This window comes from Mustela lutreola, chromosome 18 (genome assembly GCF_030435805.1).
Source record: "Mustela lutreola isolate mMusLut2 chromosome 18, mMusLut2.pri, whole genome shotgun sequence".
Lineage (NCBI taxonomy): Eukaryota > Metazoa > Chordata > Mammalia > Carnivora > Mustelidae > Mustela > Mustela lutreola.
In genome coordinates this window covers 24485072-24557160 of record NC_081307.1, presented here as the reverse complement: position 1 = coordinate 24557160, position 72089 = coordinate 24485072, and the positions used below count along the sequence as shown (strand labels likewise).

The following is a 72089-nucleotide window of genomic DNA, read 5'->3' as shown; positions in this document are numbered from 1 at the left end:
TAAGCAAAGAGAGAGCCTAAAAGTAGTAGATCAGAAAGGAACAGAGACAATATACAGTAACAGTCACCTCACAGGCAATACAATGGCACTAAATTCATATCTCTCAGTAGTTACCCTGAATGTTAATGGGCTAAATGCCCCAATCAAAAGACACAGGGTATCAGAATGGATAAAAAAACAAAACCCATCTATATGTTGCCTACAAGAAACTCATTTTAGACCTGAAGACACCTCCAGATTTAAATTGAGGGGGTGGAAAACAATTTACCATGCTAATGGACATCAGAAGAAAGCAGGGGTGGCAATCCTTATATCAGATCAATTAGATTTTAAGCCACAGACTATAATAAGAGATGAGGAAGGATACTATATCATACTCAAAGGATCTGTACAGCAAGAAGGTCTAACAATTTTAAATATCTGTGCCCCTAACATGGGAGCAGCCAACTATATAAACGAATTAATAACAAAATCAAAGAAACACATCAACAATAATACAATAATAGTAGGGGACTTTAACACTCCCCTCACTGAAACAGATTATCCAAGCAAAAGATCAACAAGGAAATAAAGGTCTTAACTGATACATTGGACCAGATGGACATCACAGATATATTCAGAACATTTCATCCCAAAGCAACAGAATACACATTCTTCTCTAGTGCACATGGAACTTTCTCCAGAATAGATCACATCCTCGGTCCTAAATCAGGTCTCAACCAGTATCAAAAGATTGGGATCCTTCCCTGCATATTTTCAGACCACAATGCTCTGAAGCTAGAACTCAACCACAAGAGGAAATTTGGAAAGAACCCAAATACATGGAGACTAAACAGCATCCTTTTAAAGAATGAATGAGTCAACCAGGAAATTAAAGAAGAATTGAAAAAATTCATGGAAACAAATGATAATGAAAACACAATGGTTCAAAATCTGTGGGACACAGCAAAGGCAGTCCTTAGAGGAAAATATATAGCAGTACAAGCCTTTCTCAAGAAACAAGAAAGGTCTCAAGTACACAACCTAACCCTACACCTAAAGGAGCTGGAGAAATAACAAGGAAGAAACCCTAAACCCAGCAGGAGAAGAGAAATCATAAAGATCAGAGCAGATATCAATGAAATAGAAGCCAAGAAAACAATAGAGCAAATCAATGAAACTAGGAGCTGGTTCTTTGAAAGAATTAATAAGATTGATAAACCCCTAGCCAGACTTATCAAAAAGAAAAGAGAAAGGACCCAAATAAATAAAATCATGAATGAAAGAGGAGAGATAACAACTAACACCAAAGAAATGCAAACAATTATAAGAATATACTACGAGCAACTCTAGGCAAACAAATTTGACAATCTGGAAAGAACATACTACGAGCAACCCTATGCAAACAAATCTGACAATCTGGAAGAAACTGATGCATTCCTAGAGACATATAAACTACCAAAACTGAACCAGGAAGAAATAGAAAACCTGAACAGACCCATAACCAGTAAGGAGACTGAAACAGTCATCAAAAATCTCCAAACAAACAAAAGCCCAGGGCCAGATGGCTTCCCGGGGGAATTCTACCAAACATTTAAAGAAGAACTAATTCCTATTCTCCTGAAGCTGTTCCAAAAAAACAGAAATGGAAGGAAAACTTCCAAACTCATTTTATGAGGCCAGCATCACCTTGATCCCAAAACCAGACAAGGATCCCATCAAAAAAGAGAACTACAGACCAATATCCTTGATGAACACAGATACGAAAATTCTCATCAAAATACTAGCCAATAGAATTCAACAGTACATTAAAAGGATTATTCACCACGACCAAGGGGGATTTATTCCAGGGCTGCAAGTTTGCTTCAACATCCGCAAATCAATCAATGTGATACAACACATTAATAAAAGAAAGAACAAGAACCATATGATACTCTCAATAGATGCTGAAAAAGCATTTGACAAAGTGCAGCATCCCTTCTTGATCAAAACTCTTCAAAGTGTAGGGATAGAGGGCCCATACCTCAATATTATCAAAGCCATCTATGAAAAACCCACCGCAAATGTTATTCTCAATGGAGAAAAACTGAGAGCTTTTCTGCTAAGGTCAAGAACACAGCAGGGATGTCCATTACCACCACTGGTATTCAACATAGTACTAGAAGTCCTAGCCTCAGCAATCAGACAACAAAAGGAAATTAAAGGCATCCAAATCGGCAAATAAGTCAAACTATCACTCTTCATAGATGATATGATACTATATGTGGAAAACCCAAAAGACTCCATTCCAAAACTGCTAGAACTTGTACAGGAATTCAGTAAAGTGTCAGGATATAAAATCAATGCACAGAAATCAGTCGCATTTCTCTACACCAACAACAAGAGAGAAGAAAGAGAAATTAAGGAGTCAATCCCATGTACAATTGCACCTAAAACTATAAGATACCTAGGAATAAACCTAACCAAAGAGTCTAAGAATCCATGCTCAGAAAACTATAAAGTACTCATGAGAGAAATTGAGGAAGACACAAAGAAATGGAAAAATGTTCCATGCTCCTGGATTGGAAAAACAAATATTGTGAAAATGTCTATGCTACCTAAAGCAATATACACATTTAATGCAATTCCTATCAAAATACCATCCATTTTTTTCAAAGAAATGGAAAAAATAATTCTAAAATTTGTATGGAATCAGAAAAGACCTCGAATAACCAAAGGAATATTGAAAAAGAAAGCCAAAGTTGGTGGCATCACAATTCCGGACTTCAAGCTCTACTACAAAGCTGTCATCATCAAGACAGCATGGTACTGGCACAAAAACAGACACATAGATCAATGGAACAGAATAGAGAGCCCAGAAATAGACCCTCAACTCTATGGTCAACTCATCTTCGACAAAGCAGGAAAGAATGTCTAATGGAAAAAAGAGAGCCTCTTCAATAAATGGTGTTGGGAAAATTGGACAGCTACATGCAGAAGAATGAAACTGCCCCATTTCCTTACACCACACATGAAAATAGACTCAAAATGGATGAAGGACCTCAATGTGAGAAAGGAATCCATCAAAATCCTTGAGGAGAACACAGGCAGCAACCTCTTCGACCTCAGCTGCAGCAACGTCTTCCTAGGAACATTGCCTAAGGCAAGGGAAGCAAAGGCAAAAATGAATTATTCGGATTTCATCAAGATCAAAATCTTTTGCACAGCAAAGGAAGCAGTTAACAAAACCAAAAGACAACTGACAGAATGGGAGAAGATATTTGCAAACGACATATCAGATAAAGGGCTAGTGTCCAAAATCTATAAAGAACTTAGCAAACTCAACACCCAAAGAACAAATAATCCAATCAAGAAATGGGTAGAAGACATGAACAGACATTTCTGCAAAGAAGACATCCAGATGGCCAACAGACACATGAAAAAGTGCTCCACATCACTTGGCATCAGGGAAATACAAATCAAAACCACAATGAGATATCACCTCACACCAGTCAGAATGGCTAAAATTAACAAGTCAGGAAATGACAGATGCTGGGGAAGATGCGGAGAAAGGGAAACCCTCCTACACTGTTGGTGGGATTGCAAGCTGGTGCAACCACTCTGGAAAACAGCATGGGGGTTCCTCAAAATGTTGAAAATAGAACTACCCTATGACCCAGCAATTGCACTACTGGGTATTTACTCTAAAGATACAAACATAGTGATCCGAAGGGGCACATGCACCCAAATTTTTATAGCAGCAATGTCCACAATAGCCAAACTATGGAAAGGACCTAGATGTCCATCAACAGATGAATGGGTCAAGAAGATGTGGTGTATATACACAATGGAATACTATGCAGTCATCAAAAGAAATGAAATCTTGCCATTTGCAATGACGTGGATGGAACTAGAGCGTATCATGCTTAGCGAAATAAGTCAATTGGAGAAAGACAACTATCATATGATCTCCCTGATATAAGAAAGTGGAGATGCAACATGGAGGGTTTGGGGGGTCAGAAGAGAATAAATGAAACAAGATGGGATTGAGAGGGAGACAAACTATAAGTGACTCTTAATCTCACAAAACAAACTGAGGGTTGCGGGGTTGGGAGAGGGGAGTGGAGTTATGGACATTGGGGAGGGTATGTGCTATGGTGAGTGCTGTGAAGTGTGTAAACTTGGCAATTCACACACCTGTACCCCTTGGGATAAAAATATATTATATGTTTATAAAAAATAAAAATTTTTTTTAAAAACACCCAGATCTGACCCCAAACCTTCTGCTCTTAAACACCAGGCTGTCCTTTGAAACTTATTGCACAGTTAGCCACTTGGCTAGCTAGTTACTTATTTGACATAGTCAGTTATCTTTTCACATTTATGCCTTATTTTCTGAATTAGAATGAAATATTTAGTAAGTATTTGGTGGCTGAATATACACAATTTTGGATGATATATCACTGATCTGAACTTAAATAAAAAGTGGCTAACCTATCAATTATCAAGTACAGAATAATTTTTTAGAAGTATTTCTCTAAAAGTTTCCAATAAATGTGAGACTCTGCTTCCTTGCACCTCTTCTGCTGAACATGGCTGAGGAGATTTCTCCACTGCTGTCCACAAAACAACGGAACTCTAAGGAAGCCCTCCTTCCACGGAGCTCTTTGGTTTTCAGGTGTGGACCCTACATGGCAGGGTCTGCATGAGGTCTGTGGGAGTGCTGGATGAGGACAGTGTGACGGGGCCAGCCACAACTCTCAGAATATTCATCATAACTCACTCATGAGAGTCACACAAGCCAAGCCTGAAATGCGGCCGTTAGAGGGGAGCACTGCATACACAGTTCCCCCAAACATACCATCCACTCAGCGGACAGCCCACACAAGAACACAAGCATCATTTGCCTTAAAGGAGGGATCAAGAAGAAGACACAAGAGTTCTCGGGGCTATCAGAAAGCATTTGTGCTAATTATATCTGAGGAAGTAGAAAGTTTAATCAGAATTATGTACCACCTCCACGCTCAAGCAAGAGATGCACTGGACATGAAGCACACCTGAAACAAATACTACACTGCATGTTAACTAACTGGAATTTAAAAAAAAAAAAAAAAAGATTTTATTTTAGAGTGTGCATGCTGTGGAGGGCGGGGGTGGAGGGAAAGGGAAAGGAAGAGAGAGGATCTCAAGTAGACTCCCCGCTGAGCACGGAGCCCCAATTCCACAACCAGACCCTACCTCCTTGAGATTATGACCTGAGCCAAAATCAAGAGTCTAACAGTCCACCGACTGAGCCTCCCAGGTGCCTCTAAGGCACCCAGGTGCCTTTAAACAAAAACTTAAAAAAAGAGTAGAGACAAAGCCCATCTATTCCAGCAAATGAGATGAAACAGGTGGCAAGGAGTCCGTGGCCAAGCCTTTTCTCTCCAGGGGCTACGGCAAACTAGTCCAGAGCCTTGTAGAGATGACAGATGCATGAGGCAGATACACGACCCTGTATACTTGGGAGCAACAGAGGGCAGGGCTGCTTCAAGTAGGCTCTGGTGCCACCTCCTAAAAGCATAACATTTTCCTCCAGCTTCATTAGCAAACTTTTCATTCCAGATGCAAAGGGTAATCAGATCTAAGCTTCCTCCCAGAGCAGAAAGCCAAAGCACACTGCAGTGTGGACAAGGGGAACATCCCCACAAGCAGGAAGAACAGGGAACCGGCAGCTTTGCCACCGATTTGGAATGTGAGTGATGAGCAGGTGACAGGAGCACAGGCTGGAGGCTAGAGATGGGGGATAACCACATTTTATATCTTAACGTATTAGATTTAAGATGCTGCTGACACTCATGAAATACCCAGCAAGCTGGTAAAGAACTTCTGGAACTCAAAGGAGGGGTTAGGGCAATAGATTTTAGGAACTTTTTGCGGGGAGGTGATAAAATCTTGTGTGTCTCCAGGAGGCAGTAAAGCAAGGTGAGGACCAAGGACACAAGCTTAGGGAAATAGACACTGGCCGAGGCATTCTGCTTGTATGGTCCCCAAGTTTTTCCTCTTCTTTGCATAGAGATTCCTCTTAGCCTTGAGAAATTCCTAATGCTTCTCTTATTCTCTTCCCTTCTGCCTTGAGCAATAGTAGTAAATTTTCTCCCCAAACCTGACAGTCAAACAGAGCCTTGCAATAAATGACTTTACCCAGCAAGGCCCTAAAAAATGTTGTAGTAGAGGGCAGTGTTTGAATGCATTCATAACCTTTCTCAAGAAGAAAGAACTATGGTATCTGAGACAGTGTTTAAGATTCTTATTATGCTGCTTTTATAATTTGAGCAAAAAATCGCTTACATGAATGTTTTAAATTGCAAGTTGAAACTTTACTACACCTAATTTTCAAAAAGCTCCCCTCCCATCATGTCTCCCCAAACCCTGACAGAACACAAGGAAGTTGCCTGTACAAGGAATGCAGGATTTAGCACAAATGTTAGACTTAATGTTTAATTTATTACATTTTACCTGTCTTTCCTGAATTTCTTGAATCATCATTAAGTGGCTGTTTGTAGTTCCCACATTTTTCTCGCTCTATACACAGAATGAACAAGTCATGGTCATTGTTCCCTGAGGGGCCCCTTATACATTTTAAGCAAGCGAGCAGAAGCACAGTGTAATCGCTCAAACACTCAACAGAGAAAGTGATCGGGTTTCAACTGTCTGCACTGAAAACTGTTTCATAACATTCTACCTAGTGTGTGTGCAGTTTCAACACAGTTCAGGACTGAATAAGCACTAGACTGAGGTGGGAAGAGCGCTAACCCAGGTGTTCTTGACATTATCTGATAAAGGGAACTCAAAGGCTTGGTGTTGGCTGGTTGATGGATAAGCTTTATGACATTAATGAGGCAAGAAGCAGGCTAGTTTGTTTTACACCCCCTAACAAAAGATTAACCCAGTTTTCTCAGGGCTCACTAAGAAGTCCTAAATAAGAACTTTTATCAAATGTGGACTCAAAAGAACCCCACAGTATCACTGATGGAAATATTTTATAAACACATAGATATAAGGGTAGAACTTTTCAACACTCTGGACCAGAGGCCTTCATATGGGCTATGTTTAACCTGAAGAGGGGTACCCTAAAACTTCTCAAGGGGTCCTTGAGCAAGGGTAATTTAAAGGAATCTTCTTCCTCATTCTCTCCTCTCATACATATCCTTCCCTCAAACTGAGCAGTCTGAAAAACAGCAAAATACTATATTCACTATATTTCTTCCATTTAGAGGCACACCGCTCACCTTCCCCACCTACACCAAGCTGTACCGCCCGACACATTAACGTCTAAGGCATACACAGTGACGGTCCTTGGGGCTTCCTGACTTTTCCTATTCTATATTTCAGTTGGAGATTTAGAGACAGGGCATTTGGGTAATTAGAATGTGTTCAAAATTTGGATATGTGGTGAAAAGCTGGGTACAGTGAAAGTAAGGAGGATTTTTATTTAACAAACTGGCCACTTTCTATCTTCAGATTCTTGCCAAGGAAGAAACAGATTGTTCTAGGAAGCCCCACCAGCAAAGCAGGAAGTACCTGTAAGAAACACCGAATGCTACAGATTTTCACACAAGTAAACTTTCTTGCTATTTAAAATACTCTTCTTTAGAACAATCACTGACTGGAAAGTAAAGTACCTTTGAGAAGTCAAAACAAGAATAGTTCGGTGATGCTTATCGTTTTAATTGTAACTTGAAATATTTTTCAGGATGACTAGAATTTTCATGATGCACTGAATAAAAGACTGCAAAGAAAACTTCTCCTGATCATATCATGAAATATTTACTCCAAATATAGTCAAACCTCAATTTATTTAATCTCATGAGATGATTATTTCTTACTACTCGTAACACAAAATAGGTCCTAGCTGCCACACCAGTTAGTTTTTAGCAAACTATTAACATTTCACAGAAGTCGGATCCTATCTAATAAATTTAATGTTATATTTTGATTCCTAAAACCAAATACCTACCTTTGTTCAATATACACAGTTTATTGAAAGAACATCTTATCACCCTATTTACTTTTATAACTTTTAATTTTAGCTTACAGATAACTGATTGCTACAAGTTAAATAATGAGAAATAGTATATTTATCTTATTTCTTAGAAAATTATGTTAAATCTATATAATTTTAAGCCTTGACTACTTTTAGTAATCTCTTACAGTAAGTGTTCAGTGATGTTCTTGATAATTTTTATAACAGTCTTCAAAATTCATTAATACAACATTTGAGTTTTCAAGTCAGACTTTTCCAGACAGAAAGGAAGTCTGATTTGATTGTTTGATTTAATGATGAAATGGTAGATCTCTGGCTTGAATTTACATGTAGTGGACATTCACCATAAACTGATTAAATCTGCAGTCCCAAGGTCTTCATGAACTATATATTTAATGAACCATATATTATTTAATGAAACATAATAAAATATGAAATGAAAATATATTTAAAGCACTAATTCTATAAAAAGAATATATCTGAAAGCTGTTTTGAAAGTAACAGCCTGATTTCCCAACTAGGTTAAACACACTGAATTAAATATTTCTAAATTAAAGAATAAAAATTACAGCTAACAGTCATTTGATAGTCTTGGTAAAGCCTTCTGGGTTTATAGCCCCAAATTTGAGAATAACAAACTCTTTTAAATGTTAGGCAGCTAGCAATTTTCTGTTTTCAACAAAAAATGAACAATAAACTAATCATGTGGTTAGTTCTGAAGGATGATTAAAACCACAGTGTGGGGGGCACCTGGGTGGCTCAGTGGTTAAGCCGCTGCCTTCGGCTCGGGTCATGATCCCAGGGTCCTGGGATCGAGCCCCGCATCGGGCTCTCTGCTCAGCAGGGAGCCTGCTTCCTCCTCTCTCTCTCTGCCTGCCTCTCTGCCTACTTATTATCTCTGTCTGTCAAATAAATAAATAAAATCTTTAAATAAAAATAAAACCACAGTGTGGGGTGTCTGGGTGGCTCAGTGGGTTAAAGCCTCTGCCTTCGGCTCAGATCATGATCCCAGGGTCCTGGGATCAAGCCCCACATTGGGTGCTCTGCTCAGCGGGGAGCCTGCTTCCCCCTCTTTCTCTCTGCCTGCCTCTCTGCCAACTTGTGATCTCTGTCAAATAAATAAACAAAATCTTTAAAATAAATAAGTAAATAAAACCACAAGGTGATTTTCGGCATGGAATTTTAAAAACTGAGTGATATTTTTTTTAATAAAGCTACTTCCGGAAATTTATTTCCGGAACATCTATTTAGGGGCTGTTCTCAGCATTGACATAGAAATGAAAGACGGAAATAGAATTAATGGTGACCCCTCTTTCATTCTAGAAACGCCATTTATCCAAGGATAAACAACGTAATCAGGAAAATAATCTCATTAAAAGAAGACTTCCATAAACTTTACATTAAATAAGTATCAAATTTTAAATGTATTTATATTTTGATCAATTACATAAACTAAACTCAATACAGAAGAAACTTAGCACAGCTTCAAAATCATAAGAAAATAAAAATTTAAGCATATATACCTATTTTTGTTGCAAAGATGTGTGACAGTGTGATTGATATGACTTTCAAGCATAAGAATATATAGTAAAATTCTAAGGCAACCAACCAACTGCAGGAATATGAAAATCTGATCTAATGGAATTGACCCGTTCCTCAAACCAGCCTCCTATTTCCAAACATTCTAAGCTGCCTTGGGGAAGGCATGTTGTGCTGGTGCTGGTGGTTAGAAAGTGATCGCCTTGTGATCAGTTGGGACTTCGCTTAGTGTTGGGGCAGTTTGTACATGTTTCATTACTTTTACTTTTGTCCTGTGTGACAGTACAAATTAAAACATACACTTCCCCCCACACCCATTATTATTGCAATAATATGATCTCACACTTTCACAATTCCATTTTTTGGGGGTCCCATCTAGGTATTATGGTAGGGTTTTGTTGTGTTGCATTATAATAAAATCTTGTGAGGAAATTGCAGTGAAGACACATGTTCAAGAAAAAAGAAAGATTTAAAATTTTAAATATTTCTGTATTTTCCTTTGTGTATTTACTATTGTGGTTGATGGTACTGAATTTCTATGTCTCCACTCCTCTGGGCATTTCTGAAAGAGTAATGAGCATTTGTTTTAAAATGTCAATATTTATACTGTACTGGAAATTATATTCCTTTGCCAATATTTAAACTTAGGGACAGATTTAAATATACACTGTTAATAGTTTCCTTTTAAAATTAGCTTTTAAAAAGATATTAGGGAGTACTTGTGCATAAAAGTTTGAAAAATCACTGCTCCAGACAAAGGAAAAGTAAGCAATGACCTTTTCAAAGCCAAAGATAGTTGGAGCACGTTTTTTTAATCAACAGTGCATGGTCTGAACTAGGAAGGACAGCTTAACATTCGTTTGCTTTTCCTGGCACCTAGAGGGAAAGCCAAGTATAGACAGGGCTTAACCATTACTGCTACTGAGTCAGTCTCTGAACATGTATTTCTGGTGCCTAGTAACAGGGAAGGGAACAGCTCATGTCTCTAACTCTGCGTCTACACAGCAACTCCTTTCTCAGAGAACAGTCAACACTTAAGCTCTCCACCATTTGCAATTTCAGCAAAAGTTACTGATCTTACGGAATGCAGTTTACCACCATTCATTATTTTTAACTGAGCATCCCTATGTGTTAGGTTCTGGGGCTACAATATGTAAGAACCTGCACTTGAATAATTTATAACCTTGTTGGAGGAATGGAAAAAAACATGGAGATAAATATGAATCTGTGCAATGAGTGAACGAATAGAGGAACTTATTGCCAAAGGTCTGGGTAGTTGGAGGAAGGAGAAGGCTGGAATCAAGGTAGGTCTTAAAAAAAACCAGAAGCAAGAGCACAAGATTGATGGGCTCATTTGCTGGGGACTGAAGCAGGCTGGTGTACGTGTTGCAGGTATGATGGTGAGTAGAATAGTGATTAGCCCAGAGCAGATGACTGCTTAAAAAGTTGGAAGATAGCTGGAAACCACACTGTGGAGGGGCCTAAATGCCAGGGGGGATCTGCATTTTACCCTAGGAGACACGGGAAGGTTTCTGAGATCAATCTGCAACATTTTAGGAAGCTTTTTTCATGACAGTAGTACATAGAAAGAGAAAGCAAGAGAGAAGGGTTTGTTAAATGTTAGCAATAATCTGGGTAGCTAGGATGAAAGCAGACTGGGGTAAGGATACAGTGACAGGAAAATATTCAAAGGACATAATGCTAAGTAGGGAGGGGAAACAAGGAATTCCAAGGCTTCAAGCCTACATGACTGGGAGAATCATGGACCCACTGACAACAATAAATCCTAAAGAAAAGGTTTGTGTTCGAAGGAGCAGGGTCAGCAAGCAGGAATGGAGACACGGAGGAGAGGGTCCAATCCCCAATTCTTCTGCCGTCACTGGCTACAGAGAGAAGCATATCTTTTCCCCTATTTTGTTATCTTGTTCAATAGGAGAAAAAAGGACTCATTCTAAATTTGTTGTTGATCACACTATGTGACTCCACAATGATTTTTCCATAGTCACCTAAAGAAATCCAGACAAATTTCCCCTGATAACACTCACTTAGAAGTTCGGAAGCAGATTCAACTTAAATCTTGGAATCATCAGCCTTTTACTCAAGTACTAATACAGGAGCCATAAAAGCAATTACCTCTACCTCTCAGCCCCTCGCCAGCCTCATTACAGCCCTCACCTTGAGAACACATTGAAAAATTTTTAAAATAAAACCTTTAATTCCCCCCACTGACTCCCATCCCCAAAAAGCCTTGGAGGCTTGTTACCTTTGAAGTTAACAGTATTTCATACATGCCATTCAAAAGGAACATCATATTATTTCCTGACATGTAATATTTATCAGGAAATATTGAAAACGTCTAGTTTAAACTGCAGCAAGGGGACATTCATACTATCTAGGATAACGTTTCTGTTCTTAGAATCTCAAATGAGCTGAGGTCTCTAAGGGGAGGAGGCACAGAAGACAGAGGGGTAGTTGGAATGCCTAAGTGTGAAATTCCTGCTACTTGGTCTTGGCCAACAACGTAAGCTCTCTAAACCTCAACTTTTCCATCTGTAGAATGGAGATGATCGAGACTACCCTACAGGATTCTTATCAACAATGGATTAAGGTGCTTAATCTTAATCTTAATCTTACAGTGGTCACTGATAGGTGCAATTCTCACTGTGCCTGACCATCCAGCTCTGGGTTATCATGTTACCACAGCTGATTTCTTATGGACTGATGGAATGTACACATTTCTATAGAACAGGGGGGCAGAGTTGGCAAACTTTTTCTTCAAAGGTCCAGGCAGTAATATTTTCAGCCTTCCTGGCCAGATGGCCTTTATTCCAGCGATTTAACAATTCTGCTAGTGCCAACACGAAAATCGCCTGAGAGAATATGGACACAAATGAGCATGGTAGCTGTGTTCCAGTGAGGCTTTCCAGAAACTGAAATTTCATATTATTTTCACATTACAAAGTAATATTGATTTTTTCCCCAACTATTTAAAAATGTAAAAACCATACTCAGTTCATAGGCCATACAGAAACAGGCAGCAGGCTGAATTTGGCCCATGGATGGTAGCTTGCCAACCCCTGCTCTAGGCTCAGAAGTTTATGGGCTTTGGAAGCTTTGTGAGGGCGAGGAGTTTTGAGATACAGGTTTGTGATGCAGAAGAAAGAGGGGACTCCTAAGTATAATAGAAGAAAAAACCAAAACGAATGCTGCCATTCACTGACTAACACTGGACTCAACTATGTGCAGAAGAGTTGTGGGATCCCACTGTGTTGGAATCAAAAAAATGGAGACGTCCCAGTCCCTGCCCTCAAGGAGTTTGTACTTCTCCACAGTAGCTTACAAACCGGAAGTCTGCCTTCAAACTACAACACAGCCTATCAGCACTCCCAGCAAGCAGTTTCTTCAGTGACCCTCCTGCGGCCCACACCAAACAGCAGTTTGTCTCTACTGCTTCCTCTCAATAATTTCAACACCCACCCTTTCCTTCTCCCCCAAGTTACTGTTTTGCATGACCACTTTAAGGGTAACAGTCATGATTATGTGCTAAAAAAGGCAAGTCAACTGGTCCTATCTTTATAAAAAAATGACAGCTTAACCTAGTCTTCAATGATACATCTGCCTCTTAATAGGTAATGCATTAGTGGCTCCTATGGTTTTTCATTTCAGTCCAGGTACAACTTGTCCCCAGGAGGCAGATTAAACAGGACTATCGTTAGACAAAAATGACACTTCAGAAAAACACTTTTTCGAGCATAAGTTTGAAGTGTTTTATCCAAAAGAACATGAAACAAAACACAAAATACAGTTGTTCTGGCATATATCTCGGTTCTAAAGACTGTGAATCTGAAATAATATAGCAGAAACCAGTACGGCAATATGTCCTAACAAGTGGAGATCAGAAAGTGAAGAAATAAACATAGCTAACAATTAAGGAAAAAACACTGGGTTGTTTGTAAATAATAATTATTAATAAATATTAATATTATGACAGTATATATTAAAACAATGTTATTAATAATAAAATGACAAGAATAAAATACTACTAATATTGCTGATTTGGGGGAATACGAAATGGCACGCACCTCTTCAACATTTTCCTTGCAAGAATTAGCAAAACTGAATACCTCAAAGACAACAGAACACAACAAAACGCAAACAGTGGAGAGCAGTACTCCTGGTGTTTAAGATCATCTCATCAGAACAGGCAGGATTAGTCTCAGCAAAATCCAAACACAAAGTCCGTTTGATCGGAGGAGTATCACACCGGAGAGGAGGGCGGAGACTGCCCAGACAGCAATTACAACTGGTTAGGAAGCGGTGGTATCTGCAAGCCGGGAGGGCCAGAAGCAGCCCCAGGCTCATCAACTCCACAAAAAACAACAAAAATGATAAACAACTACAAAATGACAAAAATAGGGAAGCTCTATTTCCCTGAAACAGGGAAAACTCTGGACCGCCAAACAGCAGCAAAACCCCCGCAGAGCTGAAACACCAAGGGAAGCCGCCTGGAGAGGCACCGGACGCATTCAGCTGCAGCTCCTCTCCCTCTCCAGAATGGCGGGGTGCCGGGAGGGATTCCGGAGACTTCACCCCACATGAAGGAGACGGGAACCCCAGCGAGCCTCACTGCTGTGGACACTTGCAGCCTTGGCTACTGAGGACCCCACAGTCTTGACCAATGCGGATTCCAGCGGCTGCATCTCCTCCTCGGGGCTGGTGTGGTGGCTGCAGTGAGACCTGTCCCCAGATGCCCCAGCTGCAGCTACGCCCCATTCTCAGAGATCGGGATGCCACAGTGACCCGCCACATATAGGACCAGAGCAAACCCCATCTCGAGGGTCACAACTTTGTCCCACCATTACTGGGACACCTGTTGCTGCTCTGAGCCCTGCCCTCAAAGTCCCACGGCACTCTTCTCGCTGCCATCCCCGGGGGCAGGTTGCCACTACTGAGACCCGGCCCCGCAGGTCCCAACTCACGGCTCTAACATTATTGTCGCCACCGAGCTCCCACTCATCTGCAACCTTCCCCCGGGGTCCTGACACGTGGCTTTGGTGGGCCTCCACAGGACTGTGCTGCTGCTCTTCTAGACTGCTCCCCAGGACCAGAGGGAGGACTCAGAGCCCATCCCCAGACTGTGCTGCGGCTGCACGCTATCCCTTGGGCCCAAACCACCTCTGCACCCTGTCGTTCCCGGGCCTGTGCTGCTCTATCTCCCCACGACCACCCCACCTGAGTCACTGAGAGGAGCCACAGAGATTCAGTCTGGTTTCATGCAGCAGCCCGTATCTACACATCAGACACCTGTGGTGGTTCCACACACATGTGACCCCGGGACCCCACCTCACTACTGCTCTGAGGGCCAGTATGCCAGGCCAAGTGCCAGGAGGTAGCCCCTCAGCTAGAAACTTCTCCCACGGGCAAAAAAGGAGAACTGAAAGACCCCAGTAGACTTTGCCTATGAGGATCCCAACAACCCTCGCCACCCACGGGACCTTCTGCAGTCTTGGCCACAGAAGACCTCCTCAAGTCCATACAAACACTAACTTCAGCTAACAGGGCTGCATGGAGGGTAAGCCACTGTGTTTCCCCAGGAACCAAAGATACTGCATCCCAGCCAGCCAGGTGCTCATAGGACCTTCAGGTAAAAGTCTTTCCCACCAAAACTGGCCAAAAAAAAAACAAAGGCTAGAAGAGGTTAATGCTCCCTCAAAATGTATAGACCTCGATGCAAAGCTATCAGAAACATGAAAAAACATGAAAACATGACACCACCAAAGGAACACGAAAACTTTCCTGTTACTGAGCCCCCCAAAATACAGATCTGTGAGTTACCTAAAAAAGAATTCAAAATAATCATCTTAAGGAAGCTCAGCAAGATTCAAGAGAACACAAGTAGGTAACTCAATGTACTCATGAAAGCAACATATGAACAACAGTTTGACAAAGAGATGGGAATCATAAAGAAGAACCAAACAAATTCTGGAGCTGAAGAATACAGTAGTCCCCCATTATCCATGGTTTTGCTCCCACAGTTTCAATTATCTGCGGTTACCTAAAGTCCAAAAATATGAAATGGAATATTCCAGAAATAAAAAATTCCCAAGTTTTAAACTGTGCCCTGTTCTGAACAGTGTGATGAAATCGTGAGCTGTCCTGCTCTGTCCTGTCTGGGGTGTGAATCATCCCTCTGTCCAGCGTAGCCACATGGTACACCTTACCTGCCCATTAGTCACTGAGTAGTGCTTATTTTCCTTATTAAGGTCCCAAAGGGCAAAACTAGTGACAGTAGCAATTCAGAGAAGCCAAAGAAAAGCCGTAAAGTGCTTCCCTAAGTGAAAAGGGGAAAGTTTTCAACTTGAGAAAAAAGAATATGCTGAAGTTGCTAAGATCTACGGTACAAGTGAATCTTCCATCCGTACAGTAGCGAAGAAGGAACAAGAAATTTGTGTTAGTTTTGCTGTTGCACCTGAAACTGCAGATGTTGCAGCCACGGTGTGTGACAAGTCCTCAGTTAAGATGGAAAAGGCATCAAGTTCATGGGTGGAGGACACGAACAGAAAGCAGGTTTTGGCTGACGGAGGCATATTGCACCAGAAAGCACTAAGCCTGTAGAAGGCTTCAGGAGACCTGGAGGACCCCAGCAGCCTCTGCCTCTGAGGATCCCAGGAGCCCTCACCACCACTGCCCCACCAGGACCTCTGTAGAAAGAACAGCGGGAGCCTGGCCCCTCCAATGATCCGGGATCTCTTAAAACAAGTGACACCAAGCCTTTTACTGCAAGTAACAGATGGTTATTATGGATTCAAGAATAGGTTTGGACTAAAAAATATAAAAATTACTAGAAAGGCTGAGACTACCATTGAAGAGGCAGCTGCTACATTTTTGGCAGAGTTGAAGTAGTTGATTAAAGAGAAAGGATAGTTGGGGCTCATGGGTGGCTCAGTCAGTGAAGCATCCACCTCTTGATTTTGGCTCAGGTCATGATCTCAGGATCATGAGATTGGGCCCACATCAGGCTCCACACTGGACGTGGAACCTGCTTAAGATCCTCTCTCTCCTTTGCCCTCTACCCCCCACCAAAACAAGAAAAAGGAGCCACCCAAAGAAAGTCTTCAACTGCAGTGAAATCGGGCTCTTCTGGAAGAAGATGCCCAAAAGAACGTACCTTCTTAAAAGTGCAAGAGGGGTACCAGGGCATAAAACTTAGGAGGGCAGGTTAACTCTGTACCCACCAAGTACACTTATACAAGGCATATGATACACCCAGGCCGAGGGTACAGAGCAAAGAACACATGCACTCTCAAAAACAAAAGCAAAAATTATCTGCCCATGTTCTGGCAACATAATCAGAAAGCATGGGTAACAGCCATCTTTTTTCTGGAATGGTTCCACTAGTGCTTCATCCTGAAAGAGAAAAAATACTTGGAAAAGGAAAGGCTGGAATTTAAAGTGCTATTAATAACAGTGCCAGTACCTGGCCATCCTGAATCTGTTTGCTATGAAAATGAAAATGTTGAAGTTGAATTGTAACCTCCAAGTATCTCACAGCTTCAGGCCCCATGGCCAGGGCGTCATTTGCTTTGTGAAAGCTGCACACACCTGCCTCATATTTGATCGCATTCAATCATCAGTTGGTGCAGACCCTAATCTGAACACGATGCAGGGCTGGAAATCATGCACTACTACTGATGTAGTAACATTCATCAAAGCTGCAGTGGATGAATTAAAACCAGAACCTGTATATGCCTCCTAGAACATAGCAAGTGAAGTCGTGGACATTTTAAAGGCTTCCCAGGGGTTAATGAAGAAGTTAAGAGAATCATTCACACAGAGAGAGGAACTGCCAATACTCCTGATGAAGTGGAAGAATATGTTGAAGGCCATCAAGGGGGGTTAACAAATGAGGAATTAGAAGAACTTCTGGAATCATGTATAGAAGAGGAAGATGAAGAAGAAACTGAAGCAGAACCAGCAATGTAGACATTCCCAAAATTTGCTGACATATATCGAACTGCACAAACATTAAAGGATAGAATTATGGAATACAATCCTCAGATGGAATGCAGCATTCAAGTCACCCATAGGATCACCGAAGGATTACTACCTCTGAGCAATACTCTGATGAGTTACAAAGACAACCATTTCTGATTATAATGCTCTTCCAAAAGATCTCAGAAGAAAAAACCTTGAACTATGGAGGATCCCCAACCATGGACATCGTCTGCTCCTGACATCCAACCACTGACACTGTCATGGCTCAATGATTCAGGATCACCCAAATCAGATGATCCTTTCTGACCTACTGTCAGAAAGCCAACAGTGGCTATGACTACGTCACAGTGCTTACGTCATTCATCTCGCTTCATATCATTTAGGCATTGTATCACCTCACATCATCATAAGAAGCAGTATGAGTACAGTATTTTGAGAGAGACCACATTCATACAACTTATTAGAGTGCTCTGTTATACTCCTTCTACTTCATTATGAATGACTGTTGCTAATCTCTTACTGTGCCTAACTTAGAAATTAAACTTCATCATAGTAAGTGTGCATAAGAAAAAAACAGTATATATAGGGTTCAGTACTATCTGTGGTTTCAGGTATTCACTGGAGCTCTTAGAATACACCCTCTGGACAAAGGGGAGACTACTACACAATGAATAAAATTAAAAATGCAATAGAGAACTTCGACAGTAGGCTCAGTAAGATAGAAGGAAAAAAATGAAAACTGGAAAACAGGTCTCTTGATATTATCCAGAGAATAAAAACATTAGCAGAAAAAGAGTGGAGAGAGGACAGCACAGACTCAGCCCAGCAGAGAGTGAAAGAGCCTATGGGCTGGACGGCAGGCTCACCCACAGGGTGGAAGGTCAGCAAGGACCAGTGCTGCTGGGGAGAGAAAAGATGTTTGGAGTTCATGGCTTAGGCAACCTACACCTCCTCCTGCAGTGGAGCCGGCACTGCCCACCGGAGACCAGCCGTCTCAGCGACCCTGCACCCAGGTGGGTACCCCAGAGCAGAGTGCTCTGCCCTCCTCAGACCACCTTGGGCCAGATGTCCTCCCTTCCAGGTCCCTGAGCTCAGGACAAGGGCCTGCTGGTCTGGGCTACAGAGCAGAATGTGGTGGGAGTGCAGAACCCTTTGGTGTGCAGACTGGTGTGCATACCGTGCTAGGTAGGGACAAGGTGCAGAAGCTGCTGCACTGGGGATTCTCCTATTTGGGTCTCACTGTCCCGCCCCCACCTCCTTTGCTAGAGCTGGGCACCAAGGACTTTGGAGAAGCGGGAGTACCCTCAATCTCAAGAGTGTGCAGGTTGCCCTTCTCTTTGCAACCCACACCCAGCAACCCCTGGATGCCCCTGCTCTGGGCCCACAGGACTGAAGGACTGGAACTTTTTTGTTCTTATAGGCCCTAAAACTTGGAAAAGGGGACCTGGATTTGATTCCTACCAAATAGTAGAATGTCTTTGGTTCAGCCACTAATTTAGCTTCACAACTCAGCAAGTACCACTGTTAATGCCTTCCTCACCAGGTTTAAATGGTGCCCCCACTTTTAAAAAATAGCATTTATAGGGGCACCCGGGTGGCTCAGGCAGTTAAGCAGCCTACTATTCTTGGCTCAGGTCGTGATGCCAGGATCCTAGGATCAAGCCTTGCGTTGGGCTCCACGCTCAGTGGGGACTCTGCTTGAGATTCTCTTTCTCCCTCTGTTCCACCCCCAACTCTCACATAAATAAAACCTTAAAAAAACTATCATTCGTATAAACACATTTAAAAAAAAAGGAGTAAAAAATGCTTACTTGAACTATGGGATATCAACTGAAACAATACTTGCTTTATGGGAGTCCCAGAAGGAAAGAGAAAGAGATAGAATATTGATTTAAAGAAATGATGCTGAAAGTCTCCCAAATCTGAGGAGATATGGTCACCCATGCACCCAGGTACATGAAACTCAAAGATCCCCAAAGAGATACAACCCAAAGAAATTTTTACTGAGACACACTATAAAAAAAAAAAAAAAAAAAAAATCTCAAAAATCAAATAAAAAGAGAATTTTGAAAGCAGCAAAAGAAAAAAGTCTGATACCAGTATACTTTTTAGCAAAAACCTTACAGGCCAGGAGAATGTTGGATGATATATTCTAAGTACTCAAAGAAAAAACTGTCACCTGTCAACCAAGAATACTTTAGAAATGAAGGAGAGATACAGACTTTCCCAGACTAACAAAAACTGGGGGCATGTGTTACCACTAGATCTGCCTTAGAAGAAATGCTAAGAAATGTTTAACTTTTGAGTTCAGTTGCTGCTTGCTTATACAAGACTGTTGTTGTAACTGTGAGGTATATTATGAAAGCCTCATGGTAATCACAAAGCAAAAGCCTATAATAGACACACAAATGATAAAAAGAAAGCACACCACTATAAACAACCATCAACGCACAAAGACAGAAAGGAAAAAAGGAACTACAAAACAATCAGAAAGCAATTAACAAAATGGAGATACTGAGTCCATATCTATCAATAATTACACTAAAGGTAAATGGTTTAAATTTTTCAATTAAAAGAAAGAGTGGCTAACTGGATATAAAAACAAGACCTAACTATATGCTGCCATTAAGAGACTTACTTAAGCTTTCAGGGCACTCATAAGCTAAAAGTAAAGGGATAGAAAAAGATATTCTATGCAAATGGAAAACAAAACAGAACAGAATAGCTATATTTACACTGGACAAAATATACTTTAACTCAAAAGCTGTAAACAAGAGGTAAAAAGGATGATTATATAATAATGAAGGCCAATTCATCAAGAGGCTATAACAATCATTTATGTACCCAGTATTGAGCACCTAAATATATTAAACAATGATTAACAGATCTGAAGACAAAAATAGACAGCAATGCAATAATGGTAGAGGATTTCAGTACTCCACATTTAACAATGGACAGATCATCCAGATAGAAAATTAACAAGGAAATAACAGATTTGAGTGATACTTTAGACCAAACGAACCTAACAGACATATACAGTATATTTCAACCAACAGCATCACAATACATGTTCTTCTCAAGCACACATGGAACACTCTCCAGGAGAGATCATATATAAGCTCATGAAATAAGTCTCAAAAAATTAAAGAAGACTGAAATTATATCAATTATTTTTCTGACCACAATGGTATAAAACTACAAATCAGTGACAGGAGGAAAGCTGGAAAAGCTCACAAATATATGGAAATTAAACAAAACACTTCTGAGGAACCAATGGATCACAAAAGAAATCAAGAGAACTCAAAAAATGTCTTAAAACAAATAGTACATATACAATGGATTATTACTCAGCCATGAAGAAAAAGGAAATACTACCATTTGCAACAGTGTGAATGAACCTGGAGAGCTAAGTGAACTAAGGTTGATGGACAAAAACAGGTGGTTGCAAAGCGTACAAATTTTCAGTAATAAGAAGAATAAGTTCTGCAGATATAATGTACAGCCGTGTTGACTGTGGTTAATAACAGGGTATTATAAACTTGAAAGTTGCCTAGAGTAGACCTTAAGCATTCTCACCACCAAAAAAAAAAAAGTTGACTATATGAAGTGGTGTGATCTTGATAATCATTCCACAATATACTTCAAATCATCACATTTGCACTTTAAATAATTTAAATATGTACACTTACATTTGTCAATTATTCCTCGGTAGTTTTTTAAAAAATGAGAACAGTAAAACATCACCAAATGAAATACCTGACAGCCAAAAAGACGTTGACAGCTTGTAAGGCTGAAGATCTTAAAAAGAAATACAGGAGGACTTAGGTACTTGGGTGTTGGTACTTGGGTTATTTCATAAAAAGGACAAATTGGTGCAGAAATTAGAAGTCTGATTTAAGTCTGATTATGTGTTGTTACACGAGAAGCAATATTTCCTTGCCATTTTCAGATTTCTCAACTGCAATTTCAGCTGTTAAGTAGCAACTACAGAAGCTGGCAACAGATAATTAATGGTTTTGCTGGGGCATGAATTTGATTTCTAAGGTTAAGGTGGCTACGTGGAAAAAAATCGCCTAAAAAGAGTGCTAGTGGACTTCCTGGCATCCACATCTCAACAGTGATTTGCTGTTCTCTACAGCTCTGCCTGAGCCCAGCAACTCAGTAAGGATTTGAAGGAAATTCTTTGAAACTTAACAGCAATACTTTACAGTATATTTTATGGTACTATTTAGGATTCACAAAAATCTCAGCATACATCCATTTCACCCCCAAAGTTTACTGCATAAATATAAAACATCTAGATTTCCTTGTTTTACTATAATCCATATCAGTTTGTGTAAGGGCATCACATCCCTTGTGCCTTCTGTTATCCACTTGTTAGTCTTTATTCTTATTCTACAACTACCACTCAAAGGCAAAATTCATTCTTTTTACAGCACTGGGGAGAGAATTCCCAGACCAAGAAAAATGCCTCCTTTTTTCCTATGCACCAAGGTTGGAAGCCTCTATAAAAGTCATTTAGTTAATATGTAAATCATTAAAATAAAGTAGCATCACAACTACTAATAGAAAGGAAAAGAGAAGAGGCAAATTGTTCATGAAAGCTATAGGGGGAAATTCAATTCAGAAAATATTTTTAGCATCTAGGTAAGAGTTTTGCTTTTTCAACTCCATAAACCCACTTATGTTTTTAAAATTAGTTAAGAATTAACTATCAAGATTTAGTGGTCACTCACTATGTAAAATCAACCTTTAATAAAAACATTAGGTGTTTAAAAGCATTATTTGACTTTATTAACCTTACTCATAATGTTGAATACAAATGCAAAATTAAGTGGCAACCCTATTCTTAGTCTATATCAAAGCATGGTCTCTTAGATTTAAGAATTAGGGTAGATGTATGTCACAAGAGGGAGGGGAATCAAAAAATAAAGTCCAAAGAAGCCCAGTGATATGTTTATGTATGATAAAGTCTGAGCTACAGCCCTTATATTCCTTTAAATGGTATTTTCTTCTGACTTTCCATTAACCTCATCAGTAACTGACTTCTTAACAAGACCCTATAATCTACCACAAGTCTTCCAACTACAAATTGAAAAGAAATGTAGGCAGATATGTGTACCAAGTACTTTATGAAATTCACCATGCACAGCTGAACTTTACATACAGAATTCAAAAGTCAAAAGGACTGTGATAGTCTTAAAACCCAAAGCCTAGATAAGGCTTTCCAATCTTTCCTGCACTGTAAGAAATGACTTGATCTAATGATGTTAATGTAGAAATACATTATATATCCTAACATCAGTAAGATATTACATTCAAGGAGAGCGCCAGTAAGCCTTTGCATTTTAAAACCAAAAGGAACACGTCTTGGACACCTTAAATTAAAAAAGTCAATTCTAAGCAGGAACTGTTACTGTGTAACAAATACTGCTCATATCAAAAGTGCTGGTGACAAAAAATTCAATATGCCCTCCCCACAGAATCTGTTCACACATATTTATATATAACTGTAGTAAGATTGTAAATGTTTAAGGTGCTTAAATATTGCACCACAGGACTAATTCAATGAGTATTCACCTGCTACCTCTTTGTAGCAACTCCAGTTAGAGTGAATGATCTGTGGGCAAAGGGCAAAAATGCTGTTATTTTCTAGAATGCGGCATTTGTGGAGCTGGAGTGCCCTCTATTGGTAACGAAGAAGACACACTCATTAGCTGTCCTGCGTGCATTTTCTCATTAATTCGGAGTTCACATCCATCTTGAAGCATTCGAACTGCTATTCGGGCAATGTTCTTAGAGTCGTCAAGACCACTGTGAGGCCGCCCATCATAATCCATTCCTAGCTTTTCAAGCATTATTGTCAATTTGGTTTGGCTTCTAGGAACCTGGAAAATAAACAACTTAGTAAATAATTCTTTAGTTTTCTGTAAGCCATTGTGAAAAATAAGAAAATAAAAATTAATGGTAACAGCTAAAGTTAGGCAAAGGGCAAGTACTCTTGGACAAATGAAGCAAATAAATAACTTAAACCTTCAGAACTTTAAAAAAATTCTCAAGTTATAAATGAAAATACATATAAATCGGTAGAATCCTCAAGACATCTAAAAGGTTTGCAGTTCTGTAATTTGACAAATCACATTTATGAAAGGAAATGTACTGTTCTGGACATCTAAGTTGAAGCTCTACCATTTTTTTTTAAAGTAGGTTCCCCGCCCAGTGTGGAGCCTAACACGGTGCTTGAACTCACAACCCTGAGATCAAGACCTGAACCAAGATCAAGAGTCAGACACTCAGCCAAGTGAGCCACCCAAGCACCCCAAAGCTCTATCATTTTAATCCAAACATTCTTTTCCATGGTATTTTACTATAATGTATTACAGTGTATAATACATATACATATACATAATACATATACACATATGGTGTATAATGTATTGACAGATTCCTTAGACAGATACACCAAAAAACAAACTCCAGCCTTTCTATGACTAAAGATAATGAAGATCCAGCATGAAAGAAATTATCATGTGGTGTTCTTCAACCTATTTAAACACCGGCTCCAATTTGGTAAATGTAAAAACCTCACTCCCCAAATTCCAACATGCCCCTCCACTTTCGAGAACCACTATTCTACCAACTGTACATGTTAAGTTTTACATTCTGTAGTTTGTATAGCTATATGTCACCTATACACCTTAGGGTCTTGGTTTCTTCATCTGTAAAATAAGACTAACAGTTATACTCTCTATTCACTGGGTTATTGGGAGAATCACAAAGCAAATGATATAAAAGCACCATGATAAAAATTAATAATTATCCTAAACTGTAATACCATAATGCATTCTGGTCCTTTCATTAAGTATCACCTAGAAAAATGTACTTTTCCAACATGTTGGACAACTTAGGTCAATTGGACTATTCCTAGACACACACAACCTACCAAGACTGAATGCTGAAGAAAACAAAACCTGAACAGACCTACAGTAAGTAAAGAGGACTGAACTGGTAATCAAAAACCTCCCAACAAATAGAAGCCCAGAACTTGATGGCTTCGATGATGAATTCTACAAAAACATTTAAATAAGTCTTAACACTAATCCTTCTCAAACTCTTGCAAAAAACTGAAGACGAAGAAACATTTCCTAAATCATTTGATAAGCTTGGCATTATCCTGATATCGAGGTCAAAGACACTACAAGAAAACTTGAGACCATTATCCCTTAAAAATATTGGCATAAAAATCCTCAACAATACTAGCAAACCAAATTCAGCAGCATATTAGATGAATTATACACCACGACCAAGTGTGATCTATTCTTGGAAAGTAAGGATGGTTCGACATACAAAGAATAATCAATGTAACAAACCATATTAACAGAATGAAGGAAGAAACACATGATCACCTCAAATTATGCAGAAAGCCATTTGACAAGATTAAACATTTTTTCATGATAAGATACTCAACAAACAAGGAATAGAAAAAAACTACCTCAAAATAATAAAGTCCATATATAAAAAAATTTAGAGTGAACATCATATTCAATGGTAAGAAGGCTGAAAGCTTTTCCTCTAGGATCAGGAACAAAATAGGGATGCTCACTTTTACCACTTCCATTCAAAATAACGTCAGAAATTCTAACCAGAACAAGTAGGCATGAAAAAAAAATAAAAGATCTGAATCGGAAAGGAAGAAGTAAAGTGATCTTTGTTGGCAGCTATCATGATCTCATATGCAGAAAGTCCTGAAGATTCCACCAAAAAATTGTCAGAACTAATAAGCAAAGACAGCAAAGTCACAGGATACAAAATCAACAGAGAAAAATCAGGTGAATTTCTATAAACTAACAATGTAGAATCCAAAAAGGAAATTAAGAAAACAATTCCATTTCAGTAACCTCCCAAAAAAAAAAAAAAATTTAACCAAAGATGTGAAAGACTTGTACATCAAAAACTAAAAAATGTTGCTGAAAGAAATTAAAGACAGTATAAATAAATGGGAAGACATCTGTGTTCATAAATTGAAAGATTTAATATTGTTCAGCTATCAATCTAACATAATCTACAAATTCAAAACAATCACTAATAAAACATTAACTCAAAATGGATCAAAACCTAAACCTAAGTCCAAACTATAAAAGTCTTAGAAGAAAACCTACAGGAGAAGTTTCATGACACTGGATTTGGCAATGGTTTCTTGGATATAACACCAAAAGCAGAGGCAACAAAAGAAAAACCAGATAAACTGGACTTCATGAAAATTTAAAACTTTTGTATCTCAAAGGGCACACTATCAACAGAGAAAAGCAGCCAACAGAATGGAAGAAAATATTTGGAAGTCATAGATCTGAAAAAGGATTAATATCCAGAATATATAAAGAATTCCTGGGTGCCTGAATAGCTCAGTTGGTTAAGCATCTGCCTTCAGCTCAGGTCATGACGCCAAGGGTCCTGGGATTGAGTCCTGGCCTTAGGTTCAGTGCTTGGTGGGCAGTCTTTTTCTCCCTCTCCCTCTACACTGCCAGTGCTCATGCTTGCTCTCTCAAATAAAATCTTTAAAAAAAAGGATTCCTAAAACTCAACGATAATAGTTTAAAAAAAAAACAAAAAACTACTTGATTTCAAACTGGTCAAAGGACTTGAACAGACATATCTCCAGATATGTACAACTAGCCAATAAGTTCACAAAAAGCTGCTCAACATTACTCATCATTCTGGAAGTATAAATTTATACCACAATGAGATACCACTCCAAACCCATTAAATGGCTATTATTATTATTTTTTTTTTTTTAAAAAGGGCAAGAAAATGGAAACTAAGTGTTGGCAAGGATGCAGAGAAACTGGAACCCTTGTGCATTGCTGGTGAGAATGTAAAATGGTGCTGCAGCTGTGACATGGAAGTTCCTCAAAAAATTAAACACAGAACTACCATATGATCCAATTCCACTTCTGGGTATGTACCCAAAGAACTGAAAGCAGGGACTCAGTTATTTGCACACCCACATTCACTGGAGCATTATTTACAACAGCCGAAAGGTGGAAGAACCCACGTGTCTACAGAAGATGAAGGGATAAACAAAATGGGATATAAATCTAATGAAATATTATTCCACCTTCAAAAGGAAGGAGCTTCTCAAACAATGGAATTATTATTTAGCTTTACAAAGGAAGGAAATTCTGACACATGCTACATGTCTGAATCTTGAAGACACTATGCTAAGTGAAATATGCCAGGAACAAAAGGACAATATACTGTATGATTCCAGTTACATGAGATACCTAGAATGGTACAATTCAGAGACAGAAAGCAGAATGGTGGTTACGAGGGGCCAAAGGAAGGGGGAACAGAGAGTCACTTTTTAAAAGGTATAGTTTCAGGTTTGGAAGATGAAAAAGCCCTGGAAACAAATGGCGGTGATGGTTCCATGACAGTATGAACGTTCTTTTTGACACTGAACTGTGTACTTAATGGTTAAATGGTAAATTTGTTATGCATATTTTACCACAAAATGAATCAGAGTTAACATGAAAAGTCCTGGACAGTGCCAGCAAAGTGATTAACTCTGTTAAACAAAGACCAATTCACTCAATCATGTCTAAAATTTAATAGCTGTGTGAAAACCTGGATAAAGAACACATAAGCTTCACACTTCCTCTGGCCTGGCAAGGAAAAGTTCCCGGCAAGATGCCTGACTTGAAAAGTGAATGGTAGGAAAACAGTAGGCCAAAATTTGCTGAGTGGTTTGAAGAAGGGCTACAAAAACTAGCCTAGACATTTTCATTACATAAACCAATTGAAGAAATCTCTAGAAGACCCTGTAGAAAACATTTAACTTCCAGTGACAAGATTCTTGGATTTTGAAGAAAATTAAGTCTTTGGAAAAATCACATTGCAAAAAAAAAATAATAATAATAATAATAATAATAATCTGAAATGTTCACACTTTTGCTTGGGCTTGGCAGTGAGAAAGTTATTTGCAAGTCTCAAGACCTACTGAAAGCCATCTGGAAAAACTGTAGAAAATTAGTATTTTTCTTCCCATTGAACACAGAGTACAGCTAGGTTAAAAAAAAATAATAATAAATAAACTTTCTCAAAATCTGCTCGGCCACAGAACCTGACTCTGAAATGAGCTTTGTAATGTAGAGTCTGATCATACTGTAGAGATGAGATTTACTCATCTGCCTTTAGAATAGCTGCAATTTCTGCAAAAGAAGAGGGTCTAGTCACTCACAGAAAAGCAATGAACATTTTTCCATAGCTTTCAACCTTTTGTATGTGTAAATGAGCCTCTTATTTAACAAGATGAAGAGCACAGGCAGAAGTTGTCTGTTTTCAGTGGAAAACGAAATCCATTGAGACCTTACCTCAAATCCAACCCAGAACTGAGTATTTGTACAGGAAAATAAAAAGACAAAAACAAATAACAAAAACAAACATAGCTTTCACCTTCCCAAAGCATATTTCATTCTTTACTTATACTTCAAAAATGACATTTTAATGCATATACAGAACTACTAAAGAAATAAACATGTTTGTATAATTTTGTAAATGCTGAACCTACATTTGAGTATGATCATGCCATAGATAAGTAAGTTTATTTCCTAAAATCTGGTATAAAATTGCATCTGTAACCTGTATTTTTATTCATATTGTTTCAGCTTACTTACAGAAAAATCAAACCCACTGTAAGTTTAGGCCAGCTATTAAAGAGAAAAGTATTATGCTTGCCCTGTAAGTTTCTTAAACTTATGAAAAGGATAGAGATAATTTCAAATTTAATGATCTATCTCCACTCCCAAGAAAGAGTGGGTAAAAAGTCATTTCTATAGTTTTAAAAAGGAGAAAGAATACTTTGTACATACTGAAGACTATACACTGGTAGCATACTATACAGAAAAAAATTGTGTTAAGACTTTTAGGCCTACTTAAATCAGGAAAACAAAACAAAACAAAAGAAGGCAACATTTTAAAAAGAAAAAGGTTACATTTCCTCAACTTCCACTAACTGGCATTAAAGTTGATAACCATCATGAATACAGGAAAACCATATAGAAAGAGCATCCTATCCCTTCTGAGCAGAGAGACCCTGCTTCTCCCTCTGCCTGCCACTCCCTTTGCTTGTGCACTCTTGCTCACTCTCTCTCTCTCAGGCATAAATATAATCTTTAAAAAAGAAAAAAGAAAAGAGCAGCCTAATAAATTGGTCAACATAAATAGATCCACCAAAAAAAAAATACTATATTCAAAAGAGCACTTGACAATGTTATTGTCTTACTAAATATCTACAACTTTCTGAACACTCCATGTATTGTGATGTATTGTGAGCTGTGGATGTTTTTATGCAGACTTAAAAATTATTTTATGGCTTTATTAATTATTAGTAATTATCCTTAAAATAAATAGAGTTAAAGGTTTGAGAAAGACACCCTAATGTAAGAATGCATTGTTGTCTGGGAGGTATAGTAAAAAAAAAGCAAACCTAAAGATGACTGAGCCCCTACAATTTACATGAAACACAGAGGATTTGGGGCACCTGCATGGCTTAGTCTTAAAGCATCTGCCTTTGGCTCAGATCATGATCTCAGGGTCCTGGGACTGAGCCCCACATTGGGCTTCCTGCTTGTGTTCCCACTCTCGTTGTGTCTCTGTCAAATAAATAAATAAAATCTTAAAAAAAAGAAAGAAAGAAAGAAAGTAGAGGCATCTGAATTAATATCACAGGATACAATTAGCAAAATCCAGACTGGGAAAATGAAAAAATGGCTCCATTTCTTTCTTTCTTTTAAAGATTTTATTTATTTGTCAGACAGAGAGAGAGAGAGAGCACACATGCAGGGGGAGTGGCAGGCAGAGGAAGAAGCATGCTCCCTGCTGAGCAATGACCCCCCCCCCTCCCCACCTTTGTGGGACTTGATCACAGGATCTTGGGATCAGAACCTGAACCAAAAGCAGACACCTAACCGACCCAGCCACCCAGGCATCCCCAAATGGCTCCATTTCTTAAAAAAATAATAATATTAAATTGCTAGAGAAAAAAAGGAGGTGGAAAACAAATTTAGAGATTAAAAAACTTAAAAGAGACATGTCAACCAACTTTAAATGTGTGGACCTTATTTGGATCCGGATTCAAATCACAAAAGGTAAAAGGAAAAAAAAAGAGGTGAAGGGAATTAAGAGGTATAAACCCCAGTTATAAAAAAAGGCAGGGGAATAAAAAGTACAGCAATATAGTCAATAATAACTGTAACAATATATGCTAGCAAACGGTAACACATTGTGGTGAGCATGGCATAATGTAACAGAATTGTCCAATCACTATGTTGTACGCCTGAAACTAATAAATGTCAACTACACGTCAATTTTTAAAATTAACTAATTAAATTTAAAAAGAAAGCAGCTATAACCACTTGATGGTATTAAGGAATTATGGTTGATTATTTTCTAAGTGATGGTTATGTTTTTAAAAACGATTCCTTGTTTTTTGGAGCTACATAATGAAATGTTTACAGATCAAAGGAAATAACATTTGAGGGGCGCCTGGGTGGCTCAGTGGGTTGGCCTCTGCCTTCGGCTCAGGTCATGATCAAGCCCTGAGTCGGGCAGTCTCTCTGCGAGGTGGGGAGCCTGCTTTCCCCTCTCTTTCCGCCTGCCTCTCTGCCCACTTGTGATCTCTGTCACATAAATAAAATCTTAAAAAAAAAAAAAAAAAAAAAAAAGGAAGTAACATTTGAGATTGGCTTCAAAAGAGTAAGGAAAGGGAAAAGTGGGTAGAGAGCAGATGAAACAAGGCTGGCCATGAGCTTATACCTATTAAAACTGGCTTGTTAAAACTGGGTCATGAGGGCTTATTACACCTGTCAACTTTTGCATATATTTGTAATTATCCATAACAGATTTTTTTTAAAAAGATCACAAAATAAGTGAAAAGATAAATTCACAAAAAAGGAAAAAAAATTTACCAAATATAATCAAAAGACTATTATCCAAGATAAATATCTATAAACAATCACAAATTATAATCTACAATTACAAAAGGACAGGCCACCCAATTTTTTAAAATGGGAAGACTTAAACAGGGACTTCACAAAATAAATTCGAATGACTAAGAACCATAAGAAAACAAGCTCAGGCTCCAAGTCATGAGTAGTTAGGCAAATGCAAATTAGACCCTTAATGAGATGGGTCTAATTCACCAGATATATAAACATTTAAAATGTCTGGCAATACCAGATGCTGGCAAAGATGTGGAGCAATTTTAAGTTCATCCACTCTTCTGGGGAGAGTACAAATCAGAAAACTATTTTTGCATTACCTAACGGCAATGATGCACATATCCTATGAATAAGCAATTCTACTAGTAGGTTTATACCCTGGAGCAATGAGTGCACAAAGGAGCCAGAAGACATGTGCAGGAATGTTTATAGCAATACTGTACCTAAAAGTCCCCAAAATGGCCAAAGCAGGACAGATAAATAAACTACTATGTATTCACACAATGAAATTCTCCACAGCAATAAAATAAACTAAGCGTAGCTACATACACAACATCAACAAATCTCAAACATAATCTTGAGAAAAAAAAGTAAAATGAACAATATAGCCAATACAATGTTAATTATACCATGTTCAAAAAGAAGCAAAATTAAACTACATAGTATAAGATAGACACATAAATATGAAAGCTTTAAGGAAAAACAAGAAAATGATTTCCATGGAAGTGTGAACTATATGGGGGGGGGGGGGGGGCGGAGGTGGAGGGCTCTGGGAGAAAGGAAAGGAATTAAGAGAGTGGAACTTACAAGGGATTTCACTTTAAAACAATCAAACTCCACTTTTCTGAATGTATATTTCTCAGCTTTAAAAAAATGGGAAAATTACAAAAAATGTTTTTAAGGGACAGTACCTTTTCTCATGAAATTACTTTAGGATTTGCTTCACCAAGATGAGGGTGTAAAAGAAGATGACACAAAGTCTAAAACATGACAGAGAAGTAAGGAAAGAATCTCTTAGGATGACTTTAGAAGAAGCCTGAAGAACAAGTAGTTCAGATTAGAACAGAATTAAAAGCTATAGGAAGGTAGCCTCCAAGGAAAAAGGAAAAGGAAAAAAGGAAGGAAGGAAGGAAGGAAAAAAGAAAAGAAAAAGAAAGAAAGGACAAAGAAAGGAAACAGACCACTGAGTGTTTTGAATACGGAGAATGATTTCCAGATTGAATGGAAAGTAACAGGACAAGAAAACAACTGAAGGTGCTTATAAAAATCTTGGGAGAAGTGGTGAACACTCTCCATTGCTACAAGAATGTAAGCACTGATAATGATTTGCTTATAAAGATAATGTAACTAATTAAGAAGACACGCAGAGGGGAGGACATGCAGGTATGATGGCTTTCATACAGAGCTAAATATCATCTTCCATTGTAGGACTCCATATATAACTTAAACTGAAAATTCAAGAAATAGGATAAACATAAGTATGAAGGTAAATACTGGAAGAAATAGCTACAAAAAGTTCAAAGTGTTTGCCTCAGGAGGGTAAGGAGAATAAGGACCAGTACTGGTGAAGGCCATAGTGGATGAAGGCCATTTTTCATAAGCTTTGTAGTACTACTTTAAAAATTTACACTACACTTATATATTAACTTTGATAAAATTAAAGTTCAGTGGGGAGCATTTGTTCCACAAACAATTCACATACTGAATACCTCCACAATTTCAAGCCTCTCTTAAAGATCATGTACTTACAGTTAACCTATTCAAATAATGGTAACGGATTAAAAGAAAAATAGCTCAACTTCCTAAATTCATATAATCATCCTGGTGTTTGGATTATAAAAACTTAGAACTAAAGTATATGGCCTTTTCCTGTGAAGAGCACCTAGTAAATCACAACTTAAAAGCAAAATGTAATAAATTTATCATTAAGAGCAGTACAATCAATAATATAGAGAAATTTTACCTTGTAAAAGTTTCCATATGACTTTCGAATATTGATCCACTTTTTAGCAAAAGGAGGATATTTGAGCCTGCTTAACCGGCACTGAATGTTCAGGAACTTACTCATATCCCATGAACTTGTAAAATCAAAAACAGGGATAGAAAAATGATAAAATAAATGCTCTACTGTTCTACTGTTTTAAGTCATTCTAATTGTTTTTTATTTACATGTCACCTCTCTGATATTCACACACATCAACAAGCTTACAAAATTAACCTACTTCCAAATTACTAATTCAAAAATAAACAACAAAGGAAAGTAGAAGTCAGGTATATCAAACTTTTTTTCATAAACAAATCTTACTAGGCTAATCATGATCACTTGCATGGTTCTGATTACTTGGGCAGACCTCTATCTTGTTAATTAGTTTTTCACAATCCTAAAATAACACTGCTAAGCTTACTTTTAATGCTAGATATATTGTATTGGGAAGTTTTTTGAGGGTATGCTTTGAAACAAAATAAAACAAAAAACAAATGAACAAAATATTTGAAAGACGAAAGCAGCTGGTATTAAATGGTGAGAATACAATTTGCTCTGTTACAACGTTATGTTTCTATAACACTAATCAACTTACATAGTTAAGTAGGAAAATACTGATTGTATAATATGGAAATCATGTTGGTTCATACATGGTTTTTTCCTAGGGAAGGGAGGTAACACAACAGCCGTACAAATTATAACCTTAGCAGGAAAGAAAAAAGTTCTCAATTCAGCTGCTACAGTGCTGAGAGTACTTTCAGGTATATTTTTTAAAAAATTTAAAAACGAGTGCTTGTTCCCAGGATCCTACTGCTTCTGTGCATTTATAATATCCTCTGAGGTAACTTCTCTGAACTCTGAGCTATCCGAATTATTTCTGGAGGTATGAGCTATGTCCCAGAATGTGAAGAATCACACATACATAATTTATAGAATCACACATACTGTGTTATGACAGAAACACCTATATACCTGACCAGGAACATTGCTCATTCACATTTAAAATCAACAGATTTCCAAAGAGGTCCTCCAACAGTGTTCCCAGATTTCTATTTTTAAACACAATTATAATGTGACTACACTCAATGCTTTTTTCCTATGTAAGGGTCACTAAACTGCAAGTGATATAAGAGATTTAAGTGACATCTCAGTTTTAGTGTATAAATCTGTCCAGTTTGAAAGAGAAGCTGATCGGGACTTCCTTCTCCAATCTTAATAGCATCCTGGTATAGGAGTTGCCCTGGCACAGTGCCTGTAATCCTCGTTTCAATCCTCCCGATCTTTCCTCTAAGCTTTCCATCGAACGAATGTTTCTGAGCACACGTTCTGAGTCCAGACTATAGGAAGCGTTAGGGAAGACAATCAAATAGCAGAAGCTCTTACTCCTAAAGGATTTTTAATCTCCCTGCAAACAAGTCTTACATAAAGTTTAGATATCAGAATACTTAGATGGCAGCACAAATGGCTCAGATATACAGACTATAAGACATCAAAAAAAAAAAAAAAAAAGATGATTAGTGTGAGTTGTAGTATGTGGAGTAAAACAAAAGAAGGGCTTTGAATAATAACACAGTAGTAGGAAAGGAAGAGAGCCTTCCAGTAGAGAGGAGAGCATAAGTATGTGCACAGAGAAAGGATACACCACGTGATTCATGGCCAGCATGCACAGAGTGGACAAGAATGGCAGGTGGATCAGGCTACCCAGGTGGGTGGGTTAGCTGAGAGAACGCTGAAAGCCAGACTGAAGAGTTTGGACTTCTTTGAGCAAGGAAGTGTCACGATAAAAACTGACTTTAGTAAAGTCATTTTAGTTTTACATAGTAATATTTACTTTTCCCTAGGACTCTAGTTCTGGATTAAACTATTATCATTCTTTCCCTCCTCTTTTTTTTGATCCTTAGGATGCAAAGCTTAAGTAGAAAAAAGAAAACAACACAAAGCTGAAGTGGAAATAAGAATGTGAAAGGAAAAATACGGTCTCTTGTGGGAGACCCCAGAATTATCAGAAAATTTTTTTTGTGGTTATTCTAAAAGTTAAATGGATATGAACATCTTTCATCTTTTAAAAAAAAGTAGATAAAAAAGATAATTTTCCTAAATACTCACCCATCTGTCAATATGCAATATTTATACTTTGTTCCTAATTCCTTCAATTTCATCCAGTCAATTACTTTTTTTAGTACCTGAGGGAAGGTATCAGCTCTGTCTACCTGATCCTGAGGATATAAAAGTAAAATTTATAAAAATAAGAGTAGCTACATGTAGTCCTGCAAATACCCAAACAGAAACGTTGAAAGGAAAACGAAGAGAAAGTCTTAACTATGATATTTTAAACACTACATGATTTCCTTAGCTGAGGTCCACCTAACATTTCATTTTTAAAATAATAAAAACTTGTTCCCAGCCAGGCATTAGGGACACTTTCAACTGAAGTACATAATCCTCCCAAAATTAAGATCTGTGGTCATCCCCGGTGTTTCTTTTCTTTCTTTCTTTCTTTTTTTTAAGATCTCAATCCAGTGGCTTACTATTTCTCCAGAGTGGAAAAAAGGGAAATCTCCCTGCTAAAAACCATGGCCCACTAACATGGTCTCCCTATCTCAAAGCTCAGATCTTTCCGCAGCAGATGACACACCTCTGCCAAACTGATCTTCCTAACTTGATCCATCACTTCCATACTTAAAATCCTCCAAACATCCCCCAAGGCTTTCAGGATAAGACACATGGACTCTTCATGGTATGGCCTCCCTCTGCCTACCATTTTATTTTCAACCACTTTCTTACCAGCCCGTACACAGCAGAGCGATCGATAGTGTACACCCGAAATGCCTCGCTATGCTTTCCTGCCCACTGACCTATCATGATTCAGCCCAAGTTCACTAACTTGAGAAGTCTGACACTAGCCAGCTCTCTATTTCCTCTGCCATCAGATACCCATAATACCCAGATAAAACACTGACTTGTCAGTCTTCCTAACCATATTGTCACCACTGGTTTAGTGTGTCTGTCTTCCTGATTATAAATTGTTGAGTGAGCCAAGGAGATTGACTTGACCACCTCTGTATCCCCAGTACCCTGGCAACTACTGTAGTAGGCACTGAAATACTTGTTGAGTGAATGAGTAAATGAATAAAGGAACCAAATTAATGAACAAAGACCAATTAGAATACAATAAAAAGTCAGAGACTTAAAAAAAAAACATTAAACTATGTATCCAGTCAGGTTATAAAGAGATACATTTCCAAACTTCCTCTCCAAATCCATCAAGGTAACACTTGGTTTACTAATGATCTAAATAAATACAACCTTTAGTTTCATCACTACAAGTCCTTAAGAGGAAAGGCTGAGAAAGATTTTACCGGGTATAAAATTTGCTTTTCTACTTTTTTAACAGTATAATCTGAAAAATCTTTACCAAGTAAGGAAAGCACCATATTAATTTGTTTACAATAATAATGATTTTTTTAACTATGAAATAAAACCTAATTTCAGAACTTCTTTCAAACTCTAGAAAAAGGAACATAGAATTAGAACCTGAGTAATTCCAGTTAGGTTGATGCAGAAATCAGAAAGTTGTGTGTTAATCTCTGGTCTCACATACTGCTGGAATGTATCTTCCTACAAGGGAAGAACAAGGAGAACAAGTTAAAGTATTTTCTATGACTTCAGAAACAGGACACAAAATACATGAAACATTAAGCTACAGAAGACTATAATTTCATAGGTGCTCATGGTATAGCCCTTTCTAGAATTTTAACATTTTAAAGATAATTCTCTGGTCCCAAAGCACTTTAATTTTAATTACTTCATAGTTTAAAAAAATTTTAAGAGTGGCACCTGGCTGGCTCAGTCGTTAAGCATCCAACTCTTGGTTTCACCTCAGTTCGTGATTTCACGCGTCATGAGATCCAGCCCCAAGTGGGGCTCCGTTCTCAGTGAAGAGTTTGCTAGAGATTCTCTCCCTCTGCCCCTCTCCCCACTCACATGCGCACACACATTCTCTCTCTTTCAAATAAATAAATCTTCAAAAAATAAAAAAAAATAAAGATGGGGTGCCTGGGTGGCTCAGTTGTTAAGCAACTGACTTGTCATTTCAGCTCAGGTCATGGTCGCATGGGTCGTGGGACTGAACCCCATATCAGGCTCTACACTGAGCATGGAGCCTGCTGGAGATCCTCTCCTCCTGCCCCTCCCCCACTTGTGTGTGCACATGGGTGCTCTCTCTATCTAAAATAAATATATCTCAAAAAAATTTTTAAGATAAGGCAAGTGTCTAAAAGCAAGTCTTCAAACCAAAGGTTAAATATTTTCTTGAAGAGCAAAATGTTGATAATTTTGCTCATAATATTTGAAATCATAAAGCTTAATAATGCAACCTCAACTTCAAGTTACAGCTTTTTAAATAATAATAAATTCTTTGAGGACATGCCAATCTTTGGTTATAGAAAATTAGCTCTAGATTACTACTCTCTCATTTTCTCTTGACTACTCCTTATTTTTATATTGATTCTAATAAACTGAATACTGAATAGTCAAAATTAAACATGAGATGGAGTAGTTTAAAGGATGATAATATTATATTTCTGTAGCAACTTTAACCTCTTCGAGAAGCCTTCACGCTTGCCTTCCCATCTTACAACCACGACAACTCTATGAACTCGTAGGCCAGTATTATCACCAAGCTCAGATCTCAAAGTGCGAATTTTCCTCTAACCTAATACTGCCTCCCTAAACTAGAACATGCTAAGTCACTTGTTAAAACTTAATGAAAATTTCAAAGCCTAAAGGCAGCAATCATTAATACCAGGTAGATGCAGAGAAAAAGTCAAAGAATATTTTTTGTGACAGAAAATTTAAAAAATTAAGAGAAGTAAATGTTTTATTTCCCAATAATAAATTCTTTCTTCACACAAGTGTATGAAGCCAATGAGTTATAAAGATTATGATTATAAAAGAGCAAATTTAAAAAACAAAGAATGTTTGAACTTCAAAAGTCAGATGCTCTTTATTTACCAAACATGCTGCAGAAGGAAAAATTTTACTTAATTGAATTTCATAGATAAATGGAAGCTTTATCTTTTTAAGTATCAATATTTTTATGATTTTCAATGAAAACCTTTCAAAAAGATGCTGCAACTTCCCTTACCAATACAGGCAGGTAATATTAAACACACTATTAATAAAACTTTAGTCAGTATTTAACCCTTTTATCAGAATGATATAGAGAAGAACTATGCACTTGTTGACCAAATATTTAGCAATAACTTAAGTAAATTACATAGTAAATTAACAGGTGATAAGGGTTATTAAACATTAAAGTAGAACAGGTAAATGGGATCAGAAAAATGGGGGGGCGGGTTCAGCTACACTATTAAATAGGTCATCACCTTTATGCAGAAGGTGAGAACTAAGAAAGGCCTGGAAAGAAGAGAGGGAGGGAGGAACTAGCAGCAAGACCTCTGGAGGAAAGGAATTAGAACTAAAGCCCTGGAAGGTGAGGGGGTAGAACAGGCCTGGCATTTCTGAGAAATAGCAAGCAGGTCAATATGGCATGATCAGAGGTAGGGAGAAGATAGCTCATGTTAAGGGAAATGGCTTTTACTGAGTTAAATGGAAAGCCTCTAAAGGTTTTAAGCAGAGAGAGGAAATGATTTGACTTTTTTAGGATCACTCTAGCCACTATGTTGAGAATTGGCTGTAGGAGGCATGGAAGGAAACCGAGACCAGTTTGAGGGTGAATGCAGTAAATCCAGACAAGAAATTATGGGGGCTCAGACTACAGTCACAGCACTGCAGTTAAGTGGCTGGGGTCTGTATGTATTCTGAAGGCAGAGCAAACGGGAGTTGCTGTTGGTCTGGACGTATGATGGGAGAGAAACAGAAGTCAAGGATGATTCCTCGGTTTTGAACTGAGTAACACTGGAGACAAATCAAGAGAATGAGGTGTACTGATAGTCACTTGCAAAAAATGTTTCAAGGAAAGAGTGGTCTCTTACACCAGGACTTAGGTAGAGATCCAAGATGACACTAATGAGTGATTTTAATGGAGTGATGGGATTGAAGACTGGATTTGAGAGAGAATGAGAGGAAACAGCAGTAGGTACCTTTTTCAAAGAACAAATGAATAGGGTAGCTGGCAGGGAAGTAGCATAGAGTGAAAGCTTTTCATGGTGTGAAAAGTAACAGGTATGTGATGGGAACAATACAGTAGAAAGCAATAAATCATTACTGTCTAAATGAGAGAAAAGAATTGCAAGAGCAATGTCCTTGAGTAAGAAAGAGAAAGTGAAATCTGGTTGAGTTATACAAGATTATTACCTTCACAGCTGTCATTTTTCCTTTTAATTTATTGACTTTAATCTTCTTTGGACAAGAAAATTAAATTAATAGTCTGATTATAACTAAGAGGCTCTGAACAACACTACGAAAAAGATCTATGCATTTTAATACATAAGCCTTTTTATACTTGCTCCCAACGTGTTGGTGCCAACTGGGGAACAGCACAGAAGTAACTTCTGGATGGATGAGATGCTAATACAACATTGCTCAGATTTTACACGGCAAAGAGTAGTGTCTGGGGAATTCCTGCTGACTTCCTGAACTAACACTGCAATGACAGCAAGTACGTAAAGCACATACATTATAGGTCTTGAGGCCAAGGTTTAGGAGTGTCATCGCACCCTAGACTTCTCACTAGAAAGATGGCCAGTTCTAAGTTGAAAGGTGATTTCCGTAATTTGCCATTTTTAGAGATCACAGCATACAGTCATCTATAGCACCGGTTCTCAACCCAGACTGCATGTCAACTAAGAAGTTTAAAAACATGCTGATATGAGGGGTTCCACCACAGGACAACTAAATCAGAACCTCTGGGATGAGGGCCAGGCATTTCCCCCCACTCCCTAGGAGATTCTGACGGCCAGCCAAGAATGTGTTCCAAGCAAACGGGAAAAAAAAACACTATAATTTTAGCTATTAGAAAAGGAGAGAAGTAGCCTCTGAAATTATTTCATTACAGCTTTTCTATCAATCAAGCTGATACAAAGTACACAAGAGCAAACAGCCCACTTTAGAATTCTCATTCTAGCTTTAAAATAGCAAATGAGATGCCTGCTCTACTGAGAACCCCAGGAGAGTTGCTGCTAAGAATAAAACTGAAATACAACAATTCACTTACTATTTCTAAGGTATGGGTATTCAGTAAAACCACAGGAAATTCAATTATTTCATGTATAAATTCAGGTGGGTTGCCCTCTTCACAAGTGGCTTCGAAATCAATGATACAAATGTAGTCGTAGTAGCTGTCAGCACAACTGCCCTCTTTCAACATGAGCTTCTGCTTCTTGTAATAGTTTTTCAGCCTTTTCTTTAGCACATCCTTTACTCCTCTAAGGAAAGAAGAAGAAAATGAACTCTCAGGTGAATTTTACAATCACGAATCTGAAGTCTTATCTGCTGGCACTGTGTGGAACACTGGCAGTCGCAGCACAATTTAGCAAACATTAGGTAAAATAAATGTAAAGAAAGCAAGACTTAAGGCTAAATTAGCAAAGAATTAAAATCAAAAGTAATACAGCATCAGTATTTTCCTTCCCAAGTAACTTTTCATTTTTGTAGTACATAAGAGCTTTCTCCTATTCTAGTATTTCAAACCATAAGCCTTGTTAGCATACACCACCTACAAAGCCGCATTGCCCTATACACCAAGATGATATACACATTGCAAAAACTGAAATTAATGTTGAACTATTCTATGGGCCAAAACACATATTTCAGAATAAGAACATTCAGGTATATGGAACATTTATGTTGTCTCATACCTTTCTTTTGGCTTTTATAGGTTAAACAACTAAGATATTCAAATGAATATGAAAGCTCTATGAGCTTAGTATGTAAAGTTGAATGTCTATTAGCTACTTAACTAGGAAAACTCATTTAGAAGATATCCTAGTATAAACCACTTCTAGAAGAACTTTGTCATACCTTGTAGGTTCTTAACTGGAAGTAGGTTTCTTCATGTACCATGAGTAGAATTTAATTCAGGAAATTATAGGTATTTTTAAAATATATGTCTCACAATTGGTGGGTGGAGAAAGGGTTGCTCTAAATAGATAACAATGGTTGGTAATTGCGGTCATGTTCTTCAAACTATATGTACTAAAAATTAAAAGCCATGACTGTTGCTGACTTGTTTCAGTGTTACTTGTTAGCGTCCTTATATTAACAGCTCATATATACAAAATGGCAGTAAAAATAAGCAGATCTAAATTGCAATTAGTGCATAGCAACAACTCGGGAATTTTGGTCACATCACTGATTAGTGACTACTAAAAAAAATTTTAAGCTTTTATTTTCCTTTCTAAACTACCAATGAAAAGGAATCCTATTCATGAGAATACTGACAACCAAGTGCTTTAAGGCAAAATGGTTTAATATGTTTATTTGCTTGAGATTTTCTAAATTACCAAAATCTAGGAGGGAAATCCCTTAAGCCCCTTCATATTAAGGTACTGTGAGTGACCTCTGTGTCATGGGGCAGCTCTGGATTCCTTCGTCTTAATTTCTCTTTCTTTCTTGGAGAAGCTGCACTTACTTTAAGGGGTGCCCGCAAACCTAATGGCAACAGGAACAATAACCAGGTGCTCCAGGGAGAGACTTGTCGCCTTTAATACCTCCTTTGCCATCCACATCCAAATAATCACCACTTTTGCCAATTCTAACTCAGAAAAGAATTCAGAATCTGCTTCTCCTGAATTGTCTCTGGTGTGGCTCCCATGAGCTTCCTTCCCTAGACTCTGTCAAATGCTTCTAACGCCACAGCCCTCCTTTTCATTCTTTACCCCACTTTGAGAACTATCCACTAATGCCACTTTCCTGCTATATAATACCCTGAGTAGCTCCCTTGTGCTTATACGTTAAACAGACTTCGGCATACAGTTCCTTCACAATTTGCCTACATCCTATCATTTCTGTATCATCTTCAGATGCTCCCACTCCCCACGGTACATCGAACACTGCAGACAAAACACTGCATGAGCCACTGTCTAATATGTGATACACTTTCTTGTTTTGTAACTTTGGTCATACAACAGCTGATGAAAAAGCAAGATTATTTAGCAGAAAACATACCTACAGAAATTAGTTTTGAATTCCTTCTGCCTCAACTACCCTCCATTCCTTTTCTGTATGGTCTATCAATTCAATCATCACTCCTGAATTCCTAAGACAGACTCTCTTCTTTATTTGCATGCTGTGCTCGGCCAGACCTCCAACACAGCACTGGTCACACTGTCCTGTGATTGTCTGTGCGTGTTCCCAAAAGACTGTCTGCTTTCCAAAGTGGGGAACGTACATATCCATTTTACTTTTATAACTTTAATGCCCAGTGCAGTGCTTAGAAATCAGTAAATGCTAGTTGAATAAATGTACAAACATATAATTAGATCTCTAACTGCCATGCAAGGTCACAAGTAAGCAAGTGATCTTCACTTCTGGAAATGACAAAAATTTTGCTCAGAAAATTTTCACAAACTATATCTTCATCATAGAGTCAGGGGGAAATGAAGTAAAATCTTTCTTCACAAGTTATATGTAGACAATCTAAAAGGGAAAAAAGTACGTGTGTGCTCTTTTGAAAAGTAGTGAAGCTCTATTTCAAAGCAAAGAAGAGGAATCTTGCCTAAAAGAGAAAAAGGATACAGGGGGACCCAGAAACAATAACTTTTATTGCATGCAATAAAAAATAACATTTACTGCATGCAGTCAATTTTTTTTATCAATGCCTGACAACTGAATTGTCCATCAAAAATAAGCATGCTTTGGGGCACCTGGGTGGCTCAGTGGCTTAAAACCTCTGCCTTCGGCTCAGGCCATGATCTCAGGGTCCTGGGATCAAGCCCCGCATCGGGCTCTCTGCTCAGCGGGGAGCCTGCTTCCTCCTCTCTCTCTCTCTCTCTGCCTGCCTCTCTGTCTGCCTCTCTGCCTATTTGTGATCTCTGTCAAATAAATAAGTAAAATTAAAAAAAAAAAAATAAGCATGCTTTTCTGGATTCCAAAGTTCATTCTTACCTCATGCCCCAAGTTGAAATAAAGTGATTCAATTTGCAAAAAATTACTAAAAGCTGAGTATAGGGGGCATCTGGGTGGCTCAGTGGGTTAAGTCTCTGCCTCAGCTCAGGTCAGTTCTCAGGGTCCTGGGATCGAGCCCCACATTGGGCTCTCTGGTCAGCAGGGAACGTGCTTCCCCCTCTCTCTCTCTCTGTCTTTCTGCCTACTTGTGATATCTCTCTCTCTGTCAAATAAATAAATCTTAAAAAAAAAAAAAACTGAGTATGTATACATCTCACTGAACACCCCCCCACACACAGAATTTGCTAAGCTATATTATTTTCTCTTTTAATATACAGTTAAACATAGATATACTATCATTCTGCATACTTTCAGAAACTAAAACAGAAAAAAATATTTCCTGGTAAGTGATTTTTTTAAATTACCTAGTTTCAAAGAAACCCTCTTTATAAAAATAACACAACATAATACACACACACACACACACATCTCCAATCGCATTAATGAGATGTAATTAACCATCAATCAAATGAGTACTAAAAAGATTTAAAATATATGTAGTAATAAGATAGCTACTCCTACACATTATTGGTAGATTGTCAAAATATTCAGACTTCAACTCAGCAATCTTAGTCTATCACCTAAGAGACTGTCAGAAGTAATCAGAGTTGCACATAAATATACTTTAAGAATATAAATTACAGCTGTTATCTGAATTGTTAATAATGACGATCTCTTTATGGTAGGATTATAGATGACTTAGTTTTTCAGTGTTCTCAAGATTTTCTACAGTGAACATGTACTACTTTTAAATTTTTAAAAAGTTTTTTTAATTACCTGGTTTCAAGCTTGAATTCTGAAAGTTTAGCTCTGAGTTCTTCCTTACTCATTCTATTAATGCATCCATTTGTAATAGCAATCTCTTTGTAAACTGGGTCACTGAAATCACTTGCACTGGAGGTAATGAACATAGACTCTTTTGTTTCTTGGCCATCGAATCTACATCGTTGCTTTTTCTACCAAAAAAAAAAAAAAAAAAGGTACAGCACATAATTAATACAAACAACTTAAAGATTCAAACTCCTTAGGCCTACTCATGCTACAATGTGCAATGAAAAGTACACAGAAAGAAGAAAGACGTGTTTCCAATACAATTTACCCTGCTGTTCTAAGTCATGAGATATCTTAAAGGAAATGAAGCTAAGTAAAAATAGCACTGGTATTGGGAGCACTTCAAAACAGAGCCCTAGCTGACCATTTACTAGCAGCAAGACCTTGGATAGTTACTTATTAGCCTCTGATCTTCAGTTTCCTTATCCATAAAATAAAGAATAATAATAATAATACTATTCCAAGTGACACTTGGCATTTGGTAATGGTAAACAGCATTTAAACAAGGTTATTATAGGGGTACCTGGGTAGCTCAGTCAGCTAAGCATCTGACTTCAGCTCCCCTGTGTCCTGCTCAGCAGGGAGTCTGCTTGTCCCTCTTCCTCTGCCCCTCCCCCCCGTAAGCTCTCTCTCTAATAAAGAAATAAAATCTTTAAAAACTGTTTTAAAATAAACAATGTTATTATAAGGATTAAATGAGATTATGTATATCAGCTCCCAACACCATACCCACTGTGCAATTAATGGAAATTTTATTACCGTATCATAGACTATAGAACAGACCTTTTCACAAATGACAATCTACAATTTACAAACAAATTTTTAAATGACCTTTTACAGCATTATGCATGTGTAAGTCAGTGACTTCCTGAGAATTTTTTAAAAAAGATTTTATTTGAGAGAGAGGGAGCATGAATGAGCATGTGTGAGAAGGGTAGGGGCAGAGGGAGAGAGAGAATATCAAGCAAAGTCCTCCACTGAGCACAGAGCTTGATGCAGGGCTTGATTCCACAACCCTATGATCATGACCTGAGCCAAAATCAAGAGTCTGACACTGAAGAGACTGAACCACACAGGTGCCCCCACAGAAATTTTTAACCTGACTTCATTTCACTAACTTAACAGAAATTGCCCAATATAAAAACAAAATGGGCTAGATAGAAATCTAGCTCAAAACTTCCTAGAACCCAAAGCAAAGGAGGAAATATATTCGGTTTCAAAACACACAATTTCTAAAACTCACATTGTACCAATTATTCAGAAGAACTACAGTTACTGTATCATAAATCCTCCCTCTTTCCTTAAATCAAAATCTTTGTATAAAAAAAATAACTATAATCACTCCACAGGTAGTACCAAATTATTAATATGTTAAGTAACAGAGTTCCATTTATAAGTTAATTATTTTCCAAATGCAATGTCACAAATATTAGGTATATTTCAGAATTTCAAAAAGACTTTGGAACTTACCATTAATCTATTTTAAAATTTGTTAACTTAGTTATAACTTACCACATTGTCCCCACATGAACTTTAATGACAGATTAAGAAGGGATAGCCATGGTCAGGCCAAAGATCCTGACTTAGCACTAATCCTAATGGTCAGGAACTACTTCCCACTCAAAGTTCTCAATTTAGTATAACACACATTTACTAGAAATGCAATGCTTGGTATTATGCTAGATACTCAAGAATTACTTCTATCTCGTCAGAGGAAGATATCAGCAATCCCAATATCCGAATTGTCCATAAATAAGAGTAACTATATTGAAGTTCCTTGTTGACAAATTCTTTAAAAAGCTTTATTACACTGATCTTTGACTAAAGCTGAGGAAATAACTAGCTTTTGATAATATGTTAAATTTATAATACCTAGCTATTTTATCACTAGAATCTAATCAAGATAATTTATCTTGTGTCTTTAAATTTACATTAAATTTTAAACTTCATCTTCAGTCAGGTTAAAATTTAGGTCAACAGCAAGTTAACAGTTTGTCTACCAAAACAGAAGGCTCAGTCAATTTAAGCAAATTTACTCTTTGGCTAAGTCCTCTCTCTCTGATTCGCCTGCTTAATTCTTATCTAAGATTGTAGCTACAAAAATTACCTACAAAGAACACTAAGACCTCTTATAAATTTGCTATAAATCATGGTTTCCATAACAGAAGATCTGCTTCCTCTCCCAGATCCAACTCTGGCTCTTTCACCAACTCTGGCTCTTTCAGTGAAGCTCAGGGCATCGGGGTCCAGTTCTCAGTGATCAGTGCCTTCTCCCAAATTTAAGCTCTACACTAATGGTTTCCAAAGGTGCTGAAGTCAATCCACTAAGGAGCAGAAAGAAAATATTAAAAATCTCATCTGTATTATTAATCTACTAAAATGCATAATTAGTTTACTAAATAATAGACTGATACTAAATAATGCATGGATTGATATACTAATACATAGATTGATAATACATAGATTGATACTAAATAATATATAGATTGATACTCCCCAATGTCTATGTCCACCTGAAACACTTCACATAAAGTCCTGGACATACAATGAGGAAAGGGTGGACAGATTCCATAGTATGGGGAGGAATATTCACTTTCGGTGTTGTGGCATTCTGCAATTTTCCTGTATTCAAGTAAATGGCTGTATAATTTATATTATCCCAAATAAGAAGATATTTACATTATGGAAAATGATTATAAAAATCTTTTATACCAAAAAGAGGCTTACTATCTTGTCTTAAGTACTTAAAAATGTTTTTCGACTTCAAGTGACATATTTTCATTTAAAGGCAGGTATTCCAAAATTGCTGTCATTTTCTGTGATGAGAAAGGGATTAATAGTTTGAAATTCAGAAGATTCCTTTTAACAAACACAACTTGTTATTTCAACATGAAATAAAATATGTTTTAATAACAAGATAAAAAGAAACTTTTCTCTGTGGCAAGAACATTTTTAAAATAGTTATTTGGGGAATTTTTTCATTATTTTATTGCCCAAAACTGCATTACCCACAAAACAAACAAAAAAACTTCTGCAACTACACACACAAAAAAAGACCTTAGAAATATAATTTAACTTGATTAAAATTCTTCCAAAAGAAGAGTTCTGATGAAATTGGAACCTACTTGCTTAAAAATATAAAAAATGCAACCACTATTAGTTTACAAAAACAATGGATATTAGGGATAATGAAAATGTACTTAGCTGAGTTCCAACAAAATGCTCTGAGATTGAAAAAAAAAACTCTATCACCATTTATTAATGGTATCCAACAATAGGTTTTCAACAAATAGGAGTCACTAAAACCAATTTGGAAGATAGATCTAAGTTTTAAGTCGCTATATCTCAAAGTTTTAAGACTTTCAAATATAATGAAGTACAGTCAATATTTCTAAAGCAACTTACATGATGAAGATCTCAGATTGAAGAGGGAGGTGGGTGGAAAAGTGTTTCTTTAGAGAGAAGGGGCCTGGAAGTTCTCTTTGAAAGTAGTATCTTAAAGAGAATGCAGTAACTATGCAAAGATCCCAAAGAAGCGCATGCAGGGCAATGGGAAAATACAAAGATCCTTAATGAAAAAGACCATCCACCATAAAAAAACAAACAAACAAACAAACAATGAAGCCAAGAGCTCTGAGAGCAAAAGGGAAGAACTGTGTGAGATGAATTCAGCACTGGCGGCCGGAGCCAGGTCTTGCAGGACAGCAAACTGAAAACTTAGGAAGGGAAGAAACCCAGTCAGATTTATGTTATTAAGATCATTCTAGCCGCTATATGAAGACCTTAACCAGATCCAAGAGCGAGAACAAGGACACCTCCTGCAAGTACCCATTCTAGGAAGTGCTCAAAATACATTCCTGAAATGAAATAACCAATTTTAGTATTATTTACAATCTGCAGCGCTGGTCAAACAGTAACTTATTATCTCTGTCCAATAGGACGAATAAATAAGTTTGAAGGCCGTCTTCACAATTTTGCTCTGTAACTAAGATCTACCAATGATCTGTCAAAATCATTATGGAAAATAAGTCACACGATAGGTCGATATGAAATTGTAGCAAATGGGCAAAATCTCCAACTAACAGGGACAACCACCTTCCGTGAAGTCTGGGAGGCCAAGGGCTTCAGGTCTTAAGAAATGACATACCTAGAGCACAGGGTGCGCTTTTTAAAAACATAACCTATCAATTACCTCTAAGGGCTGGAGAGAATGACCACAGCGACAGCGCGCACAGAATATCAGAGCAGAATTCCCAGCAGAACTTATTAAAAAAAACCCAGTTCACACACTTCTCTTCTTGACTATTTCCTCACATCCCGAGGGTAATTCCGGCGAGAGGGGGCTCAGTGACAACCATGGTACCGGAGGTGGGGACAGGGAAAGCTGCCGGGGCTGGGGTGGAAGGGCACGCAGGCTGAGGTTGCTGCGGGACACCCTCGAAGACAGGGACGCGGGCATATGGAAGGGCCGGACACCGACTGCCGGGCGCGGGCGGACTCACCTCGGGATTCGGATGCCGCGGCTCCTCCCCACACTCCGACCGGGGCGACTCCAGCCGCGCGGGAGCCACGGCCTCGCTGCTAGGCTGTTTGCTCCGCTCATGCTCCATGCCGGCTGTCACGTAAAAAGAGAGGGGCTGGAGCCCGGCACTCGCTCACTCACTCTCACTCGGCCAAGCCCGAAAGCCTCGCCTTTCTCCGTTGAAAAATTACCGGGCTCGCGTTCCCGCGGCGGCGGCCACACAAACTCGAGCGGACACCTCCCACTTCCGGGAGCGTGTGGCGTCCACACGCCGCGCAGGCGCAGTGAGCAGGCGCGCGGGGAACGCTCGCGCGTCGGCCGACGCGGGAGGGAGGAAGAAAGTGAGGGAGGCGCGCGCGGGACAGTATGGGTGTTGGTGTCGCGGCGCGGCGAGACGAGCCCGCGGGTGTCTTTGGCCATTTCGCCAGAGCCTAGACTGGTCACTGGAAGATCCCGCCGGAGTACACGATCTCATCGCCGTATTTCCTAAGGAGAAAAACGAGGCGTGCCGTGGAGAGAGGTGAACTTTAACCGTGGCAAAAAAACATCTCTACAACAATTTTACATTTTCCGTGAGGAGTTTAAGAGGTCCGCACCTGGCAAAAGAAGATGGGACTGGACTTAGTAAAAAAAAAAACAAAAAACAAAACATATATTTGAGCAAAATATATTAAAACAGCTGTTCTCAGACATTGGGCTATAGGAAGTTCTGGACTGCTGGACCTGAGAGAAAAGCAAACAAGATGAACCTTATATGGCTTTCTGCCCAAAGGCAATTTCCAGTTAGGGGCCGGGAAGGGGAACTCTGAAAAAACCTTGGATTTCCCTAGGAAGGCAGACAGAAGCCTTAACTGAGTTGAAAAGACAAGGACCGGAGTTGAGGGAATTGGGGGAGGCCAAGCTGGTTGGAGTGTATGAGGCAGAGCTCATGGAGAAAGAGCTTCAGAATCTAGCGAGGAATACCCTGGAATCTTCAGCTGACTAAGAATCCGCGGGTAGGTCATGTGCCACTCCGCAAGGCCCAGAAAGCGCAGTTAGGAGGAGCAGTCAGCCCAGCAATTCTCAAAGCTCACCCAGCACTAGGACTCGTTTGAGTGCCCCGCAGCCAGAGTGAAGAAACGTGTGTAGAGACCCCAGAAGTGTCGTGCCTTCGTTGTGAGGTAAACTAGCCTTAGACCCTGGGGTCTGGAGGAAAAGCTGTTGTAGACCCTTCAAGCCCCCAAAGGATCAAACTGCTCAGTAACTCACCCGACTGCCTACCAGAGCAGAGGCTAATTCTGAGAGACTACAACAAAACTCAGGACTCAACAACATTACGTTGAAAATATCAGGCATCCACCAGTTAAAAGTTAGTAGACATCTCAAATAAGGAGGAAGATAAATCGAAATAAATCAGACAATAGAAACATACCCAGAAATGACACAAATGGTGGCACTGACAAAGACTTTAACCATCTATTATAAATGCACCCAATATGCTCAAAGATTTAAAGGGGGAAATGATGGGAGAAGAAAGAATTGTTGTTGTTGTTGTTTTTAAAGCAAATAGAATTTCTGGAGATGAAAATGATAATGTCTGAAATTTTTAAAAAATCTCTAGAGAGGGTGGGTAGCACATTTAGCACTGTGAAAAAAAAAGAAGAAGAAGAAAAAGAAGTGATGAAGATCTGCAGGAGAAGCAATCCAAAATGACACACAGAGAAAATAAAATGGAAAAAAATTAACAGAGCCTCTGTGACCTATGGGACAATATTTAAAAAATAATAATTTTTCAAAGAGGACTTCAACTGCCTCCCTTTTGTCCTCAAACTTTCTAAGTAAGTTCTTGCCAGCTTACCTCCTAACTCAAGCAGAAAACCCTGAGGGCAAAGTATTCTCTGGTGGGAACTGAAAGTACCCCCTCAAGCAGGACTGCCTGGAGCCAGCAAGACCCCACCCATGATTGACTCCAAGACAGTGGTTGACTTGACCTTCACTGCCCACCTTTGTCCCACATTTTCCTTATAAACCTAGAAGTATTTTCAGCACTTGGAAGACATCTTTGAGATGCTAGTCCACTGGCATCAAGACTCTGGGAAGACTCCCTGTTGGCCTCACTGAAATAAATTTCCTTCTTTTACTACGTCTAGTTTCTCTGCCTTTGGATTTTGTCAGTGGTGTGTGGCCTAACCTGATCTGTTTGGGACCCTCTCCCACCCCCAGAGCCAGGTGCTGATAAATACAAAGACAACAGCAGGCCACATCATAATCATACTGGTAAAAACAGTAATAAAAAGAAAAATCTTAGAAGTAGCTAGAGAAGAAAAGGTATATAGCACAATAAGAATTTTTATAGACTTCTCATTAGAAACTCTAAAACCAAAAGTAATGAATGGTAACTTTAAATTGCAAAAACAAAGCCAACCATCAGCTTGGAATACTACATTCGGGAGGGTGAAGCAAAGACTTTTTTCAACAAGCCTAGGAAAGCCACATCCTGAAATAAGAGTCCTCTCAGCCGACTTGCAGACCTGTGAGGAAGAAAAATAAATGCTTTTTGTAAGCCACTGGGGTGGTTTGTTATTCAGCATTCTTATAGAAATAGTTGAAGTACAGCATCAATTCAAGTTACCTGGCCTTGGTGAAGACAAAATTCCCTAACAGAAAAAGGGACACTATTGGAAGTCTACTACAAATGTTTTATTTCTGCTATCACCAGCTTCCTCCTTCGTGGACTGCATGTTTTTCCTCATAACTACAGATCTACCTTTGTGTTTACAAGCTAAAGTTAGAGACTCAGAAATTATAAAGATTTCTAAGATACAACTAAACCAATACTCTTTTGCCAGATTTGTTCATTTTCTCTTTAGATTATGACTGAGTTTTGACACACAACTGCAGAAATTGATGAAATTTACTAATCTCTCTGTCACCTAGAAAATGCTTTTTTCTCAAAGGAGAAGAAAACCCAGTAAACATGTCAGGATCCACATTACATTAACATTAATAAGCACTAGTTAAAACTGTTCCACTTGAACTTTTTGATATATGTATGTCAGCTGTTAAGAACTTTCATCAAGGAGTAATAATTTATCTACATTGCAAATGAGGTGCTTATACCTCAGTACAGTTGTCTGTATATATGGGAATAAGATACAATAACCATTCAATTATTCGGCAAATATTTATTGAGCACCTTTTATGTGCCAGGAATGAGCATTGAACAAAATAAAAAAATATATGCACTAGTGGAGTTTATGTTCAAGAAGTGGAATTAGACAATAAAAGAAATGAGTACAATGTTTAGTCTATGGAGAAAAATTAAGCAGGTAAGGGGATATGGGGTTGTCCTTGGGGTGGAGGGCAGGAGGTGGTTGCAATTTTATTTTTATTTTTATTTTTGGTGCTTGCAATTTTAAATAGAGTGGTTATGGGAGGTTTCCCTGATGATGTGCTTTTTAAGCAAAGACCTGCAGGAGGTGAGGAATGAAGGAGTGAACTGTGAGGATATTGACTAAGAGAATTTCAGGCAGAGCAAGTAACAAGTAAAAAGGCCTTGAGCTGAGTATGTGCCTGGAATGTTCAAGAAATACTACAGTGTCCCATACTTTTCTTTGATTATATGATATTGCATGTAGGAGACACAGATGTTTTTAAATGTTGACTTTGCTGTTACTTTCCACATAACACTGAGGTAGAAACATCAGTGATCCTAGTGCTTTCAGCCTAAGAAGATATGTGCTGTAGTTGGAGAGCTACGGAAGAAAGCCTCCCTGAATGTTCGAGGTATTGCAGAAGCTAAAAGACAGGTTTTAGAGTTGGCTATTCTCTTATTAAGCCCAACCAAAAAAAAAAAATGTACCTGCTCCTGGATTACCCACTGTCAGTGACAGATCTGTGTATAGATACTGTTAGATAGTGGAGTTTGTAAATTGTCCTAAGCTGAACTAAATACATGAACTTTGCAGAATTCATTGTTTCTAAGTCATTTGTTCCTTGCTGCCTGGTGCCACAAGTTGTGTTTTTTGTTCTATGTTTAGGTTTGTATCTGAGCTCTTCTCTGTTCTATCGGTGGTATCTGTTCTTATACCTTTCCCTGTGCTTTCTTATACCTTTCCCTGTGCTTTCTTATACCTTCCCATGCTGTTTTTATGGCTTGGGTCTGTTATGTCTTAATATCTTCTAAAAGAAATTACTCTTTTTTTTCAAGATTGTCTTAGCTATTTATGGATTTTTGATGTTTTACATACATCTTAGGACAAGTTTATTGCTCCTCAAAAATTCAGCAAAATTTTTTATTAAAATTGAATTCACTAGATTAATTTGAGGAGAACTGACATATTAAGTCATCCTATTCGAAAGGATAACTATTTATTCAAGTAACTTTATAAGTCTTTATAGTGTTTTTATTTTGTCCTTAAAAGTCTTTATATTCTTGGTTAAATTAATTCCTGGATACATTATGATTTTTGTTGGTATTATGAATGGTGTAATTTTTTTTTACTTTAGGTTGGCTATTTGTGGTGAAAAAATACTACTAATTTTTTATAATTCCTAAACTTTATTATGAATTTTGATAATTTTTCAAAATTCTATTGGTTTTTTCTACGTTGGATGACTATTTCTTTTTTTTTTAAAGATTTTATTTATTCATTTGACAGAAAGAGAGAGAAAGAGATCACAAGTAGGCAGAGAGGTAGGCAGAGAGTGAGGGGGAAGCAGGCTCCCCACTGAGCAGAGAGCCTAATGCGGGGCTCGATCCCAGGACCCAGAAATCATGACCTGAGCCAAAGGCAGAGACTTAACCCACTGAGCCACCCAGGCACCCCTAGATGACTATTTCTGCAAAAAATGTTTTAGCTCTCTTTACTTGTCCTACACTTGGACCGCTTTTATCTTTTTCTTTCTTATGGCATTGGCCAGAGACTTGATAATTTGTTAACAGTAATGGCACTAGTGCTGATCTCATGGGAATTGCATATAAATAAATCTTCTCTATTAAGTATTAATATTTTCTGCAGGTTCCAAGGTCTTTTCCTTCAATATTTTAAGTATACTACTTTATTTTCTTCTTACATCTAATGTTGCCTTGAATATCAACATGATTCTTGCTCTTTTTTAAATGACCTGTTCTTTCTCTGGAAATGACACATATTTTATTTTTGTCATTGATGTTCTTATTTTTTTTTTTAAGATTTTATTTATTTATTTGACAGAGAAGTCACAAGTTGGCAGAGCAGGAGGCAGAGAGAGAGGGGAAAGCAGGCTCCCTGCTGAGCAGAGAGCCCGATGTGGGGCTCGATCCCAGGACCCTGAGATCATGACCTGAGCTGAAGGCAGAGGCTTAACCCACTGCGCCACCCAGGTGCCCTCTGCCATTGATGTTCTTAAATTTCTCCACAATGAGGGCACTTGGGTGGCTCATTCAGTTATGCTTCCAACTCTTGATTTTGGCTTAGTTCCTGAGATCCAGCCTCCCCACCCCCGCCAATTGGCCTCCATGCTGGGTGTAGAGCCCACTTAGGAGTCTCTCTCCAGCTCCAGCTTCCTCTGCTCCTCTGCCACCCACCACTCACTGGAGCACTTAAAAAAAAAAATTCTCCACAGTGAATCTAGGTAAGAATTTTCTTTCTTTTTTTTTTTTTTTTTGGTCTATTTTGTTTTCTGTGATTTCTTTCAACCAGAAGACTTTCATTTTTCCTTAATTTAGGAAAACTAGCCTCCATTATTTCTGAAAATGTATCTTCTTATCCATTTCCTCCCTCCTATCTGGGACTCATAATATATCCGGATATTGGCATTCTGCTTCTACCTACCATGCCTCCATATCTGTTATCTTTCTTTTTACACTTTCCATGTGTATATTTGTGCTCTGCCTTCTCAGCAAGCTCCTCAATCTGATTTTACAAATCTCTAACTTATTTTCCATCTGCATCCACCCTGCTATTTTTCCTATTTCCCTCCTATTATTCTATTTAGTCAAAGATTAATGTGGGGGGGGACCTTCAGTTAATTTGCTTCAGGAATTTAGTTATATGAGGAAGGCAGTCATTAGACTATTATTAAGAAACAACAACAAAAACTGAACTTAAAAGACTAGAGAGAGGGACAAGGCCAGAGACATTCTGGAAGGAGTGATTGGTACACATGTTTGGGGTATATGGTTAGCCAGCAGCTTGAATAAAACAGTAGAAGAATCAAAAAGAACAATTTTAGTGGCTCGTGGATTTTTAGAAAACCTTGAAAATTTTAGTCAGGAGCCTGTATACCAAGCCATCTGTCATGCCTGCCAGTGTCTTTGTGGCAGCACCCCCACCTTGTCGAGGCCAGAACTGTACTATCTCCCTCTTCAGAATTTCTCTTTTTTCATAACTTATATTTCCACTTTCAAATGATATCTTATTCATATTGCTAATATCTTCCTTTACCTCCTTAAGTATACTCATCATGCATATTTTAAATTTTGGCTCATCTGTTCTAATAATTATGATTCAGTTTTTTATCTTCATTTTATGGTCTCTTTGCTCCTCCAAAATAACTTTTTCAAGTTATTTGGGCTTGTGAGCTCATGTGCCCATGGGAACTTCCAGTAATGTGAAATTGGGGAAGAGGCATGTGTGACCCTCCAGGTGAATTTAAGAAGAAAGTCACTGAGCTCTAATCACCAAAAAATTAGTGCTAATCACTTCCATTTATTGCCACTCCACTGGGCAACTACTCTTTGAAAGTTTTACCTTTAATCTGTTGGGAAGAAATATCTTTGAGAGACCAACTCCCCAGTTCATAATCCATCAACTCTGGGACTTGGGGTGCAAGAGAAGGGTGAAGAAGTCAATGTCTCAAGTGAGCTGGACTGCGTGTCTTATTTTCATCAAGTCTATTTCCCTGCCAGGTGCCCTAATGCTTCTAGCCTGATGTAAGACATGGGCAGGTTTAGGATGTTCCTGCTGGTGTTGTCTAAGCCTTCCATGGCTGCTCCCTGTTGCCCGCTACCCCAGTATGACCCCCCCCCCCCAAATAAACACCTGTGCCTCCCACACCATTTCAAAACTACCTTCAGACTCCCAAGGAATTTCTCCTTTTGTTGTAGTGTGATTGTTCATTTCTCAGATCCATGCATTTTTCTTAATTCTAGAATTTTTCTGGGGTTCATGGGAAAGGAAGGAAGCTAATGAGTTATGAAACTACTTCATTATTTCTATAATTTTAAGATATACAGTGTATTAGTTTCCTAGGGATACCATGGCAAAGTATCCCAGACTGGATAGCTTAAAAAACAGCACTTTCTTTTCTGTTTTTCTTTTTTAAACATTTTATTTATTTGACAGACAGAGATCACAAGTAGGCAGAGAGGCAGGCGGGGCGGGGGTGTTGCGGGAAGCAGGCTCCCAGCCAAACAGAGAGCCTGATGCGGGGCTCAATCCCAGGACTCTGGGATCATGACCTGAGCTGAAGGCAGAGGCTTTAACCCACTGAGCCTCACAGACGCCCCAGCACTTTATTTTCTTATAATTTCGAAGACTGGAAGTCCAAGATCAAGGTGTGTGCCACGCTTGGTTTCTTCTGAGGCCTCTCTCCTTGGCTTGTAGACACCATCTTCTCCATATGTTTTCACATGGTCTTTTCTCTGTAAATGTCTATGTCCACATTTCCTCTTCTGGTAAGCACACCAGATATACTGGGTTGGGGCCCACCCTAATGAATTTAACTTAATTACTTCTTTAAAGACCCCTGCCTTCTAAAACAGTTACGTTTTGGAAGACAGCAGTTAAGACTTCAGTATATGAATTTGGGGGATACACAATTCAGCCCACAACAAATGGCATTTACATTCTATTTTGGAGCTATAATTTCATGTCTGGTTTAGCTTACTTCTCATGTTTTGACTTTCTCCCTCACCACCTAAGGTTCTGTGGTCCATTATCATAATTAAACTTCTTTACAACATCTTAAATTCATTTCCCTAAAAAAACCCCATGGTGATAAATCTGTCTACCTTCTGCATACTTGCTCTGAGTTCTGAGAGATACCTTAGAGGTCACACAACAGGTAGATTCGTGCTACGGTAAATTAAGGATCACCCCATCATCTGAGTGCTAGTACTCCCTGGCAACCCTAGCATGTTTCTCACCTCATCTTGCCTTCCGTCTTCACAACTCCTACTGTAAACCTCTGCTCTCACCTCCAACCTCCAACCTACTTCCTGCTTACACTCACCTCCTGCTTCACAAAGACAGTAGAAACCTTCTGAAGAAAACAACTTTAGCTTTCCTCCTTGAAATCTTCACTTACCCATAACTGATCTTATCTTTAACATTTTAATATTTTGTTCATCATTGATTTTTTTGCATTAATTTTTATTTATTACACTGAAATAGTGTCTATCCTAATTATTGAGTTTTTGGTGCTTCCTTATATTTTGTGGCTGAGTGTCTCATTTGCTTCACCCTAGTCCCAGCCCTGAAAAATCCATCCATCCATTCTTCCCTTCCTCAATTTCTGAGTGAATAGGAGTACATGTTGTCTGAATTCCCCTCCTCTCCTACATTCTCAGAAAGTTTAAATTTTGTATAATCCATGCTCTCTTCTGTGTTTTCCATCTTTTCCTTGCAGGTGAAACTTCCCCTTCTGTATTTAAATGGACTCAACTCAAAATTTTCCAACTTAGAAACCAAACCAAGCCAAACCAAACACTTCCCTCAAACTCAGAAGTCCTACAGCTGCTGCCCTCTCTCTCTCTCTCTCTCTCTCTCTTTCTCTTTAACCACCCCCCCTCTTGGAGCTACACCTCTCGAAAGAAGTGTCTCTTTTTCTACACTGTCCACTCTCTATATAATCTTCCAGAGTTTGGACTCCACCTTTATAGTCTAGGGCTTTTACTTTTCCTTTGAGGTCACCCATTGTCTCCCTGTGGTTAAATTAAACCCAACAGGCTTTTTTTGGGAGATCATCCTACATGAGCTTTCAACAGCATTGAAAATTGTTGTCCATTATTTATTTGCTGAAACAGTTTCTTGCTTTGTCTCTATGACAACACACTTGCCTGGTTCCTTCCTTTCGCTTCATCCATTCCTTCTCAATCTCCGTGGTCAGTCCCCTCTCTTGTATTCAGTTATTTAAAGCAGGAATTCTGGGGCACCTGGGTGGTGCAGTGGGTTAGGTGCCTTCAGCTCAGGTTTTGATCCCAGAGGGATCAAGCCCCACATAGAGCTCCCTGCTCAGTGGGAAGTCTGCTTCTCTCTCTCCTTCTGCCCTTCCCCCTGTTCACTCTCTTTCTCTCTCTGTCTTTCAAATAAATAAATAAAATCTTAAAAAAATAAAGCAGGATTCTGTCAGGGTTGGATCTTAGGCCCTTTTCTTTGCTCTCATATTACTTTCTCAGTATGGATCCTCACCCTAAGTGTTCTTAGCATTCTTCTATCTTTATTTACTGTCCACTTGCCAGTGATTCCCAAACTTACATTTCTACACAAGTCCTTAATTCTGAGCTCCAGATCCATGTAACTAATTGCCTACTCACAAACACATCAAACTCAACATTTCGAAAAGTGAATTCATCATCTTCCAACCAAAACCTGCCACTTCTCTGTCATTTCTTTTCTCAATAAATGGTTCTACAATCCGCACAGTTTTTCTGACCAGAAACAAGGGATTTACTTTTGACTTTTCATCTTCTTCACCTCCCTTAGATGGCTACAAAGCACAGAATGACCTGGTTATCTCTGTAGGCTTAGCATGAAATATCTTCTCTGTCCTTCCCATACTTAACTTCTTTCAGTACCTCTGTGCTGATTCTCATCTCAGGGATTCTCCAGCTAATTTCTCTCATTCGTTGTGTTAGAGATTAAATTTCACTTCTCCAGAATGTTTCCCATGAGTTTCCAGACTTTGTTAGATTCTGCCCTTTATGAGCTCTGCTTCCTTCTTTGGCGTGTTTGTTAGAATAAAGATTTGACTGTGTAAGGAAAAATAGCAGTTAAATAGCAGTAGCTAAAATGACATAAAATTTTATTTCTCTCAGAAGTTCAAAGGGGTGCCTGGGTGGCTCAGTCAGTTGAGTACCTGCCTCTGGCCCCAGGTCGTGATCCTGGGGTCTTGGGATTGAGCCCCATGTCAGGCTCCCTGCTTATGGGGAGTCTGTTTCTCCCTGTTCCACTGCTCCTCCCCTCCACACACTCATGTTTTCTCTCTCTCAAATAAATAACTAAAATCTTAAAAAAAAAAAAAAAAAAAAAAAGACGACGACAATGAAGTTCAAGTTTTGCTCTATAATGCAAAGATGTCAAGGGCCCAGGGTCCTTCTATCTTGTTACTCCATCATTCAGAGTATGTTGACCTCATCCCCATGTTCTTGGTATTCTGTGTGCCTTCCAGCCAGTGGAAAAGGGGAGATTGAGAGGGAGAGTGTGCATTTCCTTTTAAAGTCACACGGGAAGTCATGCATATTGTTTATGCTTAGATGCCATCTGTTGAAACTTAATCACATAACCACACACTAGTCACTGAAGAGGCTGGCAAAAATATTGTCTTGGTTGTTGAAAAAGAGGAGGTCAGATATTTGGTCAGTTGATAGTCTCTGCCACAATCCTGGTGAACACAGATATCCATGCACACCCTTCTTTGCATATAAAGCGCGCTCCTCTTTTTTCCAGTGGAGACAACCCCCAGATCCTATTCAGCTAGTGCATCTGGCTCAATGCTTACAGCGACTGGGGGGTGTGCAGTCCTGTCCGTCAGGCTCAGATGGGGCTCTACTTGGTTCAACCAGTTAAAAACCAAAAGATAAGTTATCTGCTCTGACCATTTCCAGTATAAAACAGTAAGAGCAAGACCAGGATAACGGAAATAAAAATGCTTATTTGGAAAAATAAGAATGGAAAACATAGAGTCACTGGGCCATAAAAATGACCAATTTTGACCATGCAGGATCTGAAAAACTGGGCCCAGATTGATTAAACTTGTGCAAGTGCTGTTTCTGCTCTTAGGAGGACTGGGAGGGGTGGGGGTTGTCTCTATTATCTTTATCTTCTGTGACTCCCATCTGATAATACCCACTTTCCTTATATTTGCTTGCCAGAACTCCTTTGCTATAGAAAAAATTTAAAGTTTAAATAATTTTATTCAGTTTCAATATGTATGTATGCATGTATATAGTATATATAAATAAATTATATTTACCTATGTTATTTAGATGTAAGATATATTATTGCATATAGTTATATAACTTATTAGACAAATAATTATTTTTTTTTAAGATTTTATTTTTAAGTAATCTCTACTCCCAACATGGGGCTTGAACTTTCAAACCTTAGATCAAGAGTTGCATGTTCTACCAACTGAGCCAGCCAGGTATCCCAAATTATAATTACTTTAATATTACATAAACAACATATAATTTCATACATACATATACTTTATATATGTATGCACATTTATATATATAATTTATAGTTTAATTCCTTGTCCTTTTTCTTCTTGCATAGTATCATGTAATTACTTAGAAGCATTTGTGTGACCTGGTATAAATCATGTCCTGTCTCATCTTGAGTACAAAGCAAATAGGGTCTTCTGTTCTACCCACAGAATGGGGACATGTATCCTTGCTGACAAGCACTGACCTGCACGACAACTCAGTGACAGGGGAGGTATGTACAAATTTTGCCACTTTTGTTAAACAGATCATACAAGGAAGTTTATTTTGCACATTTTATATGTCTTTATTTTTTTAATTGATTAATTTATTTGAAAGAGAGAGGGAGGGAGCATGGGAGGGGCAGAGGGAGAAGGAGAGGGCATCTCCAACAGACTGTGTGCTGAATGTAGAGCCCAGCATGGGGCTCAATCTCAAGACTCTGAGCCTACAACCTAACCTGAAATCAAGATTTGGACACTCAACTCACTGAGCCACCCCAGGTGTCCCAAATGTCTTTGTTGAAATAAACATGCCTAAGCATGCATATTAAAGATTTCAGATTTATTTTGAAATTGAGCAGAAGAAAATCAGTTTGGGTGTTTTGTACGTAAAATAAAATGGATTTTCTATTACGAAGTACTTCAAATGTTTACCATTTGAATTATAAATAATTCATTTGAGGGTTATAATAATTCAACTGAGTCAGATTGAGAAATAATAAAAATATAGTAAACAACAGAAACAGATTATATTCTAAGAACTCATATATTTATACTTTTGTTAACTTCCTAATATCCTTATATTGTATCATAAACTCATCATATTATTTTGAAAATTATAGCTTTTCTCTGATTGCAAAATTCATGTATGCTCAGTTGAGAAAATAGAGTCATGCATCCCATTGAGTTAATAACAATAGCACCAAACATCCTCCTACTTTCTTGATGATTCACAGGCTGTAAAAGAAGTTAGTTTCTTGAAATGCCACCAGAGGGCAGTCAAACCAAAATTTACTCTATCGTGTATGAACCGGTTTGTATGCTGTGGCGATGTTAAGAGTTTCCAGTTTTAGTTTGGGAAGACATCAAAAAAAGAGGAATTGAAATGTGTTTGGTAGAACATGCATCTGAATAAGTGTTTAAGTTTTTTAAAAGTCTCATTACTACCCTATATGGAATCTAATTATACATTCCTGAATATAGCAAACATTTTTGGAGCGCTTGTTGTTTTGATAGGTGCAGTTGATAAAACAGGGTCCTAACCTCTTACAATTTATACTTTCTCTGGGGAGAGAGGCATACGTAAGTAAATGGATTAGGATCCAGTTTGTTTTGTACCACACAAAGTATTTGAGTGTAATGAAGGACAGGATTAACTCTGCTAAGGGCAAATAAGTGAGAAGAATGTTTCACAGAAGAACTGAACCTTAGAAAATGAGTAGGCACATGGAATTTCCAGGTTCCAGTGGTAGCTTGAACATGTGAATTTAATTTTCTTCCCTCTTGAGCAAACATTAAAAATAGGAAGTGTTTTGTTTTAAGACCTAAACCTACAAGGATTAAGCAAGTAGGAGAGGAAATAATAGCAACAATTTTGGAAGCTGAAGAACGGATAGATCACTGGTAAGTGACTGAACAAAATCCCAAGCTATCAATGAGAAAGCTGAGAAACCAACTATATTTACACAGCAAAATCCGCGAAGGGCACAATTCCTAGGCCCTTTAATTTATGGCAACAAGTCTAGGACTGCAGGTAAAAGGAGAGAAGACCTAATATCAGGAAGACCAAGGTCAGAGTTGTTTGAGAAGAAATTAGAGCCCTAGACCCTCCTTCATGGTGGCAGAAGTCTGAATGCTTATTTTCATTGATGGGGATTAAGAGAGCTTTCCCCCAACTTGGTCCCCAGAAGGCAGCAGTTAGACCTTTACCCTGTAGTTGGGAGATTAGTTGACTCTTTCCTGGAGGAATCTGGCCCTTGAAAAAGACAATATTTAAAGATACTGACATCAGGGTTTCCCCAGTGGCCTCCCCACCAACATCTCCTTCTAGTGAAACTCACATACTCACTCTTACTTTTGACTAGACCACAAAGAATTACCAGACATCTGATGAGAGTCTGTTACATAAAAGATAGAGATCAAAACAAATAAGCTCAAGCAAAAGAAGCATCTTCCACTTCACCTAGATTCCCCAGTTTCTCTCCTTTTCTCTCACTTTCTTCATGCCCCCCCCCCTTTTAAAAGATTTTCTTATGAGAGCACCAGCACATGAGTGCACAAGCAGGGAGAGGGGCAGAAGGAGAAGCAGAGTCCTTGCTGAGTAGGGAGTCCAACTTGTGGCTCAATTCGGGACTCCCAGATCATGACCTGAGATGAAAGTAGATATTTAACCAACTGAGCCACCTGGGACCCTCCCCCCCTCTTTAATCTTCAGTCAATGTTTGAGCCAGTGAGTGCAAGCTTCAGATGAGCTGCTCCAGCACTTCTACATGCATAAATGCGTACCCCAACTAGAACACACTCAGATCTTGTCTTAAAATAGTGGTTTCTTTTCTTTTGGATATATAACCAGGAGTGGGATTGCTTAGTTATTTGGTAATCCTATTTTTAATTTCTTGAGGAACACCCATACTGTGTTACTATTTTCCATGACTGTACCAAACCGATGTATTTGTTTATTGACGTCAGTGGGAACTCGTGGCTTCCTATTTTATTCAAGGGGTTGTAATTTATCCTAGCAACTTTTTAATGCCAAAATTGACCCACATTTGCCCAAAGGATTCCCTTTAAGCCAGTTCTATGTCCTTTTTGGCATGTTTCCATTGTTGTTCCCAACTTCCTGTGCAACAAAATGTTTCAAGTACTCTGTGTATTTACTTGCCCTGGTCCTGGAATCAGCCATTTCTCTAAATTAGAGTCCTGGTTCATTTCAATGAAGAATAATATTTGGAAACCATGTACTCATTTCTACTGGGATTCCACTGTATGAGCCCCGTCATGAACAGAGCTAGACGATATACACATAATCTATATAACTATTTCTGTGTTTATCTATCTTTATCTATATAAACTATGAGTTCACATCAACACTACCAGGTTTTGTTTTTTTTTTTAAGATTTTATTTATTTATTTATTTGACAGAGAGAGATCACAAATAGTCAGAGAGGCAGGCAGAGAGAGAGGGAAGCAGGCTCCCCGCTGAGCAGAGAGCCCGACGCAGGACTCGATCCCAGGACCCTGAGATCACGACCTGAGCTGAAGGCAGCAGCTTAACCCACTGAGCCACCCAGGCACCCAACACCACCAGTTTTAACCCAGCACCTCAGAGTTCATCTCTTCCTCTCATATATGTTATCTCTTACTCCCACAGTAAAAACCCAGTTCCCATTATTCTCTATGTAGTTGTGTGCTTATTCCTGTATCCCCACCATGCTCTCTCAATTTCCATGAACCCTACTGTCTCCTCACTCAGCTGTCCTATTTAAGTTTATATCTTAACGCAGGATCTATCACTTGTATTTATTGAAAAGAAACAAACTTTCTCAAGATAATCCATGGATACTTAACTTTTAAAAACTTAGCTCTCTTTCAATCTCCTAGAAATGTGATTTTCAGTCATAAAATAAGCGATGACCACATTATTATAAAAAATATTGAATTAATTTTTTGTTCTGTAGATTATATTGATTGGAATTTGCCTACTACGGTAAATGAACTCACCAGGCACATGTCAACTGACTGATTATATTCTTATGTAGGTGCTTCTGTTAGTTCGAAAACTCCAGGCTCTCTGAGGCCTTGCTTTCTATTTCACCCTATTCAGTATAAAATTTATATTTAGCAGATCTCAATCCAAACACAACAGGAAAACTTGTTCCTTTGATGTACTTAGCAAATACTTTCAGTAACGATGAAATAGTACTGTTCGTATTTTTATACATATTGCCAATCAGATCCTTCAAAACAGCTCTGGGAGAGGGGCACCTGGGTGGTTCAGTGGGTTAAAGCCTCTGCCTTTGGCTCAGGTCATGATCCCACGGTTCTGGGATCGAACCCTGAGCCCCGCATGCATCAGGCTCTCTGCTCGGCTGGGAGCCTGCTCCCCCCTCCCCTGCCGCCTATTTGTGATCTCTGTCTGTCAAATAAATAAATAAAATCTTAAAAAAAAAAAAAAAACACAAAAAATCCCAGCTCTGTGAGTTAGGGCAGGTCTGTGGTCCCACTTGATGGAGGAGGAAAATAAGTGCCAAGAGATTTGGAGAACATTTATCTCCGGTTCTCATAGCTGGCAGCTGACTGGTCCAATTAGAACTATATCCCCTATTCCAAATCCAGTAAGCTTTTTATTATTCCTTGGGAAAGAAAATATAAAAAAAAGAAACTGTAGGGGCGCCTGGGTGGCTCAGTGGGTTAAGCCGCTGCCTTCGGCTCAGGTCACGATCCCAGGGTCCTGGGATCGAGTCCCGCATCGGGCTCTCTGCTTAGCAGGGAGCCTGCTTCCTCCTCTCTCTCTGCCTGCCTCTCCGTCTACTTGTGATTTCTGCCTGTCAAATAAATAAATAAAATCTTAAAAAAAAAAAATAAAAAAAAAAAATAAAAAAAAAAAAAAAAAAAGAAACTGTAGTTACATAACCAAAAAAAAAAAAATCATGTCTTTCCCAATCTACGAAAATATTTCCATTTAAAAAAGCAGTAAGCCTTTTCTCTAGAAAAGTTAACCATGAGGGAATGATTCCAAGAGTATGGTCAGCACCATCCAATTTCCTTCTTACATTTGCCAACGTGATAATCACTGTATTGCCAAAGGAGCTGGATCCCAATCTTTCCATCATCTTCATTGCATGATATACCATAGCCCTATACACTTGCTTATCCCATACTGGCCACAGTTTCCACCACACACACCTTTGCTTAGTGTGGTTCAATTTCATAGCATCACTGACTAGAATTAAGAGGTCACGAATCCATTGTTCTGCTTAAGTTAAACTGTAGTTAATTCATTCCAGATAGAAGAAAATTTCTTCTGCTCTGAAAATAAACTGGAAAAGATACTCCACAATATCAAATTGATTATCCAAGGCTATTTGTTAGAAAAAGACGATATGATTAATTCTTTTGTTCTGGTTCTACTTATTTATTTGAAACTACCCACATCTCTTGTGTTCCATCCAGGATAGTAGTAATAGCTAATATTTACTAAGCATGGTTACAAATGCTCATTATGAACACATAAAGGATATAAAAATGGGTTTTTTACATTTCCCAGTTTTGACTAAAGCATGAAGACCATAGATATTAAATATCAAAGTGAGTTGTAAGGCAGACCACCCTAAAGGGCTTTCAAAACAGGATTCAAGGGCACCTGGGGCTCAGTGGGTTAAGCCTCTGCCTTCAGCTAAGGTCATGATCTCAGAGACTTGATATCGAGCCCAGCCCACCCCCACCCCCCCTGCTCTGCTCAGCAGGGAGCCTGCTTCTCCCTTCTCTCTGCCTACTTGTGATGTCTCTCTCTGTCAAATAAATGAATAAAATCTTTAAAAAAAAACAAACAAACCAGGATTCAGTTGAAAATTAGTTATACAACTCTTGACTACTTCACCCAAGTCAAATATATAAAAGAGTTGAAATTGAGAGAACAAATTTTGAATAAAACATATTTGGAGGGAGGTACTTTCTGGATCCTTTCCCATATGCACCAAAGGAGTATGGTGGGGATGCTGCCTTCCTCATCTCAAGTCAGGAAGGGTTTCTTTCCCCTGGGAACATCCAGAGCTCCCTACGTGTTCCATGCAAGGAGGAAGCAGAGTGGATGGTTGTCTGACTGGTATCTGGAGCATCTAGAGGGTAAGAGAGAGGGTGGATTCGAGCACGATTAACAGAATAGAGTTGCTGCTGTATTAAAATCAGCTTGCACCCCCAGAATGTCAGGACAAAGAGTCCACGTGTAGACCAGAAGGGAGGGAAGGCTGGCTTAGAGCCTTCTGGAATTCTGGCTAAGGGAGTGCCTGGAGGAATAATTGGTCTCCAGCAGAGCTTCTGTGTGGAGTGAACAACTGAAAACACACACAGACACGCACGCACGCACGCACGCACACACGCATGCGCGCGCCAGCCAAGATAGGGAACAACAAGGAGAAAATACATTTCCCTCAACATGGGAAGTGCAGTTGAATTTTCATGGTGGGGCACTCTGAAACACCGGTGGTGGTGGGGTCGGGGGAGTCACCTTTGACATCTTCCAAGCCCAGAAAGCAGAAAATCATCTTCCAAAAACATCAGTTAAGTAAGAACTTTTCTGCCCACCCCCTCAGCTTTCCTCCCACTTCAGCTGATAAGAAACCCTAGTTATCAAATTAGGAGAGCAGGATTGGAGGGGTAAGGTAAAAAAAGTAGAGGAGACTTGTGCCCAGTATCTGGCTTCTTGGTAGAGGACCCCAGCTAGGGGGAACTTGGAGGAAACCAGAACATAGCATGTTTCATATTATATAGAACATGACTTCCTAAGCATCAAAACAAGATTGGGTTTTGCAACTTAATGGGGTTGTATAACTTTTTATTATCCAAGGGTAGTCAGAAACATTAGGGAACTGTTGGATTTTTCATTGGGGAGAGACCTCCCACTGACTAAATTTTAAGTAGACAATGAGAAACTAAATAAAGGTTCTTTCTGATTACATCACCTGAATCTTAATTATCCAACATCTTGGTCACCCATGAATTAATACATTGAGTTCTCCCAGCAACCCAGTGAGGTAAATATGTTGTTCTCATTTTACAGATGTGGAAATAAGACACAGAGAAGTTAAGTGACTTGCCTAAGGCCATACAGCAATAAAGGGTAGAGCTGGGATTTAACTAAAGCGTAACCTCCTTTTTTTTTTTTTTTTTTTAAAGATTGATTTATTTATTTGAGAGAGATAGAGAGCAGGAGCCAGAAGGGCAAATGGAGATGGAGAGAGAATCTCAAGCAGACTCTGAGCTAAGCACAGAGCCTGACATGGGGCTTAGTCTCACCACCCCAAAATCATGACCGTGAGATCATGATCTAAGCTGAAACCAGGAGTCAGACACCTAACTGACTGCACCACCCAGCTTTCCATCTGGGGCACTTCAAGAAGCAGGGTGGTGGTGAAACCAACTATCAGTGGTTAGTGGCAGCTGAGGGAGCAGCATCAAGTCCCCAAAAGCGGTGGCAGTAATGCCTGTGGTGGTGCACAGTCTCGCGCCTGCCTCAGTACTGCGCAATGGGCGACAGTAGCGGTGGTTTCATCATTGTACTGGCTTTCCGAAATAGCCTTCCAGTAATGGGCTTCCTTCCTAAATGAGCCAGGTGCCATTCTGTTGCTTGCAAATAAGCTGCTTGCTGATGCAAGTGAGGGGGGATTAGAGGCACTCTGATGTAGCTCTCAGGAGGGAAGACGTTCCTCTTTTTTACCCCTTAGATTTGCCTCGGTATATCAGGTTGCTCCGGAGACTGCAACTTGGACTGGGCTTAGAGGAAAGGAGGTCCAAGAGGCTGCTCATCCCACAGTCAGAGGCAGCCGCTGGAACTTGTCTCTGGTCCAGACCGAATGAATCCTTCACATCATTTAGCCCAGCTCTCACTTGAGAGGCTTCGAGTAAAATCCTCTCCCCGACACTTTCCCTGTCCCTCCCTCCTTCTCCTTTGCCTCTCTACGGACCCACCAATCCCTCTACCTGTTTGTCTGTCATCCATCTAGTTCTCTCTCTCTCTCTCTTTTCCTGGTCTAAGAAAGGACAGAAGTGATTAGGAGCCTGGCTCTCCCACCCAGTTCTTTGGATCTCAATACCACAGATCATCTTATCTCCTACACCAACCCAGTAAGCTATGCATTATACATGAAGGTCCTAGTCTACTTTGTGGAGCCCTTAGGGCGAAAAAAGCGCTGGCTATGCACATCTGAGATTGGCATTTACAGAGCATAAATGGACAGAAATGAGAGGTTCAAGGCTGAGAATGCCAAAGAAGACTGGGAACAGATTCATTTATGGACGCTGAAAATCTATTAAATCTCCCTCCATCTATGTGCAAAGGAAATGATTTAAAGATTTTTTGTTTTTGTTTTTGCTTACATCTTGAAATGTCCACTTCTCCAGGGAGGTAAATCTGTTGTATATGAATCTTCAATCTAATAAATTTTATTCCATTAGATATTAGGATGATGAGGAAATATGTATTGAGCACTCTCTATCCACATGGTGCTGTATTATTTACACATCTCTCATTTAACCATCACACCTGCATCAGGCAGTGCTGTAACCTTCTTTTTAAGACCTTGAGTCTTAGAGAAATTAACCAACCCAAGGTCCTACCATTAGATAATATTTCAGGAAGCATACTACATGGCCCAAACCTCCTTTGTAAAAGCATCCATATATATTAAATTACTTGGTAAAAACTCCACACTGGCAAGAGGGACAATGTTCACTCTTTTCTTTCCCTTTGCCAGGTTTATATTCTCCACTCTGACTGCACATTAGAATTACCTCATGATTTTGCAGAATTGATGCTGTAGTCCTACTTCCAGCCACTGAAGTCAGAATGCTGTGGGTAGATATTCACTGTAGAACAAGTTAAGCTAACCGCATGGATTCAGATGGAAAAAGGAAAGGAGACCACCATTGCATTGAAAATGTGATGGTAAATTTGAACTCATGGTTAAAAGAATGTGAACTAGAGAGGGGGTGTATGGATGGCTCAGTTAGTTGGCTGAGCATCTGCCTTCCACTCGGGTAATGATCTAGGGGGCGTGGGATTGAGCCCCTCATCAGGCTCCCTGCTCAGCAAGGAATCGGTTTCTCTCACTCCCTCTCTGTGCATGCTCTCTCTTTCTCTCTCTCTCCCAAATAAATAAAATCTTAAAAAAAAAAAAAAAAGGTGAACTAGACAGAGAAGAGGATGGGACTACATGGACAGCTTTTAGCTTCAATGAGAGGGAGGTTAAGTGGATGGAGTAGCAGATAATGAAACAAATGTAGAGTCACTGGTTTTCAGGTTTTTAAAATTTTTTTAAAATTTAGATTTTAATAAGTAATCTCTACACCCAACATGGAGCTGAAACTTACAACCTCAAGATCAAGAGTCACATGCTCCACCCCCCGAGCCAGCCAGGCGCCCTGGTTCTTGATTTTATAACAAAATGGGTTACAAGTATCTTAAGCCATGAATTCAGAAAGAGAAAGCTGTTGAAATGGTAGTTAATTCTCAGAAATAATCTCATTGGGGATAAGTGTGCAAAATGAGGATATAAAACCAATAACATTTGTTGCTAGCGCTTACTGAAAAAGAGGTCCACAATGATGAACACCCAAATCTCTTCCCAGGGGATCCCAGTGTGCAGCCAGAATTGAGAAAGTTTGGCTTCCCTCCTTCCTCTCCATCCAGTCTTCCTATTCTGCACATCTCCACTCGCTATTTGATATATGACGTATAGGACCTGCCTGTGATTTATGTTATTTCCAGATAAGCAAAAGGCCCTTAGCCCTGCAGAAGGAATGCTGTGCTCAAGGCATCCTGACATGGTTTCTGCAGAAGGCAGCTGTTTGAAGATGGAGAAGCTGAGAATAGTGCATCTCCTTCCCCCCGTTTCATTCAGCTCATCTCTGGTCCCATATTTACTACAGCTTTATTCCCCATGGTTGAGCTTCAAAGGCATCACCTGACCTTGGGGCCAGCTGCATTTATAAAATGCTTAGAAAAGCTTTTGGAGAGACCTAACTTTTTTTTTTTTTTTTTTTTTTTTTTTTTTTTTTTAAATGAATAAACTAGTCATTTCAATCTCCACCAGAAGTGTGATTAAGTTACTACATGTGATTTGAAGGCCGTCTGATTTTCAGCAACTTTGCCTTCTATTCTTTGACTCCCATCTCAAGTCCATGAATAAAATACATTATGTTCTGTTGGAGTCACATTGTGTTCCTGTTGGAGTCAGAGGTCTGCCTTTCAGAACAGTGGCTTAAAAGGTAGAATGTTTTGAAGTTATCCCAGGGGGTGCTTTGGAAATCCACGTGGGAGGGAGGATTACTTACCACAATATTTGGGTAGCATTGCTGGCATGGGACAATTCTGTCAACTTTTGAATATCCCATCAGATATTTGTGTAAGAAAAGCCAACAACCCAACACCCTGTATTTTGACTATCTGAGCCCAGAACCCAACTCCATTTTACACAGACACACTCCATATCTTTTGTGTGGTTTTAATACACACTGAATTCCATGAATGCAACTACCATGTAAAAGAGAGAAGATCATTTCACTTGGTTTACTTTACTAAGAGTTACTTGCCGTTTCAGAAAATCCTGTCACAGATTTGGGATCTTTTCCTTGACAATAGAAAACATCTGCATTAGCCTTCCTTTGTAGGTGTGACCTTCATGTGGGACTTTATGTCTCCTTCATTGTCTTCTCCTTTTGTTCCTTTGTATTATATTATTATTACTTTCCTTTTATTTCTCCCATATATATACATATTTTTTTTTAAAGAATTTTATTTATTTACTTGAGAGAGAGAGAGCATGAGAGGGGAGAAGGCCAGAGGGAGAAGCAGACTCCCCGCTGAGCAGGGAGCCCAATGCAGGACTTGATTCTGGGACTCCAGGATCATGACCTGAGCCGAAGGGAGTCATGGTGCCCTCTCCTTTATATTTTAGAGTATTGTCTTCATTTTTAAAAAATTATGTGATAGGTAAATGATATTAACTATGAATGCAATTTAAAGTACTTAAGGAGGTGTTACAAAATGTTTGTTATAAAAAATGAGTATGGAGTCTAAGAGGGTTGAGAACTCTTCCTTTCGAAAGCAATGAAGACTTGTTTTTTAGGGGCTGGATCTAGAGGAATCTTGAACCTCAACTCTGTATTTAATATAAGACCTTAAGATAAACTTCAAGGTATAAAATGTGCAATTTGTTTTCCAAACAATATATACTGGGAAGTACCAAGTTTCAAAATAAATATAATTAAATCATATGCTCCGTATTAAATATAACCATAAATGCAATATATAGTATGTATTGGACATGCATAATGTGTCTGTCTCTTTATATATAAAATATCAAGAATGATGCATACAATTGTATGAATGTGAGCTAAGGTATGATACTTTCCCTTTATGTAACTGTTTGAAAAAGCCGTTAACTCTGTAACAGTTCTAACTCCAAAGAAGGACATACTTTTAAATTTGTAGTGCAGGACTTCATCATGCAAACATCTTTGTCGTACTGCCTTTTCTTCAATGCCGGCTAACCAGGCCCTCCCTTCCCGAGGAGGCCCTGGAAGAGTGATCCACCCATGCCTGACTGCAGCGCCTGGCTTTCTTGGGAGGTTTCCTTTCCTGACTGGTGGAAGCCTGATCTTGTTTTGCTGTCGTTGCTATAGGAGCAGCCCGTGTTGCAGGGGTGACTCCATCACTAAAACAAATACACGCAAAACGCTGAGAAGCAGATTTCAGCCTTCAAGACTTCAAACACGGAGGAATGAAAACAATCTGTGCAATTTAAATAGAATAAATCCCAATGCCCCCAAGGGAAGTGGGTGTTTATTTTTAGGCTGTAAGCACCACCAGCCAGGCTTTACTGATGACAGACCGAAAGTCCGGAGTGGTGTGGAAGTGTGTCTGTTGTACTGTGAGCTGGACCAGAGGTGGGGGAGAACAAACCAGCACCGCGCAGGGCTTCCTTCCCAGCGGTCCAGCCCACCATGCTCTGGGAGCATTCGTGCCCCCTGCTCTCAAATCTCGTTAGTCAAGACCGCCCTTCGTAGAGAGGCACTGATTGCCCAGTGGCTAACTCAGCATCTTGGCCATCTCCTGGCTCATAGATGATGAGCAGGGCTGGGCGGCAGGTGCACCCGGCGCTGTGGGGTGCCATTGCGTGGCCACAGAGGTCACCAACTGGGTAGAAGCTACCCGTGTTGCATGAACCCTGGTGAGACCCCTCTGGCTAGGGAGCACAAAGCGAGCAATTGCCTAGGCCATGCAGGCAGAGGAGAACGAACTATGCCCATGCCAGGACAGCATGGGGGAGCACGCCTCCCAAGACTGGCTGTGCGAAGTAGATCGGAAAGAAAAGCATACCTGTGTCTTCCCTTGTAAAACGTGGCTCAGAGCATCAGAGCCCTGACTTGGTTTTGAAACGCTACTTTTTAATCATGTTATTACTGGGCTTTTATTATTACATATTGGAAGACAGAATTAAGTTATTAAAATTAAGTTCTTAAAAGTTGTAGCTATGGTTTTGCAGAAAAAAAATGAGCAGAAAGTACAAAGAATTCCCATGTGCTCCCTCTTCCCTCCCAACAGTTTCCAGATTATTAACATCTTGCATTAGGGTAGTACATTTGTTACACTTGACCAATCAATATAGATACATTATTATTAACTGGAGCTCTGAGTTTACATTAGGGTTCACTCTTTGTATTATACTGTTCTATGGGTTTTGACAACTGCATATCAAGTAACAATCATTATAGTATCACATAGAATAATTGCACAGCCCTAAACATCCCCTGTGCTCCCCCTGTTCATCCCTACCTCTTTCTCTTCTTCCCCAACCCCTGGCAACTATTATTGATCTTTTTACTGTGGCCCTAGTTTTGCCTTTTCTGCAATGTCATATAATTGGAACTACATAGTACATAGTCTTTTCAGATCAGTTTCTTTCATTTAGCAATATACAAAATCTCCTCCATGCCTT

General features: G+C 38.9%; 1 protein-coding gene and 1 long non-coding RNA gene across 3 annotated transcripts in view; both read right to left on the bottom strand.

The window, feature by feature from the left end:
* Positions 1 to 20333: 20333 nt before the first annotated feature.
* On the bottom strand, positions 20334 to 48231 carry ERI1 (exoribonuclease 1). 2 transcript variants are annotated; one of them, XM_059156077.1, is made up of 8 exons: positions 47962 to 48231; positions 45571 to 45783; positions 43406 to 43584; positions 39678 to 39888; positions 36035 to 36118; positions 34607 to 34716; positions 32480 to 32594; positions 20334 to 23406 (listed from the first exon to the last, which is right to left on the bottom strand). In XM_059156077.1, exons 3-8 carry the CDS (start codon positions 43537 to 43539, stop codon positions 23164 to 23166), a joined length of 897 nt encoding a protein of 298 aa, XP_059012060.1. In that variant the 5' UTR covers positions 43540 to 43584; positions 45571 to 45783; positions 47962 to 48231; the 3' UTR covers positions 20334 to 23163. The 2 variants fall into 2 exon arrangements, with proteins under 2 accessions (XP_059012060.1, XP_059012059.1); XM_059156076.1 differs by lacking the exon at positions 45571 to 45783.
* A 16869-nt stretch (positions 48232 to 65100) lies between these two features.
* Positions 65101 to 72089, bottom strand: part of LOC131820476 (uncharacterized) — a 22299-nt gene continuing 15310 nt past the window's right edge. Inside the window, exon 4 of the long non-coding RNA XR_009349656.1 lies at positions 65101 to 65210. This is a non-coding gene — a long non-coding RNA (uncharacterized LOC131820476). The remainder of the gene's footprint in view (positions 65211 to 72089) is intronic.

Bases quoted from the DNA above. Each gene is read 5' to 3' on its own strand.
- ERI1 (XM_059156076.1), bottom strand. From the start codon at position 48,069: ATGGAGCATGAGCGGAGCAAACAGCCTAGCAGCGAGGCCGTGGCTCCC. The intron at 39,889-43,405 runs GTAATTAAAAAA...TTCTTTCCTTAG, and splicing joins GAATTCAAGCTTGAAACCAG to AGGAGTAAAGGATGTGCTAA. The intron at 34,717-36,034 runs GTTCTAATTCTA...TTATATCCTCAG, and splicing joins ACCTAACTGGAATTACTCAG to GATCAGGTAGACAGAGCTGA.